This window comes from Zea mays, chromosome 3, assembly GCF_902167145.1.
Source record: "Zea mays cultivar B73 chromosome 3, Zm-B73-REFERENCE-NAM-5.0, whole genome shotgun sequence".
Classification (NCBI taxonomy): Eukaryota; Viridiplantae; Streptophyta; class Magnoliopsida; order Poales; family Poaceae; genus Zea; species Zea mays.
This window is the reverse complement of record NC_050098.1, coordinates 63,527,176-63,599,264: the sequence shown is the minus strand read 5'-3', so window position 1 is coordinate 63,599,264 and position 72,089 is coordinate 63,527,176. Positions and strand designations below refer to the sequence as shown.

General features: G+C 45.7%; 1 pseudogene across 1 annotated transcript; it reads right to left on the bottom strand.

Moving 5' to 3' along the window:
• Nucleotides 1-53,891: 53,891 nt before the first annotated feature.
• On the bottom strand, nt 53,892-55,565 carry LOC100384857 (LOC111590286-like pseudogene; annotated as a pseudogene). The gene is made up of 3 exons (NR_159490.1): nt 54,975-55,565; nt 54,503-54,890; nt 53,892-54,394 (listed from the first exon to the last, which is right to left on the bottom strand). The product of NR_159490.1 is annotated as a protein-like pseudogene (transcript).
• Between the last annotated feature and the right edge of the window lie 16,524 nt (nt 55,566-72,089).

The window sequence follows — 72,089 nt, the reverse complement described above, 5'->3', positions numbered from 1 at the left end:
ACTCTAGAACAATACATCAGGAAAGGTCAGAAAGATGACGAGAAGATCAATGAGATCCCGCAGCTGATCATCGATGGGAAAGGTCTAGATTTCTGTGAAGATGCCGAAGGAGTGGTATGGTTCAAGGATAGGTTGTGCGTTCCCGACATCAAATCGATCCAGGAACTGATTCTCAAGGAAGCTCATGAGACATCATATTCTATACACCCTGGTTGCGAGAAAATGTACGAAGACCTAAAGAAGAGATTCTGGTGGTATGAAATGAAAAGAGAGATAGCAGAGTATGTGGCCAGATGCGATAGTTGTCAGAGAATCAAGGCAGAACATCAGAGACCCGTGGGTTTGTTGCAGCCGTTGCAGATTCCTCGGTGGAAATGGGATGAGATTGGAAAGGACTTTATAGTCGGTCTGCCCTCACTCGAGCTGGTTATGACTCCATCTGGGTTGTAGTGGACCGTTTAACAAAGGCGTCCCATTTCATACCAGTCAAGACCACCTATAACAGTGCGGTGTTGGCAGAATTATACATGTCTCAGATTGCGTGCTTGCATGGCATTCCAAAGAAGATAGCATCGGACAGAGGCACCTAGTTTGCTTCTCATTTTTGGCAGCAGCTACATGAAGCTTTGGATACTCACTTGAAATTCAGTTTAGCTTACCACCCGCAGACAGATGGTCAGACTAAGAGAACCAACCAGATTCTTGAGGATATGTTGAGAACTTGTGCTTTGCAAGACAAGTTAGGTTGGGACAAGAGGCTACCGTATGCAGAATTCTCCTACAACAACAGCTATCAAGCCAGTCTGAAGATGTCACCATTCGAAGCGCTTTATGGGAGGAATTGCCGAACTCCATTGCATTGGGACCAACCCGACGAAAGGCAGGTATTTGGTCCAGAGATTTTACTTGAAGCTGAAGAGAATATCATGGTGGTCCAGGAAAATCGGAAGGCAGCGCAGTCCAGACAGTGAAGCTATGATGACACCAGAAGAAGAGAACTCAGTTTTGAAGTGGGAGACTATGTCTACTTGAAAGTGTCACCCCTTAAAGGAACCAAAAGGTTTGGAGTCAAAGGCAAGCTAGCACCTCACTAAATCGGGTCGTATCAGATTCAAGCAAGACATGGAGAAGTGACTTATCAACTCAGCTTACCAGAAAATCTGTTCGCAGTGCACGATGTGTTCCACGTGTCTCAGTTAAAGAAATGTTTGTGAGTACAAGAAGAGTAGTTGCCAACGGAAGACCTTGAAGCTCAGGAAGATCTGACGTACATTGAGAAGCCAACCCAAATTCTGGAGATAGCAGATCAGGTCACTCATAGGAACACCATTAGGATGTGCAAAGTCAAATGGGGCCATCACTCGGAAGAAGAAGCAACCTGAGAAAGAGAAGATGATATGAGAGCCAAGTACCCTGAACTCTTTGCTAGCCAACCCTAAATCTCGAGGGCGAGATTCTTTTAAGGGGGATAGGTCTGTAACACCCTGCATTTGGGGGTATAAAATTTCTTTCTCATTATCACCCAAATTCAGGTGTTACTCTTCTCTACCTCTCTCTAGTTTCTCTCCCTCTCTTCCTCTTTTGATTAGGGTTAGTTTAATTAGTGAAGGATTATTTATTTTATTTTGCCCAAAACTTATGAGCCATGAAATGTTGCATCATATTGAGCCTAAATATTTTTTGAATTGTTGCACATATTTGATTTGGTTTGAATTTGAAACTTGATTTGAATTTGAATTGAAAACCCTAGAGAAAATAAATAGAAAAGCAATTAGAAATTCCATGGAAATAGAAAAAGACATTTCGGCCCATTTAGCCCAAGCCGGCCCAGCCCCGCGCGCGCGTTTGCGCCCGCGTGCCCTCTCTCCCCCTCTGTGACGGAACCTCCCAAGTCATTAGGCCCACCTATAGTTGTCCTTGTCCAGCGGACCTTGGATAACCCTGTAGATGCACCTGATCACTTGACAAGTTCGGTATCTGTATTCTTTACCTTTCCCAAGAGTGTTTCACCCGTCACGCAGATATTGCAACACATCGGAGGAACGAATAAGCAGAAGTAATTACAGTAACTTAATTTACATTAAAATATAGAAAGAGTGTTATTATTACAGACCAGCGGTATATGAGTGCAGCAGTATTATTATTACAAACTCGGGAGGCAAAAACCCCTCCTGCTTAAAAGTATAATGTTTTTAAAAAGGAGGACAACATCCTCCCAAGGCTTCACGCTTGAGATTCTTCCTTTGGCACCACCTTAGAGCAAAAGCAACAAAAGTTTGCTGCTTCCTCACCTACAACAACATGGGTTCGAAAACCATGAGTACGAAGTGTACTTTTGCAAGTCTTACCCGTCAAAATAAAAGACTCTCAAGGATATGCTGGCTTGAGGGAGTCAAGGTAAGGCTTAATCAAGAATCAAGACACTGTTTCCAAAAATGCTTACTAATAGTGGATCCTTAAAAATCCAGTTTTATTAGCAAGTTAAGTCATTACCTGTCACTAGAGACTTTCTACCCTAGTTCAAGCACTTGGCCTATACTAGCCATCTTTTTATCAACCCTTCTTGTTAACTGGAATGCTACGTGTAGGGCAGTGACCAAGTCTTCATGTCCAAGAAGTAACGGCGATCCGAATCGATTAATACCCAACTTGGGATCTCCAATCTCACAAAATATGTAGCACTTAACCCTTGCATATGTCAACTCGCCACCGGGGTTCTTAAGACCAGATCAGGTTCACGCCAATCGAGAGCACAGATAAACCACTGTCCAGCCACTTGCCACGGAGGGTACACGCTACTCTCGCCATCTCTCCACTCCCATTGCGTGTTGTCTTATTCTGGTATTAGTCTGCCCGAGGCAAAGCTTACCCATGATGAGGCATGTGACCAGTTAAAAGGTCCTCCATCATCAAGCCTACATCGACACGGTCCTTAATCGACGCAGACGGAGACACTACACCGAGACTCTCTTCTCGGGCAAGTCACCCGCCCGGTCTCAGCTTTATCATTTAAAAACCCAAAGTTTGGTACCTGGCAGAGGTACATCTTTTTCGATGTTGAACCCATCATGGTCAGTATTTTATTTCATAGGATAGACACTACTTAGAAGATTAGGGTTTTGAGGTTTAGGTATCAAACATTGTCCAAATCCTGTCTAACTTCACTCATGGGTTCTAAATACCATATTAGGCTTATCCAAAAAGTTTAGTGATTTTTGGAGTTATTAAATAATTTCTAAAATTCTAGAGGTATAGGTTTAAGCCCTTTTAAATACTACATAATTTCTTCTTTGGACTAAAAATCCTAAAACTATTTTTATTAAATATTATAGAAATTTAGAAGTCCAACAAAATTGGTCTCATATTTTTATTATTTTTCTTGAATTTTTATGGATTTCTAAACTTTCTTAGAAAAAGAAAAAGGAAAAGCAATCAATAGTACTGGGCTGACACCGGCCCACCCAGCGTAGGCCTGTGCAGAATCAGGGCGCGCCCGCGACCGAGCAGTTGGTTTTGCAGAAAGGCCCCTACCGGTTCAAAAATCAGAATAAAAGACCTCGACACTATTTACGCGTCTCACTGACATTTACACTAAAGTCCTCTGTTTTCTATTTCTTCTCCAGAACAAACCCTGGCCACGACACGCTCGCCGCCGGCCACCTTGTTGCTCGGACTGGCCATGACCGGCGTTGGCTGCCCAAATTAACTAATGGGCAAGCATTACTGACCCGAGGCGAACCTAGAACAAGAATTAATTGAGTTAATATGACCCTGGATTTGTAACACCCTAGGTGTTACTTAGGGTTTTCACTCAAGCCTACACTATTGAACCCATCATCACATGTGGTTTAGTTTGAGCAAAAGACACCAAACTTGGGGATCAATATCCTAAGTAGGTGTAACCCCTCTTAGAAGTCATGCCTTAGCCTTATCATGCACCTAAAGAAGAGAGAAGGGATCAAACCCAAATTCAAATCCCTTTAGGCAACTGGAGCTCTAGAGGGGATTATGGCAAAAAGGCTATGTAAATCACATTGTCATGACTTCGGCTATTTATAAAAGTTGTAGTACACTTAATACCCTACAAAAGTTAGTAAGAGAAAGACCCCAAAAAGAATTCAGAAAGATCCCAAAAAGGTCACCAAAGAGAAGGGCATAAAAGAAAAATCAGGTTTTTCTCAAGTACAAAACCAGCCCTCTTTCAAAGATCAAACATGTTCACCTTTTTCCAAACCTCAAAACCTTATGGCCCAATTAACAAAATGGCGCCTAAAGACCCCTAGGACACTCTGGAAAAATTTGAAAACAAACCCAATTGGTTTGACATGTGTTGGCGCCCATTTTTCACCAGAAAAGTCTAGTCGGACAGACCCAACTTCACCTCCTCATAACTTGCCAACCCGAGGTCAAATCCACTTGAGCACTTCATGAGATACAAAGGGTATACAACAAGGAATAAATCTTGTACATGGATTTTGGATAGATACGAAGAGATCATAGGACAATCGACGCTTGAAGATGACCAGAACAAATGCTGCCACGTGCTCGATGCCTTGTCTGACCGGCCGAGCGCGCATTGGCCGTTGCCGCGCACGGCCCCGTGCATGGTCGACCACCCCCGTGCCCACGCCTGTACCGTGCCCGCGAACGGCTATAAAGCCCACCCTCGTGCACGGCCATCTTCCCCATTGCCTCCTCCGCACCGCGCCTAACTCTCACGAGCTCGCCCGCAGCTCCAGTGACCTCCCCGCGACCCGCCAGAGCCGCCCGAGGGCAACCACCGTAGCCAAATCCTTTCCCTCCCACCTCCGCTCGATCCGAGCCCTTGGATAGCTTCCCCAGAAGGCCGTGAAGCTTGCCCGAGCTTGAGCCGAGGACCACCCCCACCGGAATAGTGCAATCGCGCTCGTCGGAGTTCGTGAACCCGCTGGAGCACGTGGACCGGGTAACCCTCTGCACCATTTCTCAATTCCTTGCGCACATGGCCTCTACATCACCCCGTGGAGCTCCTCGTGCACTTTAATTAAACCCCACCGTCGTGGTTTGGCCGGAGCAGGAGCCGTCGCCGACCTCCGTCGACTGCGCTCGTGGCCAGGGCAGCTCTAACCACCTCAGACGCCGACCCGCACACCGACGTGACCGCCGTGACCTCCCCGACGTCACTGACCACCCCACCGGAGCTCTACTGCCGCTGGTAAGCCTCGCCGCCGTGATTTTTACCAGGGTTACTGTTTCAGCCAGCCAGGGATCACAGGTTAGATTTAGGTTAAGTCCAGGGGGGTTTTGTGAAAGGTCAGTGACTCATGCAAATAGTAGACCGAGGGTTGTTTTGTGAGAGAAAAGGGGGAGAAAACCCAGGGACTACAACGCAAATCTGTATTTCTTTTCCATTTCGAATTTAATTTTCTTTTAAATATTGCAGAGAACTTAATAAATGCATAACTTGAAGAATAATCATCCAAAATTAGTCAAACCAATTTTGCTAGACTTTGTGAAATATAAACTTTCAGGCAAAAATAATAAACCCCATAGTTCCTATAATATTTTCTAGAGTTTTGCTTTAAATAAAAAACTGCCCAAAACTTAATATTAAAGGGAAAAATAGAAATGTTGTTAGACCAGGGTTAAGAAAAATAGTGGAGACACTAACCTAGTAGTTACATTGTTTAAAATTAATAAACACCCCAGTATACAACGTTAAGGAAGGTTTGTTCACTAAAGCTTGTTTATGTTCAAACTTAGGAAAATTTAGAAAAGAGATTGAAAATGGAAACCCGAGGGCAACCATATTTTTCCTAGCATGCCTAAGTTATGTAGTTCACAAGAAAAACCTATTGAACCATAGTCCAGTGAAAGGAGATTGCACTCACAATTATTCATGAAAACCCGAGAAAACTTTGAAAAGTCATAAGAAAATAATCCTAAGAAGAAAACACCCCTACCTTAGGAATGACTATTCTTGTGCTAAGAAAAACCTAGGAAAAATACAAGTTCTATTGTTTGATATTTTCAAATAGCAAGTTAGTTATAAGGGTCTTTTTGGCATTAAACTTTAGAAAATCATAACTATATTACCACTAAGCAACCCTCTGTGATTTTTGGCACAGAAGCATGTTATTACCCATAGATACCAGAAAAAATAACTATTGGTACAGAACCCACACCTAGATAAGAGTTGTAGTGCAAAGTAACCCCTTTGCCCCAACTTTTGATTTTTGTCCAGGGCATATTTTATTTATTTTTGACCTCAAATTTATAGGACAGACTAGGGTGACCAATGTTGACCCACTGTAATTTTTACAAAGTTTTTGAAAAATGTAAAACCACTGTTGTAGTTCAACCCACCTTAAAAGCATAATTAGAAAATGAAAAGAGGAAATTAGAAGTGGAAATTTATGTTTCCCTAACCAACCCAGCAAAACCCCTTGAGTACCTACTAAAACCTTTAAGGGCAATCCAAATCTTAATCCACTATGTTTGCCTCTAAGCCAAACCTCAATCTTAAATTGCTAAGCATAAACCACTAAGAACTTCTTATAACAAGGAAACCCTAAGTTATCAACTAACTTAGTTTTTCCTCACTATGCATAACTGTTACTAAATCCTGCATATCATAGCATACATATTTCTTATTCATTGCATTTGATAGATTGCAACCTCGCTGACGGAGAGTACATCCTCGTGCCGGAGCAAGGAGTTGCTCAAGAGGTAGCCCCGGATCCAGCACCAGAGCCTGTCATCGAGGATCTGCCTGCCCCAGCTTTGGAAGGCAAGCCCCGGTTTTATGCATAACCAGTTATATATATTATTTTATTACACTTAATGATTGTAGGCTTGTATTGTGCACTTAAGTGTAGGAGTTGCCTGAAACCCTAGTTGCATTACCTCAGGAGTTCCTTTTGAGATGGATACTAGTATGCTAGGTCGAGTAGCTGCTTTACTAATTAGGGATCTCGGTAGAAGCCGAGTGATTTTTCTAGCACTCGCGCGAGGTCAGGAAATTGGTTGTATCCACTTTCATATCATACTGATGTCGGTCTGTGGACACGGATCCATGGGGATGCGTGGTCTACTAGATGAAATTGGAATAAGGATTAACATGCGGATACCTGTGTCAAGCATTTGAATGTACTAAGCACATGCCGAGAAATATGGTAAATCGGTAAGCCTAGTACCTGAGTGAACCTGCCCGCAGATTGCCCTCCTCACGCGACCTGAGACATGGTCTCCCATTCCGGTTATGGTGGGTACAAGTGCGGTCACTGCACGACGGCACTCGGGGTCAGTGAGGCATTGTACGGCAAGGCGGTGAGCCCCTTTCTGTTGCTAGGGAATCGATGGGGACGATTGATGTGTGTGGGGACGGAGTGCCTCGCCACGTCGTGTGTTTAGGTTTACCTTGGAAGGATAAAAACTCGATTTGAATCGTCTACTTCTCGCAGCTAATGAGACTGCTTGATCCATTGTACTTCATTGAGTAACAAGTGGAAATCTGATGATTTGGCAAAAGATGTTGATTGTTAAATGCTTGATACCATGAATGATTAGATAGTACACATTTAGTCTTAAGAGAGTCACACTAAAACTTGAAAAAGCTAAAACTTGATTTTTAGACTCAGCTAGTGCTTTTGGCAACCAAACCCCTCAGCCAAACAGATGCATGTCTAGAGGTAGAGGAGTAGACTCCTCACACCGGGTAAGTCTAGCTGAGTATTAGTATACTCAGCCTTGCTTGTGGCATAATTTTACAGGTTCTCTGGTGGACATGGTTCACTACAAGAAAATTGACCTTCTATGACGTTCTAATGGTATCATAAGCGTCACAGAAGGTGCGTAATTAAATGTCTTCTATGACGAAACATAAAAAATAATGACATTCCTAAGAATATTCCTCCTTAGGAACGACATAAAAAGACCTTTAATTATGCACCTTCTATGACGCTTATAATACCATCAGAACGTCATAGAAGGTCAATATTCTTGTAGTGGTTGCTGGAGTGACTTGGCCGTCCATCTTGCCACCGGGTTGGACAGTCGAGTGGGACCCTACCTCGGCTGAGGAGGAGCATGAGGAGTGATGGGACAGGCTTCCCCATCCCTCCATTTATTTATCGTTAGTTTTATTCCTCTGCATTCAGAACAATGATCACTACTTTTCCTAAAACTCTTATGATGTTGTAATAAATTTAATACTCATTAATGTATGGTTTTATGTTTTATTGTATTTGCTCTGTGCCTCACCATCGAGTGAGTACGTGGTACTTGATCCTGTTAGTGGCCTCGTCGGACTAGATCCAAGGGACTGACGTGTTATTCCTATTTAAGTGTGGTCTAGCCTCTAAGGCGGGACTTAGGCACTTAAGTTGGAATAATTCGGGCGGTTCCGCCACAGCTGGTATCGGAGCTCGTACCACCACAGAGGAATCAATAATCTGTAAATACCATCCTTTTCACAAGTAAAACTTGATAGAAACAAATGTTGGATAGATCGTAGGACGATCAGGATAGACCTAGGACGCGAATCCTTAGGACGATAGAGGGGTAGCCAGGTGGCTATTTTAGTAAGCCCTACAAGCTACTATAAGGGATGGGAGTTCTTCCCTATTCCCTCTAAGTTGAAATGAGGTCGTTTAGGACGAGCATGCATGCATCCTTACTTAAACTATTGATAATTAGGTAAGAATTTTAATACATGATAATGACAGATTAAGTACACTGAGTGACATTGTCGTAGCCATAGAGAGGCCATGTTTTGATCCCCTTTTATTTTATAATTCTTTTTCTTTTTACTTACGCTTAACCATACACAGATGACTTCTCACGGATCCTCGGACAGAGGGAACACACAGTCCCACACGGACGGACTTGCACGAGAGGATTTTCCCCATATCTTGTGGGAGGTACTTCAGGGAGCCGGTTACACGACGCCCCCCCAGTACGCGGTGCAACTGTTCGAGAAGCACCGAGTGCCCCGCTGTAGGGTGAGGATGACCCTAGAGCCTCATCCCTTACAGCCAGGCTGGCGTTCGTTGGACTCTGAGTCTTTCAGATACCAGGCTGAGGACACTATCAAGGCGATTGCTCTCCACGGGCTAACCACCTTCTGTGGTTTTCACCCCTTGGAGCTGTCTACTCATCCCATTGGCTTATTCCCTGCTGAAAAGGAGGACGACCCAATGTGGAAAGACCGAGTGGAGCATGCCAGGGATATATGGGCTCTTTACCCAGGGCAGACTGCGCACTTGATGGTGCGATGCATGGATGCTCTGTATCATCTGCAGGTGAGGCGAGGAGAGGCAATGTCTCATCTGATGGCATTGTTGCAGGCTACCAAGATTACCTTGGATAACCGAGAGGAACTTGTGGTAGACCTGTCCACTGAGATGGTGGAAAAAGACCTACAGGTGGAACAGATGTCCAATGAGATCCAGGAGCTTGAGGAGTTAGTGGGAACCAGGGAGAACACCATTGAGGTTCTCGAGGATCAGCTCATCAACATTCAGCAACAACTTGCGGAAGCTAACCAACATTTGGATATGCACCACCAGGAGATCCAGGACATGGAGGCTAACGAGGATGTCGACATCGAGGGAGGAGAGGAGCCAGAGCCTGCATCCAGTTTGGACACTGTTGGCTCAGGGAGACCACCTTCCCCCGAGTCGAGCGTTGCTTCATTTGCTCACTAAGTCACCGGGATTGAGTTAGAAGTGTGTGGCGGTGGAACTCCTCGAAGCTAGCTTAGCTTTTGCACCCTTGGGGTACTAGGCTAGACAGAGTTGAGTCTTTTGGGTCACTGATGTAATCTTAGCCAACTCTTTTCGAAGTATGGATGATGAATGATGTCAGTTTTAATTTATGAAGGAAAGTTTTATGCCATGTGAAATCTTTTTATGAATTATGCAAGAAAATAGTGGTTTTACCCTTGCAAATCTTTCACCGCGTATGAACCCTGACATCAGAAATGTGATATTGAGAGCATTCTTGATTTTTCAGATGGCAGGAAGAGCGCGTCCTGGACAGAATGAACGCATTCCTCCGCCACCACCTCCTACCCTGCAAGAACTGATGGCTCAGCAGAATGAGATTCTGCGACAGTTGGCTCAGCGTCAGCCGCCACCTCAGCATTATGGTGGTGGTGATCATAAGCGTCACCCAGCTGCAGCCACTTATCAGGAGTTCCTCAGTACACAGCCGCCGTTGTTCACTCGGGCAGAGGATCCGTTGGATGCTGATGTATGGCTTAGGTTAGTGGAATCCAAATTCCCACTACTCAACGGAGTTTGTTCAGATGTGACTAAGGTCAGGTTTGCCACCCAGCAGCTTCGCGGACCCGTAGGGACATGGTGGGACCACTTCCTTGCTATGCAGCCAGTTGACCATGAGGTGGAATGGAGAGAGTTCATGGCAGCTTTCAGGGGGCATCATATACCAGCAGGCATTATGGACCGCAAGCTCAATGAGTTTTTGGCACTTACTCAGGGGAATCAGACAGTGTTACAGTATGCTCAGGCCTTCAATGACCTGTGCTAGTATGCCAGATATCATGCAGACACCGATGAGAAGAAAAGGGATAGGTTCAGGAGGGGGCTCAGCACTATGCTCCGCGACCATCTCAACACCGTCAGGGCTAACAGTTACAATGAGTTAGTCAACATGGCCATTTCTCAGGAGGACTGCATCACCACCCGTCAAACAGAAAAGAAGAGGAAGACCCCTGTGGCAGGATCATCAGCTCAGCCACAGCGCTTCAGGATTGTATCTGACACTCAGAACAGGGGACCTCAGCAGCAATAAGGACGTTGGGTGATCCGACCACAGCAGCAGCAGCAGGCACCCAACCGCTCTCAGCCCCCAGTTCAGAGGAACAATCAGCCACAGCAGCAGCAGTACCGTTAGGCCAATGACAACAGATGTTTCACTTCTGGTAACACCGGACACCATGCCAAGAATTGCCCCAGGAACCAGCAGAGGCAGGGACAGAATTCCAACCAGAACCAAGGCAAGAGGCAGAAGGTGCAAGTGAGGCAAGGCAGGCTGAACTTCACCACCATGGCTGACATTCCGGAGGGAGCACCCATCATGACTGGTATCTTTTCCGTTTTGAATAATCCTGCAATCATTCTTTTTGATTCTGGTGCATCACACAGTTTTATCAGTGCCAAATTTAGTGCCAAATGCCAGTTACCTTTCCATCACACCAATGGGGGTATTACCATTTCAACACCAGGAGACAGGGTTGCCACCTATCAAATCAACAGGCAGGTGCCTATAAATTTTGGTAGTCTTGTGATTAGAACCACCCTTCTCATCTTATGGTTGGATAGTGTGGACATTATATTGGGAACTGATTGGTTATCCAGGCATCAGGCAGTACTTGATATTGCAGCAAGGGCCATTGAGATCCACTCCCCTACTTGTGGCGAGACTACTTTATATTTACCTAACCAGGGATGTACCCAATCCTGTGCCTTCACTATGATAGAGTCGCCTGTTGAGAAAATACCAGTGGTCTGTGACTACCCCGATGTTTTTCTGGATGAATTACCAGGAATGCCACCCGACCGGGACATCGAGTTTGCGATTGAGTTGCAACCCGAGACTGCACCTATATCCAAGAGACCCTATAGAATGCCTCCAGCAGAATTGGCGGAATTGAAAAAGAAAGTGCAAGAGTTGTTGGACAAGGGGTTTATTCGTCCAAGTACTTCACCGTGGGGATGTCCAGCATTGTTTGTAAAGAAGAAGGATGAAAGTCTGAGATTGTGTGTCGATTACCGCCCTCTCAATGCGGTGACCATCAAGAACAAATACCCATTGCCTCGCATTGATGTATTGTTTGATCAGTTGGTCGGAGCCAAAGTATTCTCCAAGATAGACCTTCTCTCGGGCTACCATCAGATCAAGATCAAGGCCAGTGATATTCCAAAGACGGCTTTCTCTACCAGATATGGGCTTTATGAGTATTTGGTGATGTCTTTCGGGCTGACCAATGCCCTGGCTTACTTCATGTATTTGATGAACTCAGTATTTATGCCAGAGCTGGATAAGTTTGTGGTGGTCTTCATTGATGATATCTTGGTTTATTCCAAAAATGAAGCAGAGCACACTAAGCATTTGCATACCATACTTCAGAGACTGCGCGAGCATCGGTTGTATGCTAAACTATCCAAATGTGAATTATGGCTGAGAGAGATTAAATTTTTGGGTCACACCATATCTCAGGATGGGGTATCAGTTGATCCTGAAAAGGTACAAGAAGTGATGGATTGGAAACCTCCTACTACAGTACGGCAGATCCGTAGTTTTCTGGGATTGGCAGGGTATTATCGATGATTTATTCCAGATTTCTCCAGGATTGCCAAACCAATGACTGAATTGTTAAAGAAAGGAGTCAAGTATGAATGGACCCAGAAATGTGAAGATGCCTTTCATACACTTAGACAACATTTGACCACAGCACTCGTGCTAGCTCAGTCGTACAATACCAAACCCTTTGAGGTTTACTGCGATGCTTCCGGTACTGGATTGGGATGTGTCTTGATGCAATACAACAGAGTCATTGCTTATGCCTCCCGAGCACTCAGAACCCATGAGCAGAACTACCCCACACATGACCTGGAGTTAGCAGCCGTAGTCACGCTCTCAAGATTTGGAGACATTACTTGATGGGAGTTCATTGTAATATCTACACTGATCATAAGAGTCTCAAATATATTTTCACTCAGGCTGATCTTAATATGAGGCAGAGAAGATGGTTAGAATTAATCAAGGACTATGATTTGGTGGTGCATTACCATCCTGGCAAAGCCAATGTTGTGGCAGATGCCTTAAGTCGGAAGGCCCAGTGCAATTGTGTGAATATGGATGCAAAAATCACCACCCTATGTGATGAGTTGTGCAAGCTGAACATAGAAGTCGTTTCCTCCGGTGCTTTAAGTTATATTTCAGTGAAGCCCACCTTGCATGAGCAAATAGTTATGGCATAGATTGGTGACAAGGGTGTTCAAGTTATTAAGGAAATGATCGAACAGAAGGTGGAAAAATACAAATGTTTCCATCAGGACAACAAAGGGATTCTATGGTTTGGAGACCGATTGGTTGTTCCCAAAGACCCCGAGCTCAGAAAGAAAATATTGGATGAAGCTCACCTTTCAAAATTTTCCATGCACCCCGGCAGTAACAAGATGTATCATGACCTCAGATCCTTGTACTGGTGGACCAGAATGAAAAGAGAAATTGCTAAGTATATATCTGAATGCGACACTTGCCAGAGAGTCAAGGCCAGTCATTTGAAGGTTGCAGGCACCTTACAACCCCTTCCCATCCCATCTTGGAAATGGGAGGATATTTGCATGGATTTCATTGTGGGATTTCCCAATACCTCCCGGCACCACGATTCCATTTGTGTCATTGTGGATAGGTTGAACAAGACCGCTCATTTCTTGCCAGTGCATACCACCCACAAGACAGAAAAATATGCAGAAATCTATGTTGATCAAGTAGTGCGTTTGCATGGAATTCCGAAAACCATTGTGTCTGAGAGAGGAGCACTGTTTGTGGCACGCTTTTGGGAGCAGCTCCAAGAGTCACTTGGGACCCATGCAATAAGAAGCTCAGCATACCATCCGCAGACAGATGGTCAGACAGAAAGAGTGAATCAAATCCTCGAAGACATGTTGCGAGCCTGTGTGCTACATTATGGTAAAAATTGGGACATGTGTCTTTCCTTGGCGGAGTTTTCATATAACAATAGCTACCAGTCCAGCCTAAAGATGGCACCTTTCGAGGCCTTGTATGGGAGAAGGTGTAGGACACCGCTAAATTGGTCTCAAACTGGGGCGAGGGAAATATTTGGGCCTGACTTGGTACTTGAAGTGGAGGAGAAGGTCAGAGTCATTAAGAAGAACCTAGAAGCTGCACAGGCCAGGCAGATGAGCTATCATGACAAGAGGAGGAAGCCTCTACGGTTTGAAGTGGGAGATCCTGTTTATCTTAAGGTGTCACCCACCAAAGGTGTTCAGAGATTTGGAATCAAGGGCAAGTTAGCTCCTCGCTACATTGGGCCCTATGAGATCAAAGCGATTTGTGGACCCGTACCATATCAATTGAAGCTGCCACCCCACATGTCAGCACTTCATGATGTGTTCCACGTATCTTAGCTACAGAAGTGTGTCCGCTTACCCACAGAAGTAGTAGCTGAACTAGAATTGGAGATATAACTAGACTTGTCTTATCAAGAGCACCCCGACAAGGTATTGGACCAAAAGGAGAGATCGACGTGGGCAAGGTCGATCAGGATGTATAAAGTTCAGTGGAGTCACCATTCAGTGGGAGAGGCTACGTGGGAGACTGAGGGTTTTCTACGTTCTTGCTTCCCCGACTTTCTGTCCAAAGGAATCGGTACATAACCCAAAACCCCACCCCTACCTGCCCTTTGAATCTAAATATAAGAAAAACTTAGATGTTAAAGGAATTGTAAACTTTGAAAATGGTTTTAAAAGGGCTTCCTTCTGAAGTTGCAAAGAGAATGACATTCGAAGAGCAGTTAACTAGAGAAACTTGGATAAAGGAAAATGCAACACCCCAGCACACCTTTTTGGTACCCCCTCTAAAGGACCCTACAAAAAAAATCTCGGGACGAGATTCCTTTAAGGGTGGAGGGCTGTAACACCCCAGGTGTTACTTAGGGTTTTCACTCATGCCTACACTATTGAACCCATCATCACATGTGGTTTAGTTTGAGCAAAAGACACCAAACATGGGGATCAAGATCCTAAGTAGGTGTAATCCCTCTTAGAAGTCATGCCTTGGCCTTATCATGCACCTAAAAAAGAGAGAAGGGCTCAAACCCTAATTCAAATCCCTTTAGGCAACTGGAGCCCTAGAGGGGATTATGGCAAAAAGGCTATGTAAATCACATTGTCATGACTTGGGCTATTTATAAAAGTTGTAGTACACTTAATACCCTACAAAAGTTAGTAAGAGAATGACCCCAAAAAAGTTCAGAAAGATCCCAAAAAGGTCACCAAAGAGAAGGGCATAAAAGAAAAATCAGGTTTTTCTCAAGTTCAAAACCAGCCCTCTTTCAAAGATCAAACATGTTCACCTTTTTCCAAACCTCAAAACCTTATGGCCCAGTTAACAAAATGGCGCCTAAAGACCCCTAGGACACTCTAGAAAAATTTGAAAACAAACCCAATTGGTTTGACATGTGTTGGCGCCCATTTTTCACCAGAAAAGTCTGGTCGGACAGACCCAACTTCACCTCCTCGTAACTTGCCAACCCGAGGTCAAATCCACTTGAGCACTGCATGAGATACAAAGGGTATACAACAAGGAAGAAATCTTGTATAGGGATTTTGGATAGATACGAAGAGATCACGGGCCAATCGACGCTTGAAGATGAATAGAACAAATGCTGCCACGTGCTCGATGCCTTGTCTGACCGGCCGAGCGCGCACTGGTCGTTGCCGCGCTCGCCCCCGTGCATGGTCGGCCGCCCTCGTGCCCACGCCCATACCATGCCCGCGAACGGCTATAAAGCCCACCCTCGTGCATGGCCATCTTCCTCGTTGCCTCCTCCGCACTGCGCCTAACTCTCCCGAGCTCGCCCGCAGCTCCGGTGACCTCCCCGCGACCCGCCAGAGCCGCCCGAGGGCAACCATAGTAGCCAAACCCTTTCCCGCCCACCTCCGCTCGATCTGAGCCCTCGGATAGCTTCCCCAGAAGGCCGTGAAGCTTGCCCGAGCTTGAGCCGAGGACCAGCCCCACCGGAATAGTGCAATCGCGCTCGCCGGAGTTCGTGAACCCGCCGGAGCACGTGGACCGGGTAACCCTCTGCACCATTTCTCAATTCCTTGCGCACATGGCCCTCTACATCACCCCGTGGAGCTCCTCGTGCACTTTAATTGAACCCCACCGCTGTGGTTTGGCCGGAGCAGGAGCCGTCGACAACCTCCGCCGCCTGCGCTCGTGGCCAGGGCAGCTCCAACCACCTCAGACGCCGACCCGCACACCGACGTGACTGACGTGACCTCCCCGACGTCACTGACCACCCCACCAGAGCTCTACTGCCGCCGTGATTTTTACCACGGTTACTATTTCAGCCAGCCAGGGATCGCGGGTTAGATTTAGGTTAAGTCCAGGGGGGTTTTGTGCAAGGTCAGTGATGCAAATAGTAGACCGAGGGTTGTTTTGTGAGAGAAAAGGGGGAGAAAACCCAGGGACTTCAGCGCAAATCTGTATTTCTTTTCCATTTCGAATTTACTTTTCTTTTAAATATTGCAGAGAACTTAATAAATGCATAACATGAAGAATAATCATCCAAAATTAGTCAAACCAATTTTGCTAGACTTTGTGAAATATAAACTTTCAGGCAAAAATAATAAACCCCATAGTTCCTGTAATATTTTCTAGAGTTTTGATTTAAATAAGAAAACTGCCCAAAACTTAATATTAAAGGGAAAAATATAAATGTTGTTAGACCAGGGTTAAGAAAAATAGTGGAGACACTAACCTAGTAGTTACAATGTTTAAAATTAATAAACACCCAGTATACAAGGTTAAGGAAGGTTTGTTCACTAAAGCTTGTTTATGCTCAAACTTAGGAAAATTTAGAAAAGGGATTGAAAATGGAAACCAGAGGGCAACCATATTTTTCCTAGCATGCCTAAGTTATGTAGTTCACAAGAAAAATCTGTTGAACCATAGTCCAGTGAAAGGAGATTGCACTCACAATTATTCATGAAAAATAGAGAAAACACCCCTACATTAGGAATGACTATTCTTGTGCTAAGAAGAACCTAGGAAAAATACAAGTTTTGTTGTTTGATATTTTTCAAATAGCAAGTTAGTTATAAGGGTCTTTTTGGCATTAATTTTTAGAAAATCATAACTATATCACCACTAAGCAACCCTCTGTGATTTTTGGCACAGAAGCATGTTATTACCCATAGATACCAACAAAAATAACTCTTGGTACAGAACCCACACCTAGATAAGAGTTGTAGTGCAAAGTAACCCCTCTGCCCCAACTTTTGATTTTTGTCCAGGGCATATTTTATTTATTTTTGACCTCAAATTTATAGGACAGACTAGGGTGACTAATGTTGACCCACTGTAATTTTTACAAAGTTTTTGAAAAATTTAAAACCACTATTGTAGTTCAACCCACCTTAAAAGCATAAATAGAAAATGAAAAGAGGAAATTAGAAGTGGAAATTTATGTTTCCCTAACCAACCCAGCAAAACCCCTTGAGTACCTACTAAAACCTTTAAGGGCAATCCAAGTCTTAATCCACTGTGTTTGCCTCTAAGCCAAACCTCAAACTTAAATTGCTAAGCATAAACCACTAAGAACTTCTTATAACAAGGAAACCCTAAGTTATCAACTAACTTAGTTTTTCCTCACTATGCATAATGGTTACTAAATCCTGCATATCATAGCATACATATTTCTTATTCATTGCATTCGATAGATTGCAACCTCGCTGACGGAGAGTACATCCTCGTGCCAGAGCAAGGAGTTGCTCAGGAGGTAGCCCCGGATCCAGCACCAGAGTCTGCCATCGAGGATCTGCCTGCCCCAGCTTTGGAAGGCAAGCCCCAATTTTATGCAAAACCAGTTCTATATATTATTTTACTACACTTAATGATTGTAGGCTTGTATTGTGCACTTAAGTGTAGGAGTTGCCTGAAACCCTAGTTGCATTACCTCAGGAGTTCCTTTTGAGATGGATACTAGTATGCTAGGTCGAGTAGCTGCTTTACTAATTAGGGATCTCGGTAGAAGCCGAGTGATTTTTCTAGCACTCGCGCGAGGTCAAGAAATTGGTTGTATCCACTTTCATATCGTACTGATGTCGGTCTGTGGACACGGATCCATGGGGATGCGTGGTCTACGAGATGAAATTGGAATAAGGATTAACGTGCGGATACCTGTGTCAAGCATTTGAATGTACTAAGCACATGCCGAGAAATATGGTAAATCGGTAAGCCTAGTACCTGAGTGAACCTGCCCGCAGATTGCCCTCCTCACGCGACCTGAGACGTGGTCTCCCATTCCGGTTATGGTGGGTACAAGTGCGGTCACTGCACGACGGCAGTCGGGGTCAGTGAGGCATTGTACGCCAAGGCGGTGAGCCCCTTTCTGTTGCCAGGGAATCGATGGGGACGGTTGATGTGTGTGGGGACGAAGTGCCTCACCACGTCGTGTGTTTAGGTTTACCGTGCAAAGATAAAAACTTGATTCGAATCGTCTGCTTCTCGCAGCTAATGAGACTGCTTGATCCATTGTACTACATTGAGTAACAAGTGGAAATGTGATGATTTGGCAAAAGATGTTGATTGTTAAATGCTTGATACCATGAATGATTAGATAGTACACATTTAGTCTTAAGAGAGTTACACTAAAACTTGAAAGAGCTAAAACATGATTTTTAGACTCAGCTAGTGCTTTTGGCAACCAAACCCCTCAGCCAAACAGTTGCATGTCTAGAGGTAGAGGAGTAGACTCCTCACATCGGGTAAGTCTAGCTGAGTATTAGTATACTCAGCCTTGCTTGTGGCATAATTTTACAGGTTCTCTGGTGGACATGGTTGCTGGAGTGACTTGGCCGTCCATCTTGCCACCGGGTTGGACAGTCGAGTGGGACCCTACCTCGGCTGAGGAGGAGCATGAGGAGTGATGGGACAGGCTTCCCCATCCCTCCATTTATTTATCGTTAGTTTTATTCCGCTGCATTCAGAACAATGATCACTACTTTTGCTAGAACTCCGATGATGTTGTAATAAATTTAATACTCCTTAATATATGGTTTTATGTTTTATTGTATTTGCCTCACCATCGAGTGAGTACGTGGTACTTGATCCTGTTAGTGGCCTCGTCGAACTATATCCGAGGGACTGACGTGTTATTCCTATTTAAGTGTGGTCTAGCCTCTAAGGCAGGACTTAGGCACTTAAGTTGGAATAATTCAGGCGGTTCCGCCACAGGATTAACCTGACCACGGTGACGGCGAATTCCGAATACAAATCAAAGTGTTCCAGTTGATGGAATGTGGTCAAGCACAAAGGGTTGAGCCGATGAGTATCACGAGCATGTGCGGGTGCTAAAACATGACCAAGGAGAGCGGGAGCAGACCTGGGAACGGCTAGCCATGGAGCACGGAGAATGGCTTCAATCGAGCTCACTGGTGAAATGGTGAGTGCCTCGCCGTTGTTCATGGCGCTATTTATAGGCACGGCGGTCCGGTTAACGATCAGCGGCCATGAAACACGTTGTTAACACATGGCTACCATGTAAGGAAGAGGCATAGTGAGGTAAGGTGGTGGCGTGAGTGACACGGTGACAAAATACCGCGCCACGGCGAGCACCGGCGAAAAATCTTCGGCCAGGCTCCGGTTAGGCTCGCGGGACCGTGAATCAGCCTGTAGTTATCTTGCCGCGGTCGTTCCTATCTCCACTTCACCTGCACACATCCAAAACCACAGTAACCAGAGATCTTTTCCTTCTGCAGATATTTCTGGTTCTCTGATCTTCATTGTTTTACTGAACCGACCTCCTTTCACCCTCTCTATCTCTTAATTCTTGTTAAGAACAGGGTGATCTTCATTAATAAAATTTGTTTACCAAACAACAGTATTCAAGATTACTATAGGATTCATGGATCAATTCTGCTTAGATTCTCATATTTGGTGCTCCCAAATCGACTGCATCTCACTGAGACCATGGTGTTCTGAATCTGGCTTTCAGTATTGCCCAGTTCGCATGGCTTGTTTCTGACAGAACAACTTCACACCACTAGTTCTTTGATTTTTGTATAGCAACATAGTAAGTCGACTGTACCAAAGTTACTCCCCTACAAACCAGCTTTAACTTTGTTACAGAGGTTTTAGTTAAACACCCATTAAATCGAGCTCCACATGGTCCTAAAGTTGGTCCTATACAACTGATTTCTCTGAACATCACAGAGTCTTAGTCTGACAGCCAGACTTCAAACTTATTAATCTCTCATTTCTGTGCAACACTAGTGCTTGGTCACTTAATCAAATTTGTTCTCCTTACATAGCTCTACAAATTTGATATACTGAACATTAGCAAAATCCTCAAGAATCCTGAGATGTAGAGCTCCAAAGTCAGCCCTATTCAACTGATTTTGGACTTAGGCACATGAGAGGTATAGATTGTGTTGGGGACGTGTTCTCAAATACTATGAATTAAGAACAAGGCAACACAAGATGTTAAATGTTAATGCCCTTCGTCCTTCAAAGCATTATTTCCCTTAGGATATAATGATCTTCGGACGAAGGTCATGAAGGACATACCTTCATCATCGCAATATGTGTTAAATAAAAGAAGAAGCATATGACATATAAGAAGCAACATAAACGATCATATAACATTATTAATTCATTCTTATTATATAATCATGGAAAGACATGAACGATATTGAATTACAAAGGTACCTTCGGCTTGTCAGAAGGCAAAAGAGTACAAGCGTGACACAAAAGCAAGTACAAGTCAGCATGAACAGTACGTGGGTACTATTCATCTATTTATAGGCACAGGACATAGCATATGAGAAATTACAGTCATGCCCTTTACATTTACTATTGGCTTATAGAAAAATCTATGAGGACTGGATAGCCTTTTCCCCTTTAAGTCGGTTCCTTTTCCCGCGATTGAGCCGAAGCTCCTTTGCGCATAGCTTCGAAGTAACGGCAACCTTCGTCACGATCATATCCTTTTCATCGTATATGCCTTTAATCTTGAATCCGAAGGTACCTGTCTATAAACCATGCTTGGAAAACACTGTTAAATTAGGTTTTTGAGGACCTTCGGAGGACGAAGGTCTCCAACAGTAGCCCCTCGCAGTATTAATTTGTTTAAGATAACGAATTCAGACTGCGACATGGACGAAGGCCTTAAGCCGCAGGTCCAAAAAACACCTTCCCTTTGCTAGAATAGCAACAGTCAATGACAGACGGGACCCTCCAACTCGGGGCATGCCGAGCGTATAAATAAGAACTTGCACCAACCACATTTGGTACGCTGCTTGTGCCATTTGCTTTGTTTTCTCAATTTTATAGCTCTTGCTCACCAACGCTTGCTAGTTTCTCAAGTTTCTAAGCTTCGGTTCAAAGGACACATTTTTGTCATTTCCGAAGAAAAGATGTCTCAAGACAAGAAGGTTGTTGTTGAGACGAAGCTAACCGAAGAGGAGAAGCTCTTTGAGCAGAAGAAGGCTGCAAATCCTTATATAGCTGGGTTTTTATAATCAGTGGCAAAATCAAATACAGAGAAGATTACAAAAGAGATATATATTAGAGGGCCTGTCTGAAGACACTAGTGATAGTGACAACTATGATGCAGAAAGTGGGGGTGAAGATTCCAAAGATCGACCATGGAGGCCAAGCCATACAATTTTTGGAAAGTCGACCATCAAGCAAAGTCACCTTGAGAGCATGAGGGGGAGGTACTTTCAAGATATGTCTATTGTGAGGGCTGGCGAAGACAATAACACTCATGCGCCTGAGGAGAATGAAGTTGTAATTTTCCGAAGCTTCTTTAAAGCTGGGCTTCGGTTCCCACTGAGCAGGTTTGTAGTTGAAGTGTTGAAAACCTTCCAAATTTTCCTTCATCAACTGACCCCCGAAGCCATATTGAGGATGGGAGTCTTCGTCTGGGCAGCAAGGAGCCAAGGGATAGAACCAAGCGCAAAATGCTTCTGCAGCATGCACGAACTTATGTACGAGACGAAGGCCACGGGGAAGGAACAGTATCACAACAACTTCGGTTGTTACGGGTTTATCGCCCGTCCCAACGCAAGTCACCCAGTGCCAACATTTCGGAAGAGGTGGCCAGGAAATTGGATGGAGGAATGGTTTTATGTGAAGAACGACTTGGTAGCGAGGGAGGATGTTAAGGAGGTTATTATGTGTCCCATATGGTCCCGCTTCGGCCTTCGAAAGCCTAAGGTTGAAATTGATGAAGTCGCCGAAGCATGCCAGAAGGCCTTTGGTACTGTATGCTTCTTTATTGGTACAAGAGACTTGATTCAAGAACATATAGCATTCAGAGTATGGCCGCTTATAGAGAACTGGGAAATGTCGAAGGAGACTGTCACCGAGTCTAGCGAAGGTGACTTGGTTCGACTGAAATATACATTCAGATATGGAGATAAATTTGATGAACCAAATGACGACTGGCTGAAATGTATCGAAGTTACAAGTCATGAACTGCTTGGGCCATATTCCAAAGCAGAAGATAATGCATTATCCACATCCTTCGGGGGTCGAGGAAAAAAGAGGTTGAACAGAGTTTTTGATTCAATTGATTTTGTTTACCCCGACTACTGCTACCTGCTGCGAGGATGGGGAAAGAAGAGGAAAGTTGCTGCTTCGGCCAAAACTGCTGCTTCGGCCACTCCAGATGAACCTGCGTCGAAGAGCAAAAAGTTGAAAGTCCTTACCCACCAGCCACGCTATATTGAACCAGCCATGGTGCCTGAGTTTGGCGGGGAGACTTCTTTAGCTGCTGAAGATCCGGCTATAATGCCAAAGGTACCTTCAGCCGAGCTAGCTGAGTCAAAGACTGACAAAGATAAGGCCGAAGAGCCAAAAATTCAAGGAACAAAAATGTTAGAAATTTTTAGCCCTTTGCGGTAACTCCCAAGAGAAGAAGGATGGCTAATGTACTAGATGTGCTAGAAACAGTAAAGACTTTGAACTCGACTCCTTCAAAGAAAATTGTCGAAGCCTCGAAGGCGCAAACTGAAGTTGAAATAGAGCAGACCGAAATTGAAGCTGCAGTAATCCAAGCCGGTACCAAAGCTGGGCCTTTGGAGCCCGCTGAGATAAAGCCTGTGGAAATTGAAGAAAAGGCAACAGAAGAAAAAACCACAGAGCAAATTTTGCCTGAAAAGGTTGCTATTCCTGCTCCCGAAGCTTTGAAAGAGAGCATTGATTATATCATCCGCCATGCTTCGGGAAAGGTACTTTCCAAAGAAGAAGAACGAGAAGCTCAACATTATGCCCAAAAACTGAAATACCCGATGGGGGCATTAGTGTTTAATGGCAGCGGGAAGAAGATTTTTTGTACTGTCTCCCGGATAACAAAGAGATATCCGTCAGTCGGGAGATAGGAAGAAGCTTCGGATTTCCAAAGCTAGAAGATGGCCTCTCAGTATTGTCAAAGGATGAATTGGCTGACAATTTAGCATATAATAGCATAAAGGTATGAAAATCAATTTTGTATTTGAAAACAAATTACTTCATTTGTTTATACTTAATGTTGTACTCCTCTTGCAGGGCTTGATCCTTAGCAATGCCCTCAGAGCACAGAAAAACATCGAAGATGAAGGGTGTACAATGGCTCTGAACAACCTTCGTTCAGAGGTGATTGAACTAAGGAACGAAGGCCTTGAAAAGGATAAGATATTAATTTCATTGGTAAACAAAATAAAAGAAGACGAAGCTAGTTCCAAAGTTCAAGCTGAGGCCCAAAAGAGTGAAATTGAAGACCTTCGGAGACAATTAGCTGAGGCCAAAGAAAAATGCGTTGTTGCTGAAGCTAATCAAGATGCCAGCGAATATTGGAAAAATTATTTAGAAAAGACAGTTGCAGATCTTTGCACCTCCAAGGAAAGATGTTTTGAAAAATCTGTGGAGTGCGTGAAAAAGATGAAAACTAGCTTCGCCAACGTGGGCGCCTATTCAAACGAAGACAACTTCATACGAGGCGACCCTGAGAGCTTTATCGAGTGGATCAGTGGTGAAGCTGAAGGTTTTGAGGAAATTTTAAGTGATCGTGGAGACGTCTGCGCATTCTCTAGTGCGAGAGGAGTTGCAGCCGTCCTAGAGAAGGCGGGTTGTGATCATGTTAAAACCTTGGCCCAGGCTGAAGCTGCCTTCTCCGTGAATGACACGAAGGATCCCTCGGCCGAAGCAAGTTTTATGGGCGGAAAATTTTTCACTGATATCTGGGAAAATGGTGGCCGAGAAATGGCTCACGAAATAATGAAGAAAAGTGAAAAGAAATTCATGAGGCTCGAGAAGCGGCGAAAAAGCTGAAGAAGCTGCCGAACACGAGAGACGGATATGTATCGTTTAATAGCTTCTAGCTTCGTCATTTGTTTTCGTGACTTCGAACTAATTAATGTTTTCTACCGCAGCTGAACTACCTCCTCCACCAGAGCCATTCGACCCACTGGCCGACCCAGAAACGAAGAAAGCAATAGAAATCATTAATATGGCCGAAGCTATTGTCGACAAAGTTGTTACCAAACTGTGTAATATTTGATGCTTATAGTTTTAAATCTAATATGTAAATTGCTTGTAATTCAGTTCTTTGCGATGCATGAAACTTTATGTACATACCGTTTTTGAGCCTTCGGCGAAAAAACACCTTCCCTTCTTTTCATGCTTCGTAAAGAAGAGTGTTTATGCTTCGTGAGAATATCCATAATTCATAAAGAACATCCAAGCTCCATAAAAACTTCATTGCTTCGTAAACATTAGATATCTTCTTCCATATCAGAGCTGATGAAGATGTGCTTCTCAGCTTATTTTGTGCCTTGGCACCTTTTCATTTTTGTAAAGCATTCTCTGAAGATCAACTTTATTTCCAATTCGTGTCATTGGTGTGATATGATGTATGATGTGATGCTATGCGATATGATGCGATGATATGATGCAAAGAATGATGCTAATGCCGAAGACACACCCACGCTAAAACACAATCTCTGCTTCCCCTTAGGAACGATCAAAATCTCTTTGCCACTTATTTTTTGGCTTCACCGCTTATTTTTCGGTGTAAGTTCTGCATCCCCTTAGGAACGTCTTTTGAACTTCTTCGCCTTCGATTTCAGCGGTATTCACGTTGACTTTTCGCGCTTCGCCTTATATTTCGGCGGTATTTGGCTCTGCATTCCCTTTGGAACGACTTTTGAGCAGAAAACCTACACTGCGCTCCTTAGGAACGACTTTTTGTAGCTTCGGCAAACTTACACTGCGCTCCTTAGGAACGACTTTTTGTAGCTTCGGTGAAACTTGCATTGCGATTTTTAGCTCTGCATTCCCTTAGGAACGTCTTTTGAGCTTCAGCAATTCTTTGAGCTTCGTAAGTCTGTGAAGAAGATATATTTCATTCTGACAAAAGCGAAGCTATTACAAGAAATTAAAAATGATAAGAAAACTAGGTTTACATTGATTGTTCCTTATTAAAAATAAAACGACAATGAATGTAAAAATGTTTCAGAGGTAGGATATCTCTCAATAGATGTGTTTTGATTCTAGCACAGTACTGTTGACTGTGCGAGCTTCGGATTCCTCCCTAAAATCTCGCTGCTGATGGGTCTGTTGGCTCCCTTCTGGCTGCTGACCTCGTGAATAGGCAGGTTGTAGTGGTGGCGGAGGTGGAAGCTATGGCCAAGAAGCCTGTGGCTGACTAGCCGAAGCAACAGAAGCTGCAGGATGATTACCCACATATTCTGGTATGTAGGGTGTGTGACACGAAGCAGTGTGCAGGACTTGCTTCGGTTTACTTTGCCGGGCTTCGGCTTCTGCGATCTCCTTCTGCTTTTGGATGGTGATTTGGCACATTCTTGTAGTATGGCCCTTGTCTTCACCACAAAATATGTAGTAGATCTTCCTGGGTTGATTCCCATATCTTCCTCCGAAGCCCCTGGAGCCTCTGCCTCTTGGAGCTGGCGGCCGGAAAGAGCTTTGTTGCTGCCCCGAAGATTGTGAAGTATACTGTGGCCTCTACAGCTGACTTCCTCTGTCATCATTCTGAGTGGAGTTGTGAATTGACCTGACATGCCTCTGGTGGATTCTTCCTCTGAAGCCCCTGGTCATCTCAGATAACCTGTAAGCTTCCTCCCTTCTTTAGCGGAAGTCATTGTCAGCCCGGATGTACTCATCCATCTTTTGAAGCAGCTTCTCCAGAGTCTGTGGAGGCTTTCTAGCGAAATACTTGGTAGTAGGTCCTAGACGAAGCCCCTTGATCATGGCCTCAATGACAATTTCATTGGGCACTGTAGGCGCTTGTGCTCTCAAACGCAAGAACCTTTGGACATATGCCTGGAGATACTCCTCATGGTCTTGCGTGCATTGAAACAGGGCCTGAGCTGTGACTGGCTTCATCTGAAAGCCTTGGAAACTTGTCACTAGCATATCCTTAAGCTTTTGCCACGAAGTAATAGTCCCTAGCTGAAGAGAAGAATACCATGTTTGGGCCACATTTCGAACTGCCATGACGAAGGACTTGGCCATGACAGCTGCATTGCCTCCATATGAAGATATAGTTGCTTCATAACTCATCAAAAACTGCTTCGGATCTGAATGCCCATCATACATGGGGAGCTGAGGTGGCTTGTATGATGGAGACCATGGGATAGTCTGTAGTTCTGCTGCCAAAGGAGAAGCATCATCAAAGGTAAAGGTATCATGATTAAAATCATCATACCATCCATCCTCGTTGAATAAGCCTTCTTGATGAAGCTCCCTGTGTTGGGGCCTTCGATCTTGTTCGTCTTGAGCAAGATGGCGTACTTCTTCAGTGGCTTCGTCGATCTGCCTTTGAAGATCAGCCAGTCGGGCCATCTTCTCCTTCTTCCTTTGTACTTGCTGATGAATTATCTCCATGTTTCTAATCTCTTGGTCCAATTCCTCCTCCTGGAGTGTTGGGATAGTGGCCTTCCTTTTCTGGCTTTGGACCTCTCAGAGAGAGAGGGTCTCCTGATTTGGGTCTAGTGGTTGTAGTGCGGCAGCCCCTGGCGCTGAAACTTTCTTCGGCGGCATGACGAAGGTCAGTGCTTGCCGAAGGTGGTAAAAAAAGGGTTCACCGGAGGTGGGCGCCAATGTTGGGGAATTGTTCTCAAATACTATGAATTAAGAACAAGGCAACACAAGATGTTAAATGTTAATGCACTTCGTCCTTCAAAGCATTATTTCCCTTAGGATATAATGATCTTCAGACGAAGGTCATGAAGGACATACCTTCATCATCGCAATATGTGTTAAATAAAAGAAGAAGCATATGACATATAAGAAGCAACATAAATGATCATATAACATTATTAATTCATTCTTATTATATAATCATGGAAAGACAAGAACAATATTGAATTACAAAGGTACCTTCGGCTTGTCAGAAGGCAAAAGAGTACAAGCGTGACACAAAAGCAAGTACAAGTCAGCATGAACAGTACGGGGGTACTGTTCATCTATTTATAGGCACAGGACACAACCTATGAGAAATTACAGTCATGCCCTTTACATTTACTATTGGCTTATAGAAAAATCTATGAGGAATGGATAGCCTTTTCCCATTTATGTCGGTTCCTTTTCCCGCGATTGAGCCGAAGCTCCTTTGCGCATAGCTTCGAAGTAACGGCAACCTTCTGTAACACCCCAGGTGTTACTCAGGGAGTCCACCCAGTGCTACCCCTTTTAACCTATTATCACATGAGGATTGAATTGGGCAAAGTACATCAAACTTGGAGTTCAAGGTCCTAATCAAGTGCAAACCATCTTGGATATCATGCCCTAGCTTGTCATGCACATCTAAGTGGGGAATTTCCCAAAACCCTAAAGCAAACCCCTCTTGGGCAATAGGAACCCTAATTGAAGCTAGGAGCAAAAGATCATGTAAACCTTATGATCATGGCTTGGGCCAAATATAAAAGTTGTAGTATGCTTCATAACCTACAAATAGTAGTAAGGAAGTACCCCCAAAAAGATTTTAGAAAAGCCCCAAAAAGTTCACCAAAGGTTGACCACAAGGAAAAATGCAGAATTTGCCTAAGTGTAAAAACTAACCCTTGAACAAAGATCCCACATGTTCACCTTAATCCAAAATTCAAAACACTTCGACCCAATTGATAAAGTGGCGCCAAATTAACCCTAGAATGCCCTGGAAAGAGGTGACACCTACCCTAGGGCGTTTGACACGACTTGACACCATTTTTGTCTCGGTTTGGACCTGTTTGACACAGCCGACTTCTCACCCTCATATCTCTCTAACCCGACCACATCTACTCTTGGAACTCACATGAACTAGGTAGCTCTAGGTGCAGGGAAGAGATCTCCCACAGGCGATAGGGTAAGATTCATACGTTTTGGCCGCTCAGCAGAGGGAAGAACACGGGCAGAAGCAACGAGCCACGTGTTCGACGCGCTCTGAGCTTGCCAGAGCACGCCCGCGCGCGCCCCCGCGTGCCCTGCGTCGCGCCAACGGCCAGCCGGCGCCCTGTCCCGCGCCCGCGCCTATAAAGCCCTCCCAGGCGTCGGTTACACTCTTCAGCGCACGCTCAAGCCTCACCGGAGCTCAGTTCACCGCCGTTTGCTCGTGCGCGGAGTGTCCGCGGCCACCCGAGCCACTGCCGCCGTAGACCGGCCAGTCTAGCTTGCCCCAGCCCCATCCAACCCTCGGAGACGAGTGTGCACAACTCAGTGAAGCTCCCCGAGTGAGGAATCGAAGCCTGCTTCGCCGGAGAGGCCAGTCCATGGTCGCCGGAGCTCTCAACCCTGCCGGAGTGCGTGGACCGGGTAAATCACTGATCCATTTCTCGATTCACTGCACAGATAGCCTATACGTCACCCCAGGAAGCTCACCGTGCCCTTGGATTGAACCCGATCGCCGTGGTTTGGCCAGTACACTCGCCGCCGACGAGAACACCCGCCTGCGCACGTGGACCGAGCGATTCCGGCCATCCCCGCCGTCGAGCCGCACCTCGCTGTGACCGCCAGAGCCTCCCCGAGCCAACCCTGCCCTTCGCCGGACCTATCTCGCCGCGGGTAAGCCGCGCCACCCTTTTCTTTCCCACGGGTACTGTTTACATTGGGGGAAGGACTGCGGGTGAGAGGAAGAGAAGGTCAGGGGGCTTTTTAAACTGTCAGCGACCCAGGGGAATAGTGGCGCAAGGGTAGAACTGCGAAGATTGATTTAGCTTTAACCCAGGGACCTCGGTGCAAACTGTTTTTCCAGGAAACTCTTATTAAATCTATTTTTAATTTAAACGAAGACTTTAAAAATTCATAACTTCTGTTTAGTTCATCCAAATTTGGTCAAACCAATTTTGTCAGACTCTAAATAATGTAACCCACTTAAGAAAAATATAAAACCCCCTATGTACTATAGAAAACTTTAAAGCTCTGATTTATTTATAGTTTTGGCCAAAAGCTCAATAATAGGGCTAAAATTAGTTGCACTATTTGACTAGGGCTAGAAAAATTTGGAGAAGTTTATATCTACTACTAACCCAAATAAAAATGCTAAACCTTTCTGTTCACCCCATTAAGTTAGTTTTTGCCCCTTATTTTGCAATATGCTTAAGGTTAAAGAAAATAGAAAATGTGAGTTAAATAGTGAACCAGAGGACACCCCTATTTTTGTTAGGATACTTATTCAATGTAGTTCACTGGAAAAATCTATCATACCCTGGTTTAGTATAAAATAAGTAGGATACCTTTTATTTTAATAAAACAAGGGAAACTTAGAAAAACCCTACAAAAAAACCCCAAGGTAAAAACACCCCAACCCTTGGGATAATTAATGTTTTGTTAATAAGAACTTAGGAAAAATATAAAATCTGCTGTTTGATTTTTTTTAAATAACAATGTAGTAGAAAGTGCCTTTTTGACCTTTAACTTTAGAAAATCATAACTAAATGACCATCCCTTAGATTTCTGTGATTTTTAGCACAGAAGCCTATTATTGCTATTAGATGCCAGCAAAAATAACCTTTAGGACAGAACCCACAACTAATTAGGAGGTGTAGTATAAAGTGACCCCTTTTACACTACTCTTGTTATTTTTGTCCAAAGCATAGCCTCTATATTTTAAGCCTCAAATTCTTAAAGCAGGCTAGAATAGAAAATGGCAACTCACTGTAATTTTTACAAAATTTTTTGGAAATTATTAAACCACTGTCATAGTTCAAACCTACACTAGAAACCATAAGTAGAGAATAAAGAAAGGGGAAAATGAATAATAGGAAATTAGTGTCATCCTAAAAGCTTTTTATAACTTATCCACTGAAATGTGTAAAGGCAATACCATTTCCCTATGTTTATCCTCAATAAAAACCTAAGCCTAAAAAGTAATAAGCACAACCCACTGGAAGCCCCGCATGACTAAGAAACCCTAATTTACTTCTTGACTTAACTTCTTTTAGCATAATGTTATTAAATCCTGCATGACATACATGTTCATTGCATTTTGATAGACTGTAACCTTGCTGACGGAGAGTACGTCCTCGTGCCGGAGCAAGGAGCTGCTCAGGAGGTAGCCCCGGACCCAGCACCAGAGCCTGCACCAGAGGACCTGCCTGCCACTGCTTTGGAAGGCAAGCCCCGGTTTATACATAACCTGTTATTTATGCTATTTTACTGCACTTAATGATTGTAGGTTTGATTGTGCACTTAGGTGTAGGAATTGTTTGAAACCCTAGTTGCATGATCTCAGGAATCCTGTTGAGATGAATACTAGTATGCTAGGTCGAGTAGCTGCTTTATTAATTAGGATCTCGGTAGAAGATGAGTGATTTTTCTAGCACTCGCGCGAGGTCAGGAAATTGGTTGTATCCACTTTCTTATCATAATGAGGTTGGTTGGTGAACAACAATCCATGGGGATTGGTTGTTCACGGGATAAAAATTGGAATAAGGATTAAGGTGTGGTACCGTGTGTCAAGCGTTTGAACGTACTAAACACATACCGAGAAATATGGTAAATCGGTAAGCCTAGTACCTGAGTGAACCTGCCCGCAGACTTACTCCCATTCCGGTTATGGTGGGTACAAGTGCGGTTATGGTGAACCTGCACGCGACCTGAGACATGGTCTCCCATTCCGGTTATGGTGGGTACAAGTGCGGTCACTGCATGACGACAGTCGGGGTCATTGAGGCATTGTACGCCAAGGCGGTGAGCCCTGATCTGTTGCTAGGGAATCGATGGGGACGGTTGATGTGTGTGGGGACGGAGTGCCCCTGCATGTCGTGTGTTTAGGTTTACCTTGCAAGGATAAAAACTCGATTTGAATCGTCTGCTTCTCGCAGCTAATGAGACTACTTGATCCATGCTGCTACATTGAGTAACAAGTGGAAATGTGATGAGTTGATATAAGCTGTTGATTGCTAATAATGCTTGCTACTATGTATGAGTAGATAGTACACTTTTAGCCTTAAGAGAGTCACACTTAAATTGACAAAGTTAAAACTTGACTTAGAAACTCAGCTAGTGCTTTTGGCCACCAAACACCACAGCCAAACAGCTGCATGTCTAGAGGTAGAGGAGTAGACTCCTCACACCGGGTAAGTCTAGCTGAGTATTAGTATACTCAGCCTTGCTTATGGCATAATTTTACAGGTTCCTTGGAGGACATGGTTGCTGGATTGACTTGGCCATCCATCTTGCCACCGGGCTGGACTGTCGAGTGGGACCCCGCCTCGGCTGAGGAGGAGCATGAGGAGTGATGGGACAGGCTTCCCCATCTCTCTATTTATTTACCGTTAGTTTCTTTTCCGCTGCACTTCGAACAATGATGACGACTTTTGCAAAACTCCGATGGTGATGTAATAATTTAATACTCCTTCATGTATGGTTTTATGCTTTATTGTATTTGCTCTGTGACTCACCATCGAGTGAGATTGTGGTACTTGATCCTGTCAGTGGCCGTGTCGGACTAGATCCGAGGGATTGACGGGTTATTCCCATTTAAGTGTGGTCTAGCCTCTAAGGCGGGACTTAGGCACTTAAGTTGGAATAATTCGGGTAGTTCCGCCACAGCTGGTATCGGAGCTTGTACCACCACAGAGAAATCAATAAAATGTAAATACCATCATTTTCCCAAAATAAAATTTGATAGAAACAATGTTGGATAGATAGGAGAACGAGTCGGATAGACCTAGGACGTGAAGCCTTAGGGTAATAGAAGGGTAGCTAGGTGGCCAAGTAATTAGGCCCTATAGGCCACTTTTACAGGATGGGAGTTCTTCCCTATTCCTTTTATCTTGTTGTGAGGTCGTTCAGGACGAGCATGCATGCGTTCTTAATTAAGCAAATGGATAACTGAGTAAGGACTTAAAAACAAGATAACAACCAACTAGGTCCCCAGTACCTTTTTATTTTAACTAGAGAAAGGCTGAGTTTTATTTTTCTTGTTCTTTTTATAATTCTTTTTCTTTTACTTACGCTTAACCGTACACAGATGACTTCCCACGGATCCTCAGAGGACGGAAATGCACTATCCCACACTGACGGGCTTGCACGAGAGGGCTTTCCCCGCATTTTGTGGGAGGTACATCAGGGGGCCGGATACACGACACCCCCTCAGTACGCGGTGCAGCAGTTCGAGAAGCACCGAGTGCCCCGCTGTAGGGTGAGGATGACTTTGGAGCCTCATCCCCTGCAGCCAGGCTAGCGCTCTTTGGACTCTGAGTCTTTTGGATACCGAGCTGAGGACACGATCGAGGCGATCGCTCTACACGGGTTGACCACTTTCTGCGGATTCCATCCTTTGGAGCTGGCTACCCACCCCATTGGCTTGTTCCCCGCTGAAAGGGAGGACGACCCAATGTGGAAGGATCGGGTGGAGCATGGCAAGGATATCTGGGCCATCTACCCAGGACAGACTGCGCACTTGACCGTACGGTGCATGAATGCTCTGTACCGTCTGCAAGTGATGCGCGGTGAGGCGATGTCCCATCTGATGGCACTGTTGGAGGCCACAAAGATCACCCTGGATAACAGAGAGGAGCTCGTGGTTGATTTGTCTACTGAAATGGTGGAGAAGGACTTGCAGGTGGAGCAGCTATCCACTGATATCCAAGAGTTGGAAGAACTAGTGGGCACTAGGGAGAACACCATCGAGGTTCTCGAGGATCAGCTCATTAACACCCAGCAGCAGCCTGCCGAGGCTAATGAGCACCTGGATATGCATCACCAGGAGATCCAGGACCTGGAGGCCAACGAGGACGTCGACATCGAGGGAGGAGAGGAGCCTGCCTCTAGTGTAGACACTGCTGGCTCAGGGAGACCACCTTCCCCCGAGTCGAGTGTTGCCTCGTTCGCTCACTAGGTGTTCAGGACAGAGTTAGAAGTCGGATGGTAGGACTCCTCGCAGCTAGCTTAGCTTTTGCACCCTTGGGGTACTAGGCTAGATAGAGTTGAGTCTTCTTGGGACAAATGATGTAACCGTGATAAACTCTTTTGGAAACATGTTTGATGGATGCTGTTATCAGTTTTAAATTTGGAAGGAGAAATTTATGCCTTTTTAAATAATTTTGTTGAAGTTGGAGTCTATCATTTTGCTTTTGACTCTTTTCGCCGTGAGTAAACCTTGAACTTGGAGTTATGGTGTTAAGTATATATGTGGTTTTTCATATGGCCGGGAGGCAGCGTCGTGGCCAGAATGAGCGCGTTCCTCCACCGCCGCCACCACCTCCCACTCTGCAGGAGCTCATGGCTCAGCAGAACGAGATCTTGAGGCAGCTAGCTCAGCGTCAGCCACCACCTCAGCACTATGGTGGTGGAGACCATTAGCGTCACCCCGCGGCAGCTACCTACCAGGAGTTCCTTAGTACCCAGCCTCCATTGTTCACCAGGGCAGAGGACCACTTGATGCAGATGTGTGGTTGCGAGTAGTGGAATCCAAATTCCCACTACTCCATGGAGCTTGTTCAGAGGTTACTAAAGTCAGGTTCGCCACCCAGCAGCTTCGCGGACCCGCAAGGACTTGGTGGGACCATTTTCTTGCCATGCAGCCAGAGGATCGAGAGGTGGAATGGAGAGAGTTCAAGGCAGCTTTCAGGGGACACCACATACCAGCCGGGATTATGGACCGAAAGCTCAACGAATTTCTGGCACTCACTCAGGGCAACAGGACAGTGTTGCAGTATGCCCAAGCTTTTAATGACTTGTGCCAGTATGCTAGATATCACGCGGATACAGATGAGAAGAAGAGAGACAGGTTCAGGAGGGGGCTCAGCACTAAGCTCCGTGACCGTCTCAACATCGTCAGGGCCAACAGTTACAATGAGTTGGTCAACATGGCTATCTCCCAGGAGGACTGCATTACAGCTCGACAGACAGAAAAGAAGAGGAAGACCCCTGTGGCAGGACCCTCAACTCAGCCACAGCGCTTCAGGATTGTGTCCGACACACACAACAGGGGACCCCAGCAGCAGCAAGGGAGATGGGTGATCCGACCACAGCAGCAGCAGCAGGCACCCAACCGCGCCCAGTTTCCAGCTCAGAGGAACAATCAGCAGCAGCCGCAGTACCGCCAGGCAAATGACAACATGTGTTTCACATGTGGAAACACCGGGCATTATGCCAAAAATTGCCCCAGGAACCAGCAGAAGCAGGGGCAGAATGTTAATCAGAATCAAGGCAAGAGACAGAAGGTGCAAGTGAGGCAGGGCAGGCTAAACTTCACCACCATGGCTGATATTCCAGAGGGAGCACCCGTCATGACTGGTATCTTTACAGTTTTAAATTATCCCGCTATTGTTCTTTTTGATTCTGGTGCATCACATAGTTTTATCAGTGCCAAGTCTAGTGCCAAGTGCCAGTTGCCCTTTCACCACACCGATGGGGGCATTACAATTTCAACACCAGGAGGCAAGGTTGCCACCTATCAAATCAACAGACACGTGCCCATAAAGTTTGGTAGTCTAATAATTAAAACCACCCTCCTCATTTTGGGTTTGGATAGCGTGGATATTATATTGGGAACTAACTGGTTAACCAGGCATCAAGCAGTTATTGATATTGCAGCCAGGGCCATTGAGGTGCACTCACCAACCTGTGGTGAAACTACGTTATATTTGCCCGACCAGGGATGTACCCGTTCCTGTGCCTTCGTTATGATAGAGTCTCCAGTGGAACAGATCCCAGTGGTCTGCGACTACCCGGATGTGTTTCCGGATGAATTGCCAGGGATGCCACCTGACCGAGATATTGAGTTCGCCATCGAATTGCAACCCGGGACTGCCCCTATCTCCAAGAGACCCTATAGGATGCCTCCCGCGGAATTGGCAAAACTGAAAAAGCAGCTGCAAGAGTTGTTGGACAAGGGGTTTATTCGCCCGAGTACTTCACCATAGGGATGTCCAGCATTATTTGTGAAGAAAAAGGATGAGAGTTTGAGGATGTGTGTTGACTACCGCCCTCTCAATGCGGTGACTATCAAGAACAAATACCCACTGCCCCGTATTGATGTTCTGTTTGATCAGTTAGTAGGAGCCAAAGTGTTCTCCAAAATAGATCTTCGTTCGGGTTACCATCAAATCAAGATCCGTACCAGTGATATCCGTACCCGTATTGATGTTCTGTATGAGTTTTTGGTGATGTCTTTTGGGCTGACCAATGCCCTGGCTTATTTTATGTACCTAATGAACTCCGTGTTCATGCCAGAATTGGACAAGTTTGTGGTCGTTTTCATTGATGATATTCTGGTCTATTCCAAGAATGAAGCCGAGCACACCAAGCATTTGCATACTGTACTTCAAAGACTGCGTGACCATCATTTGTATGCTAAATTGTCTAAATGTGAATTCTGGCTGAAGGACATTAAATTCTTGGGTCACACAATTTCCCAGGAGGGGATATCGGTGGATCCTGAGAAGGTACAAGAGGTGATGGATTGGAAACCCCCGACTACAGTGAAGCAAATTCGGAGTTTTCTGGGATTGGCAGGGTATTACCGACGATTTATTCCGGATTTCTCCAGAATTGCCAAACCAATGACTAAACTGTTGAAGAAGGGAGTCAAGTATGATTGGAGCCAAAAGTGTGAGGATGCCTTTCACACTTTGAGGCAGCATTTAACAACAGCCCCAGTGCTGGCTCAACCTGACAACACCAAGCCATTTGAAGTTTATTGTGATGCTTCTGGAATAGGTTTGGGTTGTGTCTTGATGCAAGATAACAGAGTCATTGCTTATGCTTCCCGAGCACTCAGACCCCATGAGCAGAACTATCCTACACATGACCTGGAATTGGCAGCTGTGGTTCATGCTCTTAAGATATGGAGACACACCTGATGGGAGCTCACTGTAACATCTACACTATTCACAAGAGTCTCAAATACATCTTCACCCAGGCAGACCTGAACATGAGGCAGAGGAGATGGTTGGAGTTAATCAAGGACTATGATTTGGAGGTGCACTACCATCCGGGCAAAGCCAATGTTGTGGCAGATGCCTTGAGCAGAAAGGCCCAGTGCAATTGTATGAGCATGGATGCGAGAGTTACCACCCTGTGTGATGAATTGTGCAGATTGAACCTAGAAGTTGTTTCTTCGGGTGACTTAAGTTATATCTCGGTGGAACCCACATTGCAAGAGCAAATAGTGAGGGCATAGATTGAGGATAAGGGTGTTCAAATGATTAAGGAAATGGTCAAGCAAAAGGCAGAGAAATACAAGTGCTTCCGTCAGGACAGCAAGGGAATTTTATGGTTTGGAGACCGATTAGTTGTTCCCAAGGACCCTGAGCTCAGAAAGAAGATACTGGATGAAGCTCACCTTTCCAAATTCTCCATGCACCCGGGTAGCAACAAGATGTACCATGATCTCAGAACTTTATATTGGTGGACCAGAATGAAAAGGGAAATTGCCAAGTACATATCCGAGTGTGACACTTGCGAGAGGATAAAAGCTAGTCACTTGAAGGCAGAAGGCCCTTTGCAACCCCTTCCTATACCATCTTGGAAATGGGAGGACATTTGCATGGACTTTATAGTGGGATTACCCAATACATCCAGGCACCATGATTCTATTTGGGTTATTGTGGACAGATTGACGAAGACTGCTCATTTCTTACCAGTGCACACCACCCACAGGACAGAGAAGTATGCGGAGATCTACATTGACCAAATAGTTCGTCTGCATGGGATACCAAGGACTATAGTCTCGGACAGAGGAGCACCATTTGTGGCACGATTTTGGGAGCAATTGCAGGAATCACTTGGGACCCATGTCATACGAAGCTCAACATACCATCCTCAAACAGATGGCCAGACAGAAAGGGTAAATCAAATTTTGGAAGACATGTTGCGGGCATGTGCACTACACTACGGAAAGGATTGGGACAAGTGTCTTTCCTTGGTTGAGTTTTCCTATAATAACAGTTATCAGTCTAGTCTGAAAATGGCACCTTTTGAAGCCTTATACGGGAGAAGGTGTAGGACCCCACTGAATTGGTCTCAAGCGGGAGAGTGGGAAATTTTTGGGCCAGATTTGGTACTTGAAGCAGAGGCAAAGGTCAGGATCATCAAGAAGAACCTAGAAGCTGCTCAAGCCAGGCAAAAGAGCTATCATGATAAGAGGCGGAAGCCTCTACAGTTTGAGGTGGGAGATCATGTTTATCTTAAGGTGTCACCCACCAAGGGTGTCCAGAGATTCGGGATCAAGGGCAAGTTAGCTCCTCGTTACATTGGGCCCTACGAGATCAAGGAAGCTTGTGGACCCGTTGCCTATCAACTGAAGTTGCCACCCAGCATGTCAGCTGTTCATGATGTATTCCATGTATCTCAGCTGCGGAAATGTGTTCACCTACCCACTGAAGTGCTGCCAGAACCAGACATTGAGATAGAACCAGACATATCCTACCAAGAGTACCCCGTCAAGGTATTAGATCAAAAGGAGAGATCAACTCGAGCAAGGTTGGTCAGAATGTATAAGGTTCAGTGGAGTCACCATTAAGCAGAAGAGGCTACATGGGAAACTGAGGATTTTATACGCTCTCGCTTCCCCGACCTTCTGCCCAAAGGAGTCGGTACGTAACCCCAGAACCCCACCCCCACCTGCCCTTTGAATTCAATTATAAGAAAAACTTAGATAACAAGGATAGTCTAAGTGGTGGATTTAACTTAAAAAGGGCTTCCTTCTGAAGTTGCAAAGAGAATGACATTCGAAGAGCAGTTAACGAGAGAAGCTGGAGTATAAGGAAGAGTAACACACCATCGTACCTTAGTAGCACCCCTCTAGAGGACTCTGCCTAAAATCTCGGGACGAGATTCCTTTAAGGGGGGAGGGCTGTAACACCCCAGGTGTTACTCAGGGAGTCCACCCAGGGCTACCCCTTTTAACCTATTATCACATGAGGATTGAATTGGGCAAAGTACATCAAACTTGGAGTTCAAGGTCCTAATCAAGTGCAAACCATCTTGGATATCATGCCCTAGCTTGTCATGCACATCTAAGTGGGGAATTTCCCAAAACCCTAAAGCAAACCCCTCTTGGGCAATAGGAACCCTAATTGAAGCTAGGAGCAAAAGATCATGTAAACCTTATGATCATGGCTTGGGCCAAATATAAAAGTTGTAGTATGCTTCATAACCTACAAATAATAGTAAGGAAGTACCCCCAAAAAGATTTCAGAAAAGCCCCAAAAAGTTCACCAAAGGTTGAGCACAAGGAAAAATGCAGAATTTGCCTAAGTGTAAAAACTAACCCTTGAACAAAGATCCCACATGTTCACCTTAATCCAAAATTCAAAACACTTCGACCCAATTGACAAAGTGGCGCCAAATTAACCCTAGAATGCCCTGGAAAGAGGTGACACCTACCCTAGGGCGTTTGACATGACTTGACACCATTTTTGTCTCGGTTTGGACCTGTCTGACACAGCCGACTTCTCACCCTCATATCTCTCTAACCCGACCACATCTACTCTTGAAACTCACATGAACTAGGTAGCTCTAGGTGCAGGGAAGAGATCTCCCACAGGCGATAGGGTAAGATTTGTACGTTTTGGCCGCTCAGCAGAGGGAAGAACACGGGTAGAAGCAACGAGCCACGTGTTCGACGCGCTCTGAGCTCGCCAGAGCACGCCCGCGCGCGCCCCCGCGTGCCCCGCGTCGCGCCAACGGCCAGCCGGCGCCCTGTCCCGCGCCCGCGCCTATAAAGCCCTCCTAGGCGTCGGTTACACTCTTCCGCGCACGCTCAAGCCTCACCGGAGCTCAGTTCACCGCCGTTTGCCCGTGCGCGGCGTGTCCGCAGCCACCCGAGCCACTGCCGCCGTAGACTGGCCAGTCCAGCTTGCCCCAGCCCCATTCAACCCTCGGAGACGAGTGTGCACAACTTAGTGAAGCTCCCCGAGCGAGGAATCGAAGCCTGCTTCGCCGGAGAGGCCAGTCCACGGTCGCCGGAGCTCTCAACCCCGCCGGAGTGCGTGGACCGGGTAAATCACTGAGCCATTTCTCGATTCACTGCACAGATAGCCTATACGTCACCCCAGGAAGCTCACCGTGCCCTTGGATTGAACCAGATCGCCGTGGTTTGGCCGGTACACTCGCCGCCGACGAGAACACCCACTTGCGCACGTGGACCGAGCGATTCCGGCCATCCCCGCCGTCGAGCCGCACCTCGCTGTGACCGCCAGAGCCTCCCCGAGCCAACCCTGCCCTTCGCCGGACCTATCTCGCCACTGGTAAGCCGCGCCACCCTTTTCTTTCCCGCGGGTACTGTTTACATTGGGGGAAGGACTGCGGGTGAGAGGAAGAGAAGGTCAGGGGGCTTTTTGAACTATCAGCGACCCAGGGGAATAGTGGCGCAAGGGTAGAACTGTGAAGATTGATTTAGCTTTAACCCAGGGACCTCGGTGCAAACTGTTTTTCCAGGAAACTCTTATTAAATCTGTTTTTAATTTAAACAGAGACTTTAAAAATTCATAACTTCTGTTTAGTTCATCCAAATTTGGTCAAACCAATTTTGTCAGACTCTAAATAATGTAACCCACTTAAGGAAAATATAAAACCCCCTATGTACTATAGAAAACTTTAAAGCTCTGATTTATTTATAGTTTTGGCCAAAAGCTCAATAATAGGGCTAAAATTAGTTGCACTATTTGACTAGGGCTAGAAAAATTTGGAGAAGTTTATATCTACCTACTAACCCAAATAAAAATGCTAAACCTTTCTGTCCACCCCATTAAGTTAGTTTTTGCCCCTTATTTTGCAATATGCTTAAGGTTAAAGAAAATAGAAAATGTGAGTTAAATAGTGAACCAGAGGACACCCCTATTTTTGTTAGGATACTTATTCAATGTAGTTCACTGGAAAAATCTATCATACCCTGGTTTAGTATAAAATAAGTAGGATACCTTTTATTTTAATAAAACAAGGGAAACTTAGAAAAACCCTACAAAAATAACCCCAAGGTAAAAACACCCCAACCCTTGGGATAATTAATGTTTTGTTAATAAGAACTTAGGAAAAATATAAAATCTGCTGTTTGTTTTTTTTTAAATAACAATGTAGTAGAAAGTGCCTTTTTGACCTTTAACTTTAGAAAATCATAACTAAATGACCATCCCTTAGATTTCTGTGATTTTTAGCACAGAAGCCTATTATTGCTATTAGATGCCAGCAAAAATAACATTTAGGACAGAACCCACCACTAATTAGGAGGTGTAGTATAAAGTGACCCCTTTTACACCACTCTTGTTATTTTTGTCCAAAGCATAGCCTCTATATTTTAAGCCTCAAATTCTTAAAGCAGGCTAGAATAGCAAATGGCAACTCACTGTAATTTTTACAAAAAATTTTGGAAATTATTAAACCACTGTCATAGTTCAAACCTACACTAGAAACCATAAGTAGAGAATAAAGAAAGGGGAAAATGAATAATAGGAAATTAGTGTCATCCTAAAAGCTTTTTATAACTTATCCACTGAAATGTGTAAAGGCAATACCATTTCCCTATGTTTATCCTCAATAAAAACCTAAGCCTAAAAAGTAATAAGCACAACCCACTGGAAGCCCCGCATGACTAAGAAACCCTAAGTTACTTCTTGACTTAACTTCTTTTAGCATAATGTTATTAAATCCTGCATAATCATGACATACATGTTCATTGCATTTCGATAGACTGTAACCTTGCTGACGGAGAGTACGTCCTCGTGCCGGAGCAAGGAGCTGCTGAGGAGGTAGCCCCGGACCCAGCACCAGAGCCTGCACCAGAGGACCTGCCTGCCACTACTTTGGAAGGCAAGCCCCGGTTTATGCATAACCTGTTATTTATGCTATTTTACTTCACTTAATGATTGTAGGTTTGATTGTGCACTTAGGTGTAGGAATTGTTTGAAACCCTAGTTGCATGATCTCAGGAATCCTGTTGAGATGAATACTAGTATGCTAGGTCGAGTAGCTGCTTTATTAAATAGGATCTCGGTAGAAGACGAGTGATTTTTCTAGCACTCGCGCGAGGTCAGGAAATTGGTTGTATCCACTTTCTTATCATAATGAGGTTGGTCGGTGAACAACAATCCATGGGGATTAGTTGTTCACGGGATAAAAATTGGAATAAGGATTAAGGTGTGGTACCGTGTGTCAAGCGTTTGAACGTACTAAACACATACCGAGAAATATGGTAAATCGGTAAGCCTAGTACCTGAGTGAACCTGCCCGCAGACTTTACCCCTCACGCGACCTGAGACGTGGTCTCCCATTCCGGTTATGGTGGGTACAAGTGCGGTCACTGCATGACGGCAGTCGGGGTCATTGAGGCATTGTACGCCAAGGCGGTGAGCCCTGATCTGTTGCTAGGGAATCGATGGGGACGGTTGATGTGTGTGGGGACGGAGTGCCCCTGCATGTCGTGTGTTTAGGTTTACCTTGCAAGGATAAAAACTCGATTCGAATCGTCTGCTTCTCGCAGCTAATGAGACTGCTTGATCCATGCTGCTACATTGAGTAACAAGTGGAAATGTGATGAGTTGATATAAGCTGTTGATTGCTAATAATGCTTGCTACTATGTATGAGTAGATAGTACACTTTTAGCCTTAAGAGAGTCACACTTAAATTGACAAAGTTAAAACTTGACTTAGAAACTCAGCTAGTGCTTTTGGCCACCAAACCCCACAGCCAAACAGCTGCATGTCTAGAGGTAGAGGAGTAGACTCCTCACACCGGGTAAGTCTAGCTGAGTATTAGTATACTCAGCCTTGCTTATGGCATAATTTTACAGGTTCCTTGGAGGACATGGTTGCTGGATTGACTTGGCCGTCCATCTTGCCACCGGTCTGGACTGTCGAGTGGGACCCCGCCTCGGCTGAGGAGGAGCATGAGGAGTGATGGGACAGGCTTCCCCATCTCTCTGTTTATTTACCGTTAGTTTTATTCCACTGCACTTCGAACAATGTTGACGACTTTTGCAAAACTCCGATGGTGATGTAATAATTTAATACTCCTTCATGTATGGTTTTATGCTTTATTGTATTTGCTCTGTGACTCACCATCGAGTGAGATTGTGGTACTTGATCCTGTCAGTGGCCGTGTCGGACTAGATCCGAGGGATTGACGGGTTATTCCCATTTAAGTGTGGTCTAGCCTCTAAGGCGGGACTTAGGCACTTAAGTTGGAATAATTCGGGCAGTTCCGCCACAGCTGGTATCGGAGCTTGTACCACCACAGAGAAATCAATAAAATGTAAATACCATCATTTTCCCAAAATAAAATTTGATAGAAACAATGTTGGATAGATAGGAGAACGAGCCGGATAGACCTAGGACGTGAAGCCTTAGGGTAATAGAAGGGTAGCTAGGTGGCTAAGTAATTAGGCCCTACAGGCCACTTTTACAGGATGGGAGTTCTTCCCTATTCCTTTTATCTTGTTGTGAGGTCGTTCAGGACGAGCATGCATGCATTCTTAATTAAGCAAATGGATAACTGAGTAAGGACTTAAAAACAAGATAACAACCAACTAGGTCCCCAGTACCTTTTTATTTTAACTAGAGAAAGGATGAGTTTTATTTTTCTTGTTCTTTTTATAATTCTTTTTCTTTTACTTACGCTTAATCATACACAGATGACTTCCCACGGATCCTCAGAGGACGGAAATGCACTATCCCACACTGACGGGCTTGCACGAGAGGGCTTTCCCCGCATTTTGTGGGAGGTACTTCAGGGGGCCGGATACACGACACCCCCTCAGTACGCGGTGCAGCAGTTCGAGAAGCACCGAGTGCCCCGCTGTAGGGTGAGGATGACTTTGGAGCCTCATCCCCTGCAGCCAGGCTAGCGCTCTTTGGACTCCGAGTCTTTTGGATACCGAGCTGAGGACACGATCGAGGCGATCGCTCTACACGGGTTGACCACTTTCTGCGGATTCCATCCTTTGGAGCTGGCTACCCACCCCATTGGCTTGTTCCCCGCTGAAAGGGAGGACGACCCAATGTGGAAGGATCGGGTGGAGCATGCCAAGGATATCTGGGCCATCTACCCAGGACAGACTGCGCACTTGACCGTACGGTGCATGAATGCTCTGTACCGTCTGCAAGTGATGCGCGGTGAGGCGATGTCCCATCTGATGGCACTGTTGGAGGCCACAAAGATCACCCTGGATAACAGAGAGGAGCTCGTGGTTGATTTGTCTACTGAAATGGTGGAGAAGGACTTGCAGGTGGAGCAGCTATCCACTGATATCCAAGAGTTGGAAGAACTAGTGGGCACCAGGGAGAACACCATCGAGGTTCTCGAGGATCAGCTCATTAACACCCAGCAGCAGCTTGCCGAGGCTAATGAGCACCTGGATATGCAACACCAGGAGATCCAGGACCTGGAGGCCAACGAGGACGTCGACATCGAGGGAGGAGAGGAGCCTGCTTCTAGTGTGGACACTGCTGGCTCAGGGAGACCACCTTTCCCCGAGTCGAGTGTTGCCTCGTTCGCTCACTAGGTGTTCAGGACAGAGTTAGAAGTCGGATGGTAGGACTCCTCGCAGCTAGCTTAGCTTTTGCACCCTTGGGGTACTAGGCTAGATAGAGTTGAGTCTTCTTGGGACAAATGATGTAACCGTGATAAACTCTTTTGGAAACATGTTTGATGGATGCTATTATCAGTTTTAAATTTGGAAGGAGAAATTTATGCCTTTTTAAATCCTTTTGTTGAAGTTGGAGTCTATCATTTTGCTTTTGACTCTTTTCGCCGCGAGTAAACCTTGAACTTGGAGTTATGGTGTTAAGTATATATGTGGTTTTTCAGATGGCCGGGAGGCAGCGTCGTGGCCAGAATGAGCGCGTTCCTCCACTGCCGCCACCACCTCCCACTCTGCAGGAGCTCATGGCTCAGCAGAACGAGATCTTGAGGCAGCTAGCTCAGCGTCAGCCACCACCTCAGCACTATGGTGGTGGAGACCATTAGTGTCACCCCGCGGCAGCTACCTACTAGGAGTTCCTTAGTACCCAGCCTCCATTGTTCACCAGGGCAGAGGACCCACTTGATGCAGATGTGTGGTTGCGAGTAGTGGAATCCAAATTCCCACTACTCCATGGAGCTTGTTCAGAGGTTACTAAAGTCAGGTTCGCCACCCAGCAGCTTCGCGGACCCGCAAGGACTTGGTGGGACCATTTTCTTGCCATGCAGCCAGAGGATCGAGAGGTGGAATGGAGAGAGTTCAAGGAAGCTTTCAGGGGACACCACATACCAGCCAGGATTATGGACCGAAAGCTCAACGAATTTCTGGCACTCACTCAGGGCAACAGGACAGTGTTGCAATATGCCCAAGCTTTTAATGACTTGTGCCAGTATGCTGGATATCACGCGGATACAGATGAGAAGAAGAGAGACAGGTTCAGGAGGGGGCTCAGCACTAAGCTCCGTGACCGTCTCAACATCGTCAGGGCCAACAGTTACAATGAGTTGGTCAACATGGCTATCTCCCAGGAGGACTGCATTACAGCTCGACAGACAGAAAAGAAGAGGAAGACCCCTGTGGCAGGACCCTCAGCTCAGCCACAACGCTTCAGGATTGTGTCCGACACACAGAACAGGGGACCCCAGCAGCAGCAAGGGAGATGGGTGATCCGACCACAGCAGCAGCAGCAGGCACCCAACCGCGCCCAGTTTCCAGCTCAGAGGAACAATCAGCAGCAGCCGCAGTACCGCCAGGCAAATGACTACAGGTGTTTCACATGTGGCAACATCGGGCATTATGCCAAAAATTGCCCCAGGAACCAGCAGAAGCAGGGGCAGAATGTTAATCAGAATCAAGGCAAGAGACAGAAGGTGCAAGTGAGGCAGGGCAGGCTAAACTTCACCACCATGGCTGATATTCCAGAGGGAGCACCCGTCATGACTGGTATCTTTACAGTTTTAAGTTATCCCGCTATTGTTCTTTTTGATTCTGGTGCATCACATAGTTTTATCAGTGCCAAGTCTAGTGCCAAGTGCCAGTTGCCCTTTCACCACACCGATGGGGGCATTACAATTTCAACACCAGGAGGCAGGGTTGCCACCTATCAAATCAACAGACACGTGCCCATAAAGTTTGGTAGTCTAATAATTAAAACCACCCTCCTCATTTTGGGTTTGGATAGCGTGGATATTATATTGGGAACTAACTGGTTAACCAGGCATCAAGCAGTTATTGATATTGCAGCCAGGTCCATTGAGGTGCACTCACCAACCTGTGGTGAAACTACGTTATATTTGCCCGACCAGGGATGTACCTGTTCTTGTGCCTTCGTTATGATAGAGTCTCCAGTGGAACAGATCCCAGTGGTCTGTGACTACCCGGATGTGTTTCCGGATGAATTGCCAGGGATGCCACCTGACCGAGATATTGAGTTCGCCATCGAATTGCAACCCGGGACTGCCCCTATCTCCAAGAGACCCTATAGGATGCCTCCCGCGGAATTGGCAGAACTGAAAAAGCAGCTGCAAGAGTTGTTGGACAAGGGGTTTATTCGCCCGAGTACTTCACCATGGGGATGTCCAACATTATTTGTGAAGAAAAAGGATGAGAGTTTGAGGATGTGTGTTGACTACCGCCCTCTCAATGCGGTGACTATCAAGAACAAATACCCACTGCCCCGTATTGATGTTCTGTTTGATCAGTTAGTAGGAGCCAAAGTGTTCTCCAAAATAGATCTTCGTTCGGGTTACCATCAAATCAAGATCCGTACCAGTGATATTCCCAAAACGGCTTTCTCAACCAGATATGGGCTGTATGAGTTTTTGGTGATGTCTTTTGGGCTGACCAATGCCCTGGCTTATTTTATGTACCTAATGAACTCCGTGTTCATGCCAGAATTGGACAAGTTTGTGGTCGTTTTCATTGATGATATTATGGTCTATTCCAAGAATGAAGCTGAGCACACCAAGCATTTGCATACTGTACTTCAGAGACTGCGTGACCATCAGTTGTATGCTAAATTGTCTAACTGTGAATTCTGGCTGAAGGACATTAAATTCTTGGGTCACACAATTTCCCAGGAGGGGATATCGGTGGATCCTAAGAAGGTACAAGAGGTGATGGATTGAAAACCCCCGACTACAGTGAAGCAAATTCGGAGTTTTCTGGGATTGGCAGGGTATTACCGACGATTTATTTCGGATTTCTCCAGAATTGCCAAACCAATGACTGAACTGTTGAAGAAGGGAGTCAAGTATGATTGGAGCCAAAAGTGTGAGGATGCCTTTCACACTTTGAGGCAGCATTTAACAACAGCCCCAGTGCTGGCTCAACCTGACAACACCAAGCCATTTGAAGTTTATTGTGATGCTTCTGGTATAGGTTTGGGTTGTGTCTTGATGCAAGATAATAGAGTCATTGCTTATGCTTCCCGAGCACTCAGACCCCATGAGCAGAACTATCCTACACATGATCTGGAATTGGCAGCTGTGGTTCATGCTCTTAAGATATGGAGACACACCTGATGGGAGCTCACTGTAACATCTACACTGATCACAAGAGTCTCAAATACATCTTCACCCAGGCAGACCTGAACATGAGGCAGAGGAGATGGTTGGAGTTAATCAAGGACTATGATTTGGAGGTGCACTACCATCCGGGCAAAGCCAATGTTGTGGCAGATGCCTTGAGCAGAAAGGCCCAGTGCAATTGTATGAGCATGGATGCGAGAGTTACCACCCTGTGTGATGAATTGTGCAGATTGAACCTAGAAGTTGTTTCTTCGGGTGACTTAAGTTATATCTCGGTGGAACCCACATTGCAAGAGCAAATAGTGAGGGCACAGATTGAGGATAAGGGTGTTCAAATGATTAAGGAAATGGTCAAGCAAAAGGCAGAGAAATACAAGTGCTTCCGTCAGGACAGCAAGGGAATTTTATGGTTTGGAGACCGATTAGTTGTTTCCAAGGACCCTGAGCTCAGAAAGAAGATACTGGATGAAGCTCACCTTTCCAAATTCTCCATGCACCCGGGTAGCAACAAGATGTACCATGATCTCAGAACTTTATATTGGTGGACCAGAATGAAAAGGGAAATTGCCAAGTACATATCCGAGTGTGACACTTGCGAGAGGATAAAAGCTAGTCACTTGAAGGCAGCAGGCCCTTTGCAAACCCTTCCTATACCATCTTGGAAATGGGAGGACATTTGCATGGACTTTATAGTGGGATTACCCAATACATCCAGGCACCATGATTCTATTTGGGTTATTGTGGACAGATTGACGAAGACTGCTCATTTCTTACCAGTGCACACCACCCACAGGACAGAGAAGTAGCGGAGATCTACATTGACCAAATAGTTCGTCTGCATGGGATACCAAGGACTATAGTCTCGGACAGAGGAGCACCATTTGTGGCACGATTTTGGGAGCAATTGCAGGAATCACTTGGGACCCATGTCATACGAAGCTCAGCATACCATCCTCAAACAGATGGCCAGACAGAAAGGGTAAATCAGATTTTGGAAGACATGTTGCGGGCATGTGCACTACACTACGGAAAGGATTGGGACAAGTGTCTTTCCTTGGTTGAGTTTTCCTATAATAACAGTTATCAGTCTAGTCTGAAAATGGCACCTTTTGAAGCCTTATACGGGAGAAGGTGTAGGACCCCACTGAATTGGTCTAAAGCGGGAGAGAGGGAAATTTTTGGGCCAGATTTGGTACTTGAAGCAGAGGCAAAGGTCAGGATCATCAAGAAGAACCTAGAAGCTGCTCAAGCCAGGCAAAAGAGCTATCATGATAAGAGGCGGAAGCCTCTACAGTTTGAGGTGGGAGATCATGTTTATCTTAAGGTGTCACCCACCAAGGGTGTCCAGAGATTCGGGATCAAGGGCAAGTTAGCTCCTCGTTACATTGGGCCCTACGAGATCAAGGAAGCTTGTGGACCCGTTGCCTATCAACTGAAGTTGCCACCCAGCATGTCAGCTGTTCATGATGTATTCCATGTATCTCAGCTGCGGAAATGTGTTCACCTACCCACTGAAGTGCTGCCAGAACCAGACATTGAGATAGAACTAGACATATCCTACCAAGAGTACCTCGTCAAGGTATTAGATCAAAAGGAGAGATCAACTCGAGCAAGGTCGGTCAGAATGTATAAGGTTCAGTGGAGTCACCATTCAGCAGAAGAGGCTACATGGGAAACTGAGGATTTTATACGCTCTCGCTTCCCCGACCTTCTGCCCAAAGGAGTCGGTACGTAACCCCAGAACCCCACCCCCACCTGCCCTTTGAATTCAATTATAAGAAAAACTTAGATAACAAGGATAGTCTAAGTGGTGGATTTAACTTAAAAAGGGCTTCCTTCTGAAGTTGCAAAGAGAATGACATTCGAAGAGCAGTTAACGAGAGAAACTGGAGTATAAGGAAGAGTAACACACCATCGTACCTTAGTAGCACCCCTCTAGAGGACTCTGCCTAAAATCTCGGGACGAGATTCCTTTAAGGGGGGAGGGCTGTAACACCCCAGGTGTTACTCAGGGAGTCCACCCAGGGCTACCCCTTTTAACCTATTATCACATGAGGATTGAATTGGGCAAAGTACATCAAACTTGGAGTTCAAGGTCCTAATCAAGTGCAAACCATCTTGGATATCATGCCCTAGCTTGTCATGCACATCTAAGTGGGGAATTTCCCAAAACCCTAAAGCAAACCCCTCTTGGGCAATAGGAACCCTAATTGAAGCTAGGGCCAAATATAAAAGTTGTAGTATGCTCATGGCTTGGGCAAAAGATCATGTAAACCTTATGATCATGGCTTGGGCCAAATATAAAAGTTGTAGTATGCTTTATATCCTACAAATAATAGTAAGGAAGTACCCCCAAAAAGATTTCAGAAAAGCCCCAAAAAGTTCACCAAAGGTTGAGCACAAGGAAAAATGCAGAATTTGCCTAAGTGTAAAAACTAACCCTTGAACAAAGATCCCACATGTTCACCTTAATCCAAAATTCAAAACACTTCGACCCAATTGACAAAGTGGCGCCAAATTAACCCTAGAATGCCCTGGAAAGAGGTGACACCTACCCTAGGGCGTTTGACACGACTTGACACCATTTTTGTCTCGGTTTGGACCTGTTTGACACAGCCGACTTCTCACCCTCATATCTCTCTAACCCGACCACATCTACTCTTGAAACTCACATGAACTAGGTAGCTCTAGGTGCAGGGAAGAGATCTCCCACAGGCGATAGGGTAAGATTTGTATGTTTTGGCCGCTCAGCAGAGGGAAGAACACGGGCAGAAGCAACGAGCCACGTGTTCGACGCGCTCTGAGCTCGCCAGAGCACGCCCGCGCGCGCCCGCGCGTGCCCCGCAGCGCGCCAACGGCCAGCCGGCGCCCTGTCCCGCGCCCGCGCCTATAAAGCCCTCCCAGGCGTCGGTTACACTCTTCCGCGCACGCTCAAGCCTCACCGGAGCTCAGTTCACCGCCGTTTGCCCGTGCGCGGCGTGTCTGCAGCCACCCGAGCCACTGCCGCCGTAGACCGGCCAGTCCAGCTTGCCCCAGCCCCATCCAACCCTCGGAGACGAGTGTGCACAACTCAGTGAAGCTCCCCGAGCGAGGAATCGAAGCCTGCTTCGCCGGAGAGGCCAGTCCACGGTCGCCGGAGCTCTCAACCCCGCCGGAGTGCGTGGACCGGGTAAATCACTGAGCCATTTCTCGATTCACTGCACAGATAGCCTATACGTCACCCCAGGAAGCTCACCGTGCCCTTGGATTGAACCAGATCACCGTGGTTTGGCCGGTACACTCGCCGCCGACGAGAACACCCACCTGCGCACGTGGACCGAGCGATTCCGGCCATCCCCGCCGTCGAGCCGCACCTTGTTGTGACCGCCAGAGCCTCCCCGAGCCAACCCTGCCCTTCGCCGGACCTATCTCGCCACCGGTAAGCCGCGCCACCCTTTTCTTTCCCGCGGGTACTGTTTACATTGGGGGAAGGACTGCGGGTGAGAGGAAGAGAAGGTCAGGGGGCTTTTTGAACTATCAGCGACCCAGGGGAATAGTGGCGCAAGGGTAGAACTGTGAAGATTGATTTAGCTTTAACCCAGGGACCTCGGTGCAAACTGTTTTTCCAGGAAACTCTTATTAAATCTGTTTTTAATTTAAACAGAGACTTTAAAAATTCATAACTTCTGTTTAGTTCATCCAAATTTGGTCAAACCAATTTTGTCAGACTCTAAATAATGTAACCCACTTAAGAAAAATATAAAACCCCCTATGTACTATAGAAAACTTTAAAGCTCTGATTTATTTATAGTTTTGGCCAAAAGCTCAATAATAGGGCTAAAATTAGTTGCACTATTTGACTAGGGCTAGAAAAATTTGGAGAAGTTTATATCTACCTACTAACCCAAATAAAAATGCTAAACCTTTTTGTCCACCCCATTAAGTTAGTTTTTGCCCCTTATTTTGCAATATGCTTAAGGTTAAAGAAAATAGAAAATGTGAGTTAAATAGTGAACCAGAGGACACCCCTATTTTTGTTAGGATACTTATTCAATGTAGTTCACTGGAAAAATCTATCATACCCCGGTTTAGTATAAATTAAGTAGGATAACTTTTATTTTAATAAAATAAGGGAAACTTAGAAAAACCCTACAAAAATAACCCCAAGGTAAAAACACCCCAACCCTTGGGATAATTAATGTTTTGTTAATAAGAACTTAGGAAAAATATAAAATCTGCTGTTTGATTTTTTTTAAATAACAATGTAGTAGAAAGTGCCTTTTTGACCTTTAACTTTAGAAAATCATAACTAAATGACCATCCCTTAGATTTCTGTGATTTTTATCACAGAAGCCTATTATTGCTATTAGATGCCAGCAAAAATAACCTTTAGGACAGAACCCACCACTAATTAGGAGGTGTAGTATAAAGTGACCCCTTTTACACCACTCTTGTTATTTTTGTCCAAAGCATAGCCTCTATATTTTAAGCCTCAAATTCTTAAAGCAGGCTAGAATAGCAAATGGCAACTCACTGTAATTTTTACAAAATTTTTTGGAAATTATTAAACCACTGTCATAGTTCAAACCTACACTAGAAACCATAAGTAGAGAATAAAGAAAGGGGAAAATGGATAATAGGAAATTAGTGTCATCCTAAAAGCTTTTTATAACTTATCCACTGAAATGTGTAAAGGCAATACCATTTCCCTATGTTTATCCTCAATAAAAACCTAAGCTTAAAAAGTAATAAGCACAACCCACTGGAAGCCCCGCATGACTAAGAAACCCTAAGTTACTTCTTGACTTAACTTCTTTTAGCATAATGTTATTAAATCCTGCATAATCATGACATACATGTTCATTGCATTTCGATAGACTGTAACCTTGCTGACGGAGAGTACGTCCTCGTGCCGGAGCAAGGAGCTGCTCAGGAGGTAGCCCCGGACCCAGCACCAGAGCCTGCACCAGAGGACCTGCCTGCCATTGCTTTGGAAGGCAAGCCCCGGTTTATGCATAACCCGTTATTTATGCTATTTTACTTCACTTAATGATTGTAGGTTTGATTGTGCACTTAGGTGTAGGAATTGTTTGAAACCCTAGTTGCATGATCTCAGGAATCCTGTTGAGATGAATACTAGTATGCTTAGTTCGAGTAGTTGCTTTATTAATTAGGATCTCGGTAGAAGACGAGTGATTTTTCTAGCACTCGCGCGAGGTCAAGAAATTGGTTGTATCCACTTTCTTATCATAATGAGGTTGGTTGGTGAACAACAATCCATGGGGATTGGTTGTTCACGGGATAAAAATTGGAATAAGGATTAAGGTGTGGTACCGTGTGTCAAGCGTTTGAACGTACTAAACACATACCGAGAAATATGGTAAATCGGTAAGCCTAGTACCTGAGTGAACCTGCCCGCAGACTTTACCCCTCACGCGACCTGAGACGTGGTCTCCCATTCCGGTTATGGTGGGTACAAGTGTGGTCACTGCACGACGGCAGTCGGGGTCAGTGAGGCATTGTACGCCAAGGCGGTGAGCCCTGATCTGTTGCCAGGGAATCGATGGGGACGGTTGATGTGTGTGGGGACGGAGTGCCCCTGCATGTCGTGTGTTTAGGTTTACCTTGCAAGGATAAAAACTCGATTCGAGTCGTCTGCTTCTCGCAGCTAATGAGACTGCTTGATCCATGCTGCTACATTGAGTAACAAGTGGAAATGTGATGAGTTGATATAAGCTGTTGATTGCTAATAATGCTTGCTACTATGTATGAGTAGATAGTACACTTTTAGCCTTAAGAGAGTCACACTTAAATTGACAAAGTTAAAACTTGACTTAGAAACTCAGCTAGTGCTTTTGGCCACCAAACCCCACAGCCAAACAGCTGCATGTCTAGAGGTAGAGGAGTAGACTCCTCACACCGGGTAAGTCTAGCTGAGTATTATTATACTCAGCCTTGCTTGTGGCATAATTTTACAGGTTCCTTGGAGGACATGGTTGCTGGATTGACTTGGCCGTCCATCTTGCCACCGGGCTGGACTGTCGAGTGGGACCCCGCCTCGGCTGAGGAGGAGCATATGTCTTAGGTGTATACAATCTATGGCCCTAAGGTTAGTACTTTTCTCCCCATTATTACCTGCTTCCCCATCCTGCATTTCAATCTACAAAATCACAACTGCTTCTTGCTCATCGATCTTCTAAATCACCAGTCCATCTTCGATTTGCTGAGTCACCCAATTATTTCTTATATAAATACGCCAGGTCACCACAGCATCCCTTGTGTCAACCTGCTACATCATCGTTGCATCTAGCATATCAATCTAATTATGTCAACACTGATGATTGTTTCAGTTTGGTACTCCAGTGTATATTTAGTGGAGTGCCACTCAGCCTAACTTAGGTCAGTACAATTACACTGTCCATTGGAAGTTGATGTCCTGTTTAGAGTTTTTGGGTGAAGCTTGCGTCTTTCAGATAGAGCAAAAGACAACAATTCAGATTACAGTTTGGATGCTCTGTTTTGCGAGTGACGTTATACACTACGATTAAAACACTTGTTCATTACGTAGCTTTCTTTGTGGCGTTTGGATGAACCCTCTGTGTTCATTTCAATGTGGCTTTCCTTAGATTCACTGTGTTTGCTTTTACTTTGTTACAAACAGTTGTGGTTTGTTGCTTTCAATTTATATTAGGGCACATGTTCAACCTTGCTGAGTTGATAGTAAGCAGTTGAAATATGCTTGGCACCTCCTGCATTATATGCTCTTTTGATCTGAGATAGCTCTTGTACTTGGTTGCACATTAGATCATTCAGTTTGTTCATATGAGGTTCATGCTTCAAAGCAACTTTATTATCATTCTTATTGGATTAACCAATAGTATTCTGCGGGCTGACGAAGAGCTTCTTTCTGATTTTGGGATTGATGTTAAAGATGAATGCACCAAATTTGGTCTCGTAGATAATGTCAAGGTACACCTAACCCCACATATATGTTTTTTGTTCCTTTTTATATTTTGCAAATTTTGTGTAAGCTTTAAATTAATCAATGATAGGTTGTCATATTTATTTTTTCACCAAATTAATGAATGAGATGACCAATATTAATCAATGACAGGTTGTACCCCTCTGATTATCTTGTACTAGTAAATGATGTGCGCCCTGCGTGCAATATCAAATACGTGTGTTAGAAGTATGTTTTTTTAGTATGCTGGTAATATAACTCTTGCAGAACTGTAGTAACATTCCAAAAACAAGATCATAGAAAATTATGTTAACAGTGTTTGTAAACATTTATACATCTCCAGTAAAGTTGTTTGTTCTAGTTGTCTAAAAGATCGACATGTATATACATATAAAAGGGGTCGTCCATGTTTACATATGTCCAAGGTGCATATGCATACAAAATACTTTAGTGGCATATTATATAAAGCTTATGGAAACATCAGTTTGACACGTTCATGGCCACATATGTGGCATATGTCTTAGGTGTATACATGCTATCATACAAAATACATTAGTGGCATATACTACATAAAGATGTTGTAATCAGTATTTTGAGGCGAAGGCAACATAAACAGTAAAGCTGTGTGTAGTGCTCAGATGATTTTGATATATAAAAAGTAGTAGCTTCTATTGACTTAGAAAACACATTAGGAAGTAGTAGGAATTACCTTATTTATGGTTTTCTAAGACGGCGTTTCAGAATTGAGGTTGTGGACTGATTGCAACATTTGCTTCGACCTGTGGGGCAGATTTTTTTCAATGAGGGAATGCAGTAACTGGAAATACTTATCATAGTAATAAACTATAAAAAAGGATGTAGTATTGGGGAAAAAGATTCAGGGAAACCTTTTTTGCAGGTGAATATAATGTATTGGACAGAATGTCGAGATCGCTAGATCCTAAATTTTCTGTAACTTGCGATTTTTTTAATCAGCAAAAGTAAGCGAGAAAATGAATAGAGAGCTATGTTATAGACTAAAGGAAAGGAGAAGAGCAGGATGCAAACTAGAGAAGAGCACGATGCAAACTTTGCCGCCAGTCACAAAGCGCTGCCTTATCCCCTTCCTTTTTTCTTTTTAACTTACCACATCGGACATCAGATAACTCTCGTAGCTTCTGGAACCTCCCACAAATGACAGTACATTATCGGGAGAAGGGGAAAAAAGGTGCAGAAGCCAGCATCTAGATGATATCCGACGGCTGACACCAATTAGAACGTACCATGCTTGTTAAGCTGTTTATTTAGCAGTAGAATTCTATATTTGAGATGAGATTTGAATGAAAAAACTTTTTCTTTCAAGCGGAAATCAGTTGGTACCTTGGGAGGGGGAAGGACTGGTGCTTCTTGCTATCCAGCTACCGGACAGAATGCTCAGGTCGGTCCTTCCCCATTCGCTCCTTGGGCAGCGGTGGATTGAAGGTGCATCATTCAGATATGCAGGGACAACGGGTATGGGGTAGCGACATGGTGGTGGAGAGGGCCAAATCTTCGATGAATGCAACCGGCAACTGATCCATCAGCCATGGCGACTGCTCTTCATAGTGTCTCTTCTTGATAGACTTGCCCACCTCCTCCGTCATCGTTCGCCAGGTGACCGCGCCGGACCACCAGTGCCCCCTACCGCGCGACCTGTGCGTTTCGAGGTGGCGATGTCTGAGGAGGCAGATTCGGACTCCCGACGGTGGCCCAAACATCGCAGCGTCGTTTGACGGGGGAGGTGGGATGGTGCTCCGGTTGGAGCCGTGACAGACAATGTCGGCAGCACGACGACGTTTGAGGAGGGAGCGAGGAGACCGACGACGTCTAAGGAGGAGATTGTGTTTGGGGCTCCTCGCGACGGCCCAGGCACTGCGACAATGTTTGAGGAGTAGACAAGAAGGCGCTCCACTCGGATCTGCTGGAGACCACGTCGACGCCGTCAGCATGATATCTTCTGAGGATGGGTGGAGGGGAAGGGGATGGTGCTCATCTAGGCGTCTGGACACATCGTTGGTGGGGGGTGGAGCCTTGGAGCTCCATCGCGCAACAAAGAGGGCGCTAGCGGTCGAAGCCCGGAGGGGTCTGGAAGCATCGCGTAGCGAAGATGTTAGGATAGGAACGCTTTCACGGGTGGGGGACGCGGCTGGAAGCCGTTGAGACGTGATCCAACGGCTGGAGCATTTGGAGATGACGTGGACGCACGGATGCGCGCGTTTGCGTCGCGCTCTATATATCTTGTACTAGAACGGAGGGCAATCACGTTCATAAAAAATACTCCCTCCGTTTCGTTTTACTTGTCGCTGGATAGTGCAAAATTGAACTATCAAGCGACAACTAAAAAGAAACGGAGGGAGTAACAAAGTTAGAGCCCAAGGTGCAGGTTTCCAGAATGCCTGATAGGTTTGAATCTACTGGGGGATGTGTTGCTGGTACCCTCACATGACTCAGATCCATCTACCAATCAAGAGTTGCACATGACTCAGATTATCCATAGTGTACGAATCACCGAAACAGCTAAATAGTTCTGAACCAATGGCCCACACAAAAGGCAAGTGGGGTTAGGGATCACAATCACCGATGAGGTGTCCGTGGCGTCGACAGCGTGGGCGTCCAGGGATAGCACATAGGACCAACACCACGAGACGAGACCGAGACAGCAGTGGCAGTGGCGGGCACGCTTGGAAGGACGCTGCAGGTTTTCAGCGAGCCCGTGCACTCCGTGTGCTACAGTAGCCGCATCTTCAACAGAGTCTTCTTAGGTCCCCTCTTCAACGGCTTCGACAACTAAGCATCAGACGAGCAGAGAACTGTCGCGATGAGGGCAGGCCGGGCGACGGAGTTGACGTGGAGGCAGAGAGGGGAGGACAGTGGAGACGGTGCTGGGAGGGATACGGAGAGTGTGCTGTTATCGCGGCCCGGTTACTGGAGTGTCGAATGTTCTAGATTCGTACCTGCTGCTGGAGAGACTGCATTGTCGCGTGGCCATAGTTTCAGAATCTGTCGGATGAGCTATTTCGGGCAGACGTGGCTTCACGAGCGGCACGTTTTGCGTCCGTGTTTAATATATAGAAATTCTTGTGCATAAAACCCTTGGGACTATTATTGCTTAATCTTTGTCCTCCCTAGACAAAGTAAACAAGGCGATATGATTGAATAAAATCTAACGAAACAATTTTCTAGGCTGGTGTATTGCTGCATTGTGAGCAGTAGATAACATGCTTTTCAAGACATCACATGTTTATTCTGTTATGTGTAATTGCTTCATGTTCCACTAGAAAATGAACATAACATGAAGCAGATATTCCAGTTTATTTCCTTTTTGGAGTGGAATTACTAGTTCACCTTCTAATTTTGTTTTATGCTTGGAGCGGAATTACCAATTTGCCTTCAAATTACTACTATTTATGTGGTGTTGTCTTCTTTATTTTCACTTTCTTCATGCCCTCTATCCTAGCGTGCTCCATTTTCTATCGTACCAAAATGACTGTATGATATTATATCCCATGCAACGATCCAAAACTTTATGATATATGACCTTGCTCATTTTTTAAATCTGCATTTTGGAATTGTCTATTCCAGCTTTATTGAAAACAGGAGCATCAATACTTGAATGTGTCGTAAGGTGGGATCCCCATGAAGCTGAATATCTACAGTAGTTCTAGGAGGTGGTACATTCCTTAGAACTTGTTTTGGTGAATAATACCTAGTAATTTTCCAAATCTCTCTTCATGCCTTAGAAATATAATGCCTAAATCTTCAGTGTAAAATTGTTTCATTTGATAATGTTTCAGATATATTCAAATTTTGGAACGTTTGTTGGAACTTGAGAGATGCTTTATCTTTCGAGTGCCTTGGATTGATGACAGAGGTGAAGCACATGTCAATAGAGTTCTCTATTCCAGTTCAGTCATGTGTCAGATCCATGCAGGGTTGGTCTTCGATTTCACCCACCCATGAGCTTAAGTGTGGCAAAGTGCCTTTGAACATGTAATATTGTACTTGCTCAAACTTCCCTTTCATTCTAGAACACATAAGATATTTGTTTTTCCTTGTTTACAAGACATTGTCATAGTACCACTCTACATGAACTATGAAGGTGCATTTGTGATGTTGATAAATTCCAGCCTTTGCTTAGCCACGGGTGTGATTTTATTAATGGATGCTTTTTTATGTTTGCATTGATTTATCTATTGGAACTTGTCTATTATAATTTTGGTCATTGGACATGTAAATTTTGTAAAATATGTCATGTGAACATCTGTATGGTTGAATGAGATTGCTCAAAAAATAGGTCTACAAATTTTGATAATATGAAATGGTATTCATAGAAAAATACAAATTACAAAATTTGGCCTAGCACTAGACATTATGAATTATGACAATAAAATTCGTCATTGAAAAGTGTCATATCATATTAGTAAACGTCATAACCATTTGCCACATCACCAATACGCATGATTTTATGACAAAATCTGGTCCACGTCGCAATGATTTAGTTGATTATTAGTGACGTTTTTCTTTGGAGTAATGACAATATGCAAATGTCATAAAAACTATGACAAACTAGAATCGTCACAATTTTAATGACATAAAAACTTTAATTCGTCATAGAACATGTTTAGCCACGTCACTTAGATGACGAACCAAAAAACGTCATACAAGCGTCATAGATTTAAATCTATGACATATATTCACTTATCAATGACAAAAGGTGAATGTCATAGAAGGTAAGGTGTGTTGTAGTGCAAGCTTCAATTGGCTCAAGGTTCCATGCTAAATCATTCCCAGGTTTAACTTCTCCATTTCTTGACATAATGTGATGTCAGAGGTCTTCACTGTAAGACAATTGCAGGAAGCCTTGCGACTTAGTGCATCTGCCACCACGTTGGCCTTTCCTGGGTGATAGTGAATTTCTAATTCATAATCCTTAATCAGCTCAAGCCATCTCCTCTGCCTCATGTTTAGTTCTGACTGGGTAAAAATGTACTTCAAACTTTTATGATCTGTATATATATGGCAGATATTTCCCAGCAAATAATGACGCCATATTTTAAGGGCATGAACCATAGCAGCTAATTCTAAGTCATGAGTTGGATAATGTTCCTCATGCCGGTGCAACTATCTTGAAGCATATGCTATAACTCATCCCTCTTGCATTAAGATACATCCGAGGCCACTGCCCGATGCGTCACAATACACATCAAAAGGCTTTTCAATGTCCGATTGAGCCAATACCGGAGAAGTGGTCAATAATACCTTTAGTTGCTCGAATGCTTCATTGCATCTTGAGGACCAGTTAAATTTTTCATCATTCTTCAATAGACTTGTGATTGGCTTTACAAGCTTGGAGATATCCAGGATAAATCTGCGGTAATAGCCAGCCAGTCCAAGGAAACTTCGAACATGATGCACAGTGGTTAGCGGTTTCCACTCTATAATATCCTTGACCTTGCTGGGATCAACTGCAATCCCCTTTGCAGATAATACATGTCCCAGGAAATTGGATTTCCTCCAGCCAAAACGCGCATTTGCTAAATTTAGCATATAATTGATGTTCCCTTAAGCGCATTAATACGATCCATAGATGCTGAGCATGCTCCTCTTCATTCTTGGAATAAATCAAGATATCATCAATGAAGACCACCACAAAATTGTCTAACTCGGGCATAAATACCGAGTTCATTAGATATGTGAAGTGGGCAGGAGCATTCGTTAATCCGAAAGACATAACCAAATATTCGAATAATCCATACCGCGTAGTAAATGTGGTCTTGGGTATATCTTCGGGCCGAATACAGATCTGATGATAGCCCGACCTGAGGTCAATTTTGGAAAATACCCGAGCTCCGGTAAGCTGATCGAATAAGATATCAATCCGGGGAAGAGGGTACTTATTCTTGATTGTGACCTCATTAAGGGGTCTATAGTCCACGCACATCCGAAGCGTTTGATCCTTCTTCTTGACAAAGATTGCAGGACATCCCCAAGGTGATGAACTGGGCTGGATGAATCCCTTCTCCAGTAGATCTTGTAATTGAATCTTGAGCTCTGCCAATTCATTTGGAGTCATTCGATACAACCTTCTTGAAATAGGAGCCGTACCGGGTTTCAGTTCAATCACATACTCTACATCTCTTTCTGGAGGTAATCCAGGCAGATCTTCCGGAAAGACATCCAGGAATTCACATACTACCGGAATATCTTGGATTTTCGGTATGATCGCTTCATAGACTCTGCCAAGTGGTTTAGCTGGAATAGCTACTGGGATGTACAAGAGAACCTCTTCATGACCATAGCTCAACCTGATGGTTCTTAAATCAGTGTTGAGGATAGCTTTGTGCTGGGCTAAACAATTCATGCCCAGAATTACATCTATATCTTGGCCTTTTAGAACAATCATGTTGGTGGGAAAGTCCCGTTCAGCCAATGTTACAGGCACATGGAAAGCCATTTCTCTAGTAAATATTTGTCCCCCAGGCGAATGAATAATAAACCCTTCCCTTGATTCAGTGCAAGGAATGCAATATTTTTCCACGAATTTCTTGCTTATGAATGTATGTGAAGCACCTGAATCAAAGAGAATGACTGTTGGGTGATTGGCCACAAGAAACGTACCCATCATAACCGGCTCTCCCTCCGGTGTAGTGGCCACTTGAGTGTAATATATTCGCCCAGTCTTCTTAATATTCTTGTCCGCTGAATTATTTGCCATGTTTCCCTTGCCTTGATTTGAGCTCCCTGAGTTCTGCTGAATGTTGGATTAATTCTGCCTCTGATATGGGCAGTCTTTGTTGAAATGACCAGACTTCCCACAGTTGAAGCAGCCAGTCGAGGAACTAGGGAGGGCGGGGAAACGAGCACCAGGGGCACTCGACTAATTTGTTAAAGTGGGGGCAGTGGTAGGGCGAATGAAGACAGGCCGTTTGAAGGGGTAGGAGGGTGGACGAGGCGAAGAACGATTTTGACTAAAAGGTCGGATTACCAACCTTGGTCGCTTCTCAGGTCCCTAATTGGACCTGTCACCTCTGAATCCCTTCGATTTTCCTTGGCCTGTATTCTTAGCTTCTACTGTCAACGCTGTGCTGACAACCCTGCTGTAAGAGAGATCTAGGCAGGTGGCCATTTTTCTTTGAAGTCGGTCGTTGAGGCCTCTCATGAAGCAATTCTTCTTTTTCAGGTCAGTATTTACTTCATCAATTGCATACTGGGATAAATGATTAAAATTGCTGAGATACTGCATAAAAGTATCTCCCCCTTGCTTGAGTCGCATGAATTTCTCCTGTTTCATGTGTAGCACTCCTTCTGGAATATAGTGCTCACGAAACGCTAACTTAAATTCATCCCACGTGACCTGATGTCCGGCCGGTTGAATGGCCATAAAATTTCCCCACCAAGTACTGGCAGGGCCTCTTAATTGTTGAGCAGCGAACAATGGCTTCTGGGTTTCGGTGCAGCGAATTAGTCCGAATTTTTGCTCCATAACCCGTACCCATTCGTCAGGTTCTAGAGGGTCTTCGGCTTTAACGAAGAGAGGGGGATAGGTTTCAGAGAAGTCTAGGTATGAAGTCTCACGTGGTCCCTACGGAGGAGCCCTTCTGCCTTGTTGCTGGAATTGATTTCCTGCCATTTCACGTAAAAAGCGGGTATTGTTGGTGGTCGCTGTCGGTGTTTTGGGTCCGACCGCACACCCGGGGTTGCTCCTCAAGGTGTTTTTAGGAGTAGGACGGTGTCGACGACTGTAGCAAAATGGTTCGTGCCAGTTGCACGAGGGACAGTGGACAATGTTTACAGGTTTGGGCCGCTTAGAGATGCGTAACACCCTACGTCCTGGTGAGTATGCTGGGTGAATGAGGTTACAAGAGAACTCTCTGAATTGAGAATGCAGAGAGTTGAAGTGGACGGCTAAGTAATAGGGTCGATCGTTCTGAAGGGGTGCCCCCTAGGCCTTATATACTCGACCGTGGGGCAATACACGTGGATATGATAACAATGTGTAGCTAAAAGATAGTGAACTGTTTGAGTTTATCTCCTTGTGGTTCTGCCGACTTATCTTCGTTTGGCTCCGTTGCATGGGGGCTCCAGCGCGGGAAAGTCGCATCTCTGTTGTGGTCGCTCGCTCGACGTTGTGGGTCGTCCGGGTTTGCACCAATCCGGCCCCATGTCGATCTGCTTTGCTGGTTGTCCCTCCCCAGGCCCACGAAAGAACGACCTTACGATTTATTGGGCCCTTGGGCCTTTCGTGAGGTCTTTTACTCTTTTAGTGGACCCGGGGGATATCTATCCCCCACAAGCCCCCGATCTTTGGGTTAATTTAGAGGTAATCAGCCCAAAGATCCCAGGTCCAGCTTGCAGGCGATCTGAAGAAAACGACTTCTTATTGTCTCCTCCTGCTTTGATCACTCGTAAACCGAAGCTTTGTTTCGTGTTTGTGCCTTAGAGGTCGGCATTTCGTTTTGTAGGACCCTGAACTTCATTGGGTGCACCGGAGGTGCACCCAATGGGTGTAGCCCCCAAGCTTCGAGTAGATTTTTAGAAAATAATCTACTCGAAGGTCTTCACCAGAAATTATTTCCATTTTACTCCTGCGTTTTGGTTGAGGGCCAGCCTTGTCTTTAATCTTGCCCCATGCCTTAGAAGTCGGCACTATCTTGGCTTGGAATGATGATCCATGGGGTGCACCAAAGGTGCACCCAATGGGTGTAGCCCCCGACCTTCGAGTGGATTTTTGAGGATAATCCATTCGAAGGTCTTCCTTTTGTGTCTTTTTGCTGAAGATTATCCTTTCTACTTGTAAAAATCGGCATGATGCCATCTGCATTATGCTTTGGAGGTCAGCATTATGTCATCAATATTATGCTTCAGAGGTCAGCATGTATTTTGTCTTTTGCAGCCGAGTTCGCAATCCATCCGTATCTTGCTAGGTAATGTAATTTATTTGCTCTCTGAATGATTGGACATTTGATGGACGTTCTCTGTCTAGTCTTCACGTCGCTTCTATCGGCCATATTTTGTACTTCACTGGCTATATTTGGCTTTCCTCTGATCCTTGCTGATATCTCATTTTTGTCTTGAGGTATTCACTGCGTGCCCTGCACAGATGTGACCGTTTTGAAAAATATACTGATAATTCCTGGGCGTCCCCCCCAATGGGTGTGGGCAAGGGACGGCTTGGTACGCTGAGTGTTTTGGCCGGCTGCTTCTGAGTAGTAATGTGATGTGACGGCGGGTGTAATCATATCCTCTTCGCTGTTGATTGGAGTCCCAATGGGTGTTGTGTTGCGTGAAACGGCGTCAGCCGCCTGACGTGTCTTCAGACGGGTTGAAGTGCTTATTGAATGCTTTGCGACTGTTCAGTGACCGCGGTTGGAGGTGAGCGGTTGCCTTCTCCTTCTATAAATAACGTCGTTGTCTCTCCGGCTTTTTCACATCTCTTGCTGTTCTCTGTTGCTTGTCTTTCTTCTCTCCCTTTCGCTTCCACCATGGGCAAGAACAACAAGCGCAAGCGTGAGCCAACTCCTCCATCGGAGGATTTTGGTGACTCGGAGTACTCAGAGGAGGAGTTCTCCTCTGAGTCTGAGGGGTCTCCGGCTCCCGTCCCCCTGCGTGAGTCGTCTGACAACTCAGACGACTTCCAGGGGCTCACGGCGGAGGTCTGGACGTACATCTGGGTCGTCGAGCGCTCTGGGCTCGAGGGCTCGGATGAGTCGGAGTACTCCTCGGATGAGGAGGACTCGGACGGCGGCGGTGAGGACGAGGACGGCGACGACGATGACGACGACGACGAAGGCGGTGGCGACGGTGACGGTGACGGCAGCGGCAAGGGCGGCAGCAGCGGCAGCAAGGACGGTGACGGCGGCGGCAGCAGGGGCGGCAGCGGCGATGGCGGCAGCAGCAGGAGCAGCAACAGGGGCGGCAGCGGTGGCGACAGCAACAGGGGCAGCAACAGGGGCGGCAGCGGTGGCGGCAGCAACAGGGGCAGCAACAGGGGCGGCAGCGGTGGCGGCAGCAACAGGGCCAGTGGCTAGATGCCACTGGTCTTTTAGATGTTAGTATAGTATAGTTAGAATAATGTAGTAGTATTTAGTAGTGTAGAGTAGTATAGTGTAGTGTAGTAGTAGTAGAAGTAATGTAATGTAATGTAATGTAGTAGTAGTAATAGGGAAGTATCAACTCATAATGAGTTGATTTGTAAGTATGTTATCTTCCCTTTAATGAATGAAATGATGTTGGTTTCTCTGTGATGATTACTCTTTGATATTCATAACTCGAAGTTCTTGAATCCTTCCTCTTCCCGGCTTTTTCGTGAAATTGATGCCTTTGAGACAGTAAGTGAGTAACTCGGGCATCATACTGATGCTTTTAGGAGTAGCCGCCGAGCGACTTGTAGATGAAGTCAGAGTTTTAGAGATAAGTGCCGAGTAACTTGAAGACGACGTCGGCGCCTTAGAGGTAACTGTCGAGCGACTGAACACGATGTCGGAGTTTTAGAGATAACTGTCGAGTGACCTGAGGGCGACGTCGGCGTTTTAGAGGTAACGCCGAGCGACTGAGCACGATATCAGCGTTTTAGAGGTAACGCCAAGTGACTGGAGGGCGACGTCAGCGTTTTAGAGGTAACGCCGAGCGACTGGAGGGCGACATCATCGTTTTAGAGGTAACGCCGAGCGATTTGAAGATGATGTCAGCGTTTTAGAGTCAACTGCCGAGAGACTGGAGGGCGACGTCAGCGTTTTAGAGGTAACGCCGAGTGACTGGACACGATGTCGGAGTTTTAGAGTTAACTGCCGAGCGACTTGAGAGCGACGTCAGCATTTTAGAGGTAATGCCGAGCGACTTAAAGACGACGTCGGCGTTGTAGAGGTAACGCCGAGCGATAGCAGGCTACGCGGGCCACTTTGAGGATAATAGCCGAGTGATGATGTGGCGCACCGGTGTTCTGGAAATAACTGCCGGGTGATGACGTGGCACGCTGGTGTTTTGGAAATAACCGCCGGGTGCTGACTGGGCGCTTTTTGAAACGGTATCTGGCTCGGGAATATCCCATAAGTGCTGCGCTTTTAGCCACCTCCGCTTTCCGTGCCCTAGTTCTTGCTTCCGAATCCTCTCTGCAATTCGCCTCCCACTCTGCTCGCTGGTAAAATCGAGATGGCGCCCAAGAGGAAAGCCTCGAGTTCGTCTGTCGTGGTGATTCCTCCAATCGACCCCAACAGCCAGTTGCCTTTCGCAGGTAACCACATGTCCGTCATCTCTGAGCCCGAACTTCTCCACCTTGTGTCCATCGGGGTTCTCCCTCCGAGGGAACTCTGTTCTTGGCGGATTTGCCATGGGGTTACTGTCCCAACTGAGGATACCCATGAGTCCGTGATTTATGCTTCCTTCCTTCTCCGCGGCCTCGGTCTTCCCATTTCTCCCTTTTTCCGCGGCCTCCTTGATTTCTACCGTCTTAACTTGACCCATCTGAATCCCAATTCTATCCTGCAAATCTCCATTTTCGTTCATTTATGTGAAGCCTTTCTTGGCGTGCTGCCACATTTCGGTTTGTGGAAGTACTTGTATCACTGTCGCCCTGGGATGGCCGGGGGACAACATCAGTTAGTTGGGGGTGCCAGCTTGGAGATGCGCCACGGGAGGAAGACTGAGTATCTCGAAATCCCTCTCAAAGACAGTATCAAGGGATGGCGCCTGGAGTGGTTCATAGTTGAGAATTATGGAAATTCTCTCCCCCCCGGTCGGGAAGACAGCCGGATGTTCGCACCCCAAGCTGGACCGAGTCTCCCACAGATCAGGAGGTAGCTGAGGCAGGTGCGTTGCTAGCTGAAGTTGGACTGCTGAAAGAGAGGGGTCTGACTGCTGAAGCTGTGGTTGCTGATTTTGTCTTCAAGAATATTCAGCCGTTGAAGGACAGGGCATACCCAGCTTATCTGTATCGAGGCCTAGCCGACTCAACTCGGGCTACCAACAGAAGAATTCCCTCTGCAGACTTGGTGAGCCGACTTGAGATGATCCTTAGAGGCAAAGTGTCAAATGTTGGTGCTCCAGTTGCATACTCGGCCTGGAACCTGCCTCCTCCCAAAGCCTTCACCCTTTTGTGTCGAATCCACCTGTCGCTGATGGCAATTTGGGCCTTAGAGTGCGACCCTCTGCTGAAGAAGTTAGTGCCTTGGTTGCCTCGCTTGGGGAGATTCCTGATGATGAATGGCAGGTCCATTTTGAGGTGCCCCTGAACCCTAGTGATGCAGAGATAAGCGCTATGCTTGATTTGCTGGCTGAGGATTCTTCCGACGCTGCTCCTGCTGGGGCATTGGTAGTGGCGCCCCTCCCAGAGGCTGATACAACTTTGGATACTCAGAAGCCTGCCAGTACTCGCCCAAGGCGCCCTTGCCGAGCCAACCAGCCTGATCCTTCTGCTGATGAGCAGAAAAAGAAAAGGAGACGCCTCCGGTGAGTATCCAGTTTGGATCGGGACGCTGGTACTTCGGTTCCTACTGCTGAAGAAATGCCTGTGACTGAATTTACTGATGCTGATCCCAATGGGTGTACCCAATCCGCTGCTGATCCCAATGTGGGTGCTCCATCTGTTGCTGATCCCAATGGGGGTGCTGCTTGTGTTGCTAATGTGGACGACGAGGAGGAAGAAGATGAAGTTCCTTTGACTCGGAAAAACAGTCGGCAGTTCATTGCTAGCGGTGAAAGTAGTGGAGTTCCTTCTCCTGCTTTGTCTGCCCTCATTGGTCTGCAAGAACTGTCCCTGGCCAATTTTGATCAGACTCTTGAGGATATGGTTCCAGAGGATTTGTTATCGAAGCCAGTGGATGATGGTGTGATGGAGGTTTGTGCTGATGTGCTTGATGCTGGGTTGAGGTCATCCCGTGCCTCGTTGACCTTGGAGCGCGATCTCGAGGGTCGGGAGACTGACTTGGATCGTCCTGGTCCCATGGAAGTAACTGAGGGCCCATCAGCCTTAGAAGTGGCTATCGCAGAGAACTTGGACCCCAAGGATGGTGTTGACACATGCCCAGCCCCCGAGGATTTCGCCGGGGATGACTTGGTTCGGGTGGGAAGTGTAAGCCACTGCCCAGCCCCCGAGGGTGCTGCCGGGGATGATCCGGCTCAAGTGGGCAGTGCAAACTATGACCCAGCCCCCGAGGGTGTCCGAGCGGGGTCTCCCTCCTGTACTTCCATGGATGTTCATGCGGGATCGCCTCCACACTCCGGCTGTATGGTGGTAGCCCAAGCCTTGGACCAGGGAGTCGCTTTAGAGGGCAGCGTCCCCGCTGACCGAGTGTTGGGCTCTATTGATGGTACCGAGTTGATTCCTGCTGGTTTGTTGCAAGCTGCTTCGAGTGGCGGCCTTACGCCCGGTTATCAATTGATCTCTCCTGATTTGGGGATCCCTTCGTTCTTTTCCAACCTCCAGGTACTGTGATGTATTTTAGCTTGGTTTTTACATTGCACGAACTGCTGTCATTACACTCATCTATTCTCCTCATCAGGCTTTGGTGGACGGAATGGCTAGCCAGCTGCGGTTACAGGGTGCTTCTGTCCTGGAAGTAGCTTCATCTCTTGCATGTTGGAATCCAGTGTCACTTCAACGTCGTGTCTCTGAATTGGTGGCGACCAACGCTGGTTAGTGCTTTTTTGCTTCTCTTTGTCTTCACTGAGGACTGCTTTACATTCTGACCCCTTTTTGTTTGATTGTCTCCTGCTAGGAATGACTCGGCAGATTTCCACTCTTGAGGAAAAACATTCCCGAGATCAGGCTGAATTGGTCCAGCGGTGCACTGACTTTGAGGAAAAGTACTCTCAGAGCCAGACTGAATTGGGTCAGGTCTCCGCTGCTTTGGATGACGCCAATGCACTGAGTTCATCTCTTCATGCTCAGCTCAATTCTGAAAAGGTGATTTATGAAACTGTGCTTTCCTTTGTTGTGCTCCTATTACTTGCTTGGTTTTTGAGGGAGTTGACTTTTGTTTGCAGGAAGAAAAACGTATCCTTGCTGCTTCTCGCGACAGTCTTGACAGATTGTATCGTGATTCTAGCAACTCGCTGACTATCCTGGAGAGGAGTCATCGCTTCACCATGGAAGAGTTGGACAACCAACGCTGTAAGCTGCAGGAATCTTCGGATGAGGTGACTCGGCTCAAGAAGCTGATATCAGCGAAGGACGCTACCATCAAAGAACTCCGAGCTTCCAAGAAATCCATCGCCCATGATTTAGAAACTGCTCGACTGGCTGCCAAGGTCGTCGAAGAAACTTCTGTTACTCTCAGAGCCATGGACAAGGCTATTCGGGCGGGGCGAATCTTGATGAGGAGACCCGGTGTGGTTGTTCCCGAAGATATAAGGGCTGATGTGAGTGCTGCTCCTGATTCATCGAGTCGTCCTTCCTCATCGATTGCTCCTGAGAAAAATATCACAAAATAGAGAAACATTTTGCGTGCTTTGAGCGCGCGGTTAGCATGGTCAGACATTTGTTAGAGGACGTCATTTCAGTACTTAAACGACATTGTTATTCTCGTATTGTTTCAGAATTCATCAGTTCGTAAATTTGCAGTAGTAAAATGATGCGCGATGGTTATGAAATTTGTTTGCGGGCTATAGAATTCATCCTTATATGAGTAATTGTAATCACGTCAGATCGCCTTAAGTCGCTGCTGACTTAAGTCGATTGCTTTTGTTAGTAGGGCGTAGTGGTCACCCTGAATTGCGTAGGTGTGAGCATGTTGCACCGCCTTAAGTCGTTGCCGACTTAAGCCGATTGCTCCGTTAGTAGGGCATAGTGGTCACCCCGAGTTAAGTAAGCGTGAGCATGTTGCACCGGCTTAAGTCGTTGCCGACTTAAGCCGATTGCTCCGTTAGCAGGGCATAGTGGCCACCCCGAGTTAAGTAAGCGTGAGCATGTTGCACCGCCTTAAGTCGTTGCCGACTTAAGCCGATTGCTCCGTCAGCAGGGCATAGTGGCCACCCCGAGTTAAGTAAGCGTGAGCATGTTGCACCGCCTTAAGCTGTTGCCGACTTAAGCCGATTACTCCGTCAGCAGGGCATAGTGGCCACCCCGAGTTAAGTAAGCGTGAGCATGTTGCACCGCCTTAAGTCATTGCCGACTTAAGCCGATTGCTCCGTTAGCAGGGCATAGTGGTCACCCCGATTTAAGTAAGAATGCAAGTCAATCGTGAACAAACTGAGTATCTTTGAAACCCCCTTTTTTTATTGATGACATATTTCCACTTTACAAAGTACATCGTCGTCCCGATAGCTTTTGAGATACAGCTAGGGATAAAACTTCCTGAGGTGTTCTATGTTCCAAGAGTTCCCAACTTCTGTGCCATCCATCTGAGTGAGACGATATGATCCGAGCCGAGTGACTTCTGCTACTATGAAGGGTCCTTCCCATAAGGGCGATAATTTGTGTCGTCCCTCCCCCGTTAGAATTCGGCGGAGGACGAGATCTCCTACTGAGAAGGATCGCTGTCGCACAGCCTTGTCGTGATAGCGCCTTAGAGTCTGCGGGTACCGTGCTGATTGGATTACCGCATTCAGTCGTTCTTCTTCAAGTATATCAATGTCCTCCAGCCTGGTGGCCTCGACTTCTGCTATGTTTTCGAAGATCAACCTTGGCGCCCCGAACTTGAGATCGGCGGGTAGCACTACCTCCGACCCATAGACCATGAAGAAAGGAGTGTTTCCATGCAGAGCTCGTCTAGGTTGGGTTCTTAGGCTCCAAACGACATAGGGCAATTCCCTTATCCACTTTCCTGCGAATTTTTCATTCTTATCGAAGACCTTTTTCTTGAGTGCCTCCAGTATCATCCCGTTGGCTCGCTCAACCTGCCCGTTGGCTCTTGGATGTGCTACAGATGCATACTTGATCTGAATGCTTTTTTGCTCGCAGAAGTCGAAGAACTCTGAACTTGTGAAGTTGGATCCTAGGTCAGTTATGATGCTGTTTGGTATCCTGAATCTGAATATTATGTCTTGTATGAATTCCACGGCCTTAGTTGAGGTTAAAGAAGCAATGGGCTTGAATTCTATCCATTTAGTGAATTTGTCGATTGCTACCAATACATGAGTGTATCCTCCTTGAGCTTTCTTGAAAGGTCCGATCATATCTAGTCCCCAGCATGCGAAAGGCCAAGTTACTGGTATGGTCTGCAGTTGCTGTGCTGGCAGATGTTGTTGTTTTGACAAGTATTGGCAAGCTTCGCACCTCTGAACTAACTCGGCTGCATCATTCTTCGCTGTTGGCCAATAGAATCCTGACCTGAAGACCTTCCCGACTAGTGTTCTGGACGCTGCATGTATTCCGCATTGCCCAGCATGGATCTCCTCCAGAAGTCGCTTCCCAGTAGATGAGAGAATGCACTTCATGAGGACGCCTGATGCACCTCTTCTATACAATGTCTCCCCAATGAGTGTGTAGTGAGCCGACTGTCTGGCAATGCGCTCGGCTGAATCCTTGTCATCTGGTTCCTCTTCATTCTTTATATACTTGATGATTGGCCTTCTCCAGTCATCATAGTCTGACTCGGGTTGATCTATAATATTACACTCTTCTGTTTGATCCATTGAGATGCTCGGCTGTAGTATTTCTTGCATAAAGACTCCAGGTGGGACCTGAGTTCGACTGGATCCTAGCTTGGACAATACATCGGCTGCTGTGTTCCGATCTCTTTCTACATGATGAAATTCCAGGCCCTCGAATTTATCTTCCAGCTTTCGGACGGCAGTGCAGTATTTTCCCATTGAATCGCTTGAACAATCACACTCTTTGTTTATCTGGCTAATGACTACCAGAGAGTCTCCGTACACCATCAATCTCTTGATGCCCAATGATATGGCGATGTTCAATTCGTGGATCAGAGCTTCATACTCGGCTGCATTGTTGGAGGCTGGAAACAGCAACTGGAGGGCATATTTGAGGTGCTCGCCTCCAGGTGCGGTGAAGAGAATTCCTGCTCCTGCTCCCTGCAGCTTCAGCGAGCCATCAAAATACATTCGCCATACTTCTGCAGTCTCTGGGTTATCTGGTACTTGCTGTTCAGTCCACTCTGATACGAAATCAACCAGTGCTTGAGTTTTGATGGCAGTGCGAGTTCGGAACTCGATGTCATGAGATCCCAGCTCACAAGCCCACTTGGCTATTCGGCCAATGGCTTCCTTGTTGTGAAGAATATCCCCTATCGGAAAACCAGTGACTACTATGACTTTGTGGTCATCAAAGTAGTGACGTAGCTTGCGGGCAGTTAGAAGTACTGCATATAATAGCTTCTGAACTTGAGGGTACTTTTTCTTTGAGGGGCCTAAAACTTCGCTGATGAAGTAAACAGGATGTTGCACTGGGTAGGCATGTCCTTCTTCTGCTCGCTCGACTACCAACGCGGTGCTTACGACGTGAGTCGTGCAAGAGATATACAGTAGCAGATCTTCAGCTGGTTGAGTTGACGTAGCTCGTCGGGGTGGCTTCAGTACTGGTGGTGTGGTCAAGAATTTCTTCAGTGCATCTAGAGCTTCCTGTGCCTCCGAAGTCCACTGAAATTATCCACCTTCTTGAGTAGCTTGTAAAATGGTAAACCTTTCTCCCCCAGCCTGGATATAAATCTGCTCAGAGCTGCCATACATCCAGTAAGTCGCTGAACCTTCTTTTGTGATCGAGGTGCTTCCATCTTCATGATAGCTTCAATTTTATCCGGATTAGCCTCAATCCCCCGGTGGCTGACAATAAACCCGAGTAACTTTCCTGCTGGTACCCCGAAAACACATTTTTCGGGATTAAGCTTCCATCTATACCGTCTCAGACTGTTGAAAACCATCTGTAAGTCTTCGATGAAGTTTTCCGAATTCTCTGTTTTGATTACCACATCATCTACGTAAGCCTCCACACGCTTGCCCTAGTGATCGGCTAAGCACGTTTGAATAGCTCTCTAATAAGTCGCTCCAGCGTTTTTGAGGCCGAACGGCATGGAGGTATAACAGAAAGCACCAAATGGAGTGATGAACGCTTTTTTTCCTCGTCTTCTTTTGCCAAACTAATCTGATGGTATCCGGAATAGCAATCCAAGAAATACAGCACAGAACATCCAGCGGTGGAGTCCACCACCTGATCTATCCTCGGGAGCCCGAAGGGATCCTTCGGACAGTGTTTGTTGAGATCAGTATAGTCGACGCACATGCGCCAATCCACTTTATTCTTTTTGAGTACAAGAGAAGGGTTGGCTAACCACTCGGGGTGTAACACCTCTCTAATAAATCCAGCCGCGACCAAGCGAGCTAACTCAGCGCGAATGGCCTCTCTCTTGTCGGGTGTGAAACGACGTAGCTTTTGCCGAATCGGCCTTACCTGGGGATAGACCTTCAGTTTGTGCTCGGCCAGTTCTCTTGGGACTCCCGGCATATCCGCAGGTTGCCATGCGAATACATCTCGGTTATCTTGCAGAAACTGGACGAGCGCGCTTT